General features: G+C 47.9%; 1 protein-coding gene across 1 annotated transcript; it reads right to left on the bottom strand.

Moving 5' to 3' along the window:
• Positions 1-26,818: 26,818 nt before the first annotated feature.
• LOC147106570 (argininosuccinate lyase-like) lies at positions 26,819-60,673 on the bottom strand. The gene is made up of 9 exons (XM_086008484.1): positions 60,554-60,673; positions 50,276-50,373; positions 49,267-49,344; positions 46,562-46,639; positions 38,254-38,306; positions 37,718-37,780; positions 29,281-29,395; positions 28,104-28,188; positions 26,819-27,049 (listed from the first exon to the last, which is right to left on the bottom strand). The coding sequence occupies exons 1-9, from the start codon at positions 60,671-60,673 to the stop codon at positions 26,819-26,821; spliced, it is 921 nt and encodes a 306-aa protein (XP_085864610.1).
• Between the last annotated feature and the right edge of the window lie 11,416 nt (positions 60,674-72,089).

The raw sequence follows: 72,089 nt of genomic DNA, 5'->3' as shown, positions 1-72,089 counted from the left end.
ACAGTGTGGAAAAGTAGGACACATAGCAAGAGTCTGCAGGTCGGAAAAGAAAACCAGCAGCAAGAAATCTCCACAGGAGAAGTACAAGAAGGTACATAAGGTGACAGAGAGTAGTTCAGATGAACAGAAAAGGGATACAGACTCCGGAAGCAAGGAGCTGGGTTGTCTGAAACTACATAATGTGATCAAAACGGAGGATCACCAAACTATCTGGGTCACGCTCAAGATAGCCGGAGTCCAAGTGAAAATGGAATTGGACACAGGATCAGCCCTAACAGTCATAAACCGAAGGGACTACAAGTGGCTATTCTCACATATACCCTTGAGAGATACAGAGATCGTCTTGAAGATGTACACGGGGCAAAAAGTCTACCCCAAAGGATAAATAAGGGTGAACGTTATATATAACGGCAAGGAAACACCAAAAATGGACCTATATGTATTGCCAGAGGGAGGACCACCACTACTAGGACATGAATGGATCCGGAAGATACAGCTAGATTGGCATTCCATACAAGCACTGACTGTAGATGCCAAAAAGGATGACGACATCACACCTGGACAACTGTCAAAAATGCTAACTAATGCACAAGAAGTGTTCCAGGAGGAACTCGGAACACTAAAAGGCATAACAGCGATGATCAAAATAGAGGAAAATGCAAGCCCAAAGTTTTTTAAGGCCAGACTGGTGCCTTATGCGATCCGCCCAGCCGTCGAAGCAGAGCTGGAAGGTTTGGAACGTTCAGGAGTCCTGTCCAAAGTGGACTGGAGTGAGTGGGCTACACCCATCGTTCCTGTAATGAAGAGGTCATTGAGTAATACGCCTGGGGAGCCAAAGAAGGTTCGCATCTGTGGGGACTTTAAGGTGACAGTGAACCCAGTCCTTCACACGGTACAATATCCGCTTCCGCGGATTGAAGATATTTTCACCTCGCTATCTGGAGGGAAACGCTTCACTAAGATTGATCTGGCCGAGGCGTACCTGCAAATGGAGGTAGAAGAAGCCTCGAAACAGTACCTCATGATCAACACTCATAAAGGTCTCTACCAATACAACCGGCTGGTGTTCGGGGTAGCATCAGCTCCGGCTATTTGGCAAAGGGCAATGGATCAAGTCCTGCAAGAGATTCCAGGGACCCAGTGTTATTTGGATGACATCCTGGTCACGGGTGAAAATGAGAGTGATCACCTCGCCAACCTGGAGCAGGTGCTCACTAGATTGAAGGAATATGGGCTCCAAGCTAATCGCTACAAATGCGAGTTTTTCCAGAAGCAGATCTCATATTGTGGCCACGTTATTGATGAAGAGGGGTTACATAAGTCCCCTGAAAAGACAGAGGCAGTAGTCAAGGCTCCAGCACCGGACAATGTGTCACAACTGAGGTTGTTCCTCGGGCTGGTGAACTACTACCATAAGTTCTTGCCAAATTTGTCTACCGTACTACACCCATTGAACACCCTACTGCAAACGGGGGTACCATGGAAGTGGAATGACGAATGTAAACGAGCTTTCCAGAAGAGCAAAGAATTGATCACATCAAAAGAGGTGTTGGCTCATTTCAACCCAGCACTACCAATTTGGTTGGCGTGTGATGCATCACCCTCTGGCATTGGCGCGGTGCTGTCGCACAAATTCTCGGACGGCTCAGAGAGGCCAATAGCCTTTGCGTCACGGTCACTAACCTCAGCCGAGCGTAACTATGCCCAGATTGACAGGGAGGCCCTCAACCTAGTGTGGGGAGTGAAAAAGTTCAACCACTATCTGCACGGGCAGAAGTTCACCTTGCTGACTGACCACCAACCACTTGTCTCCATCTTTAATCCAAAGAAGGGCGTTCCGGTGATGACTGCGCAACAGCTACAAAGATGGTCCCTTTTTCTAGGGGCGAAGCAATATGAAATCGAGTATAAGGGCACGAAACAGCATGGAAACGCTGATGGGCTATCACGCCTGCCACTGCCTACTGCGGAGGAAGCACCAGCAGGGGACCCTGTCGAAATATTTCATTCGACTATAATTGAACGCTTGCCTGTAACTAATGCTGAGATAGAGAAGGAGACCCGAAATGACCCGACACTGTCTCGGGTATATGACGTGATGGTGAAGGGATGGCCAACACATGGCGACTCACTGTTGCCAGCATTCTCATCCAGAAGAGAACAGCTGTCAGTATGCCAGGGGACCTTGATGTGTGGATCCCGAGTGGTAATTCCACCCAAGTTAAGGGAGAGAGTGCTCAATGAGCTTCACGAAGGCCATCTGGGAGGGGTGAAAATGAAAAGCCTTGCTAGGGCTTATGTGTGGTGGCCGGGGATCGATCAGCAAATCGAGGACCTGACAAAGAGCTGCTCAGGATGCCAGAAGGTCCAAAATGCACCATCACATGCCCCTCTACTCCCATGGGAGTGGCCCTCATCTCCATGGCAACCGGTGCATATTGATTTTGCTGCTCCATTCATGGACTCAATGTTTTTAATAGCCGTGGATGCGCACTCGAAATGGCCTGAGGTGATCAAAATGTCCTCCACCACTACGGAGAAAACTATTGCAGTCCTACGGACCATAGTTGCCAGGAACGGCTTGCCAGAGCAGATTTGCTCTGATAACGGACCACAGTTTGTGTCCGAGGAGTTTCGAAGATTTATGAAGAGGAATGGGGTAAAGCATTACACATCCGCCCCGTATCATCCAGCCACAAATGGATTGGCTGAGAGGTTCGTACAAACCTTAAAGAAAGCCGTAAGGGCCATGTGCGATGACGACATTCCACTGCAGCACAAGGTGGACAATTTCCTGTTAACCTACAGAAATGCGACACATGCAGGCACCAACCAGACCCCGGCCATGATGTTCTTTAACCGAAGGTTGAGATCTCGTATGGATTTGCTCAGACCAAATGTACGAAGAGATGTTGAGAATAAGCAATTCCAATTCCAATGTAAAATAGATAAGGGAGAACCAGTGGATGTGGTGTATTTGGACTTTCAGAAGGCTTTCGATAAGGTCCCACATAAGAGATTAGCGTGCAAAATTAAGGCACATGGGATTGGGGGCAAGGTATTGACTTGGATAGAGAACTGGTTGGCGGACAGAAAGCAAAGAGTTGGAATAAACGGGTCATTTTCCGAGTGACAGGCAGTGACTAGTGGGGTACCGCAAGGATCGGTCCTAGGACCCCAGCTGTTCACAATATATATTAATGATCTGGGCGAGGGAATTGGATGTAATATCTCCAAATTTGCAGACGACACAAAGCTGGGTGGGAGGGTAAGCTGCGAGGAGGATGTCGGGAAACTCCAGTACGATTTGGACAGGTTGGGTGATTGGGCAGGAACATGGCAAATGCACTATAATGTGGATAAATGTGAGGTTATCCACTTTGGTGGCAAAAACAGGAAGGCAGATTATTATTTGAATGGCAATAGATAGGGAGAAGGGGAAGTGCAAAGAGACCTGGGTGTCCTTGTGCACCAGTCGCTGAAGGTAAGCATGCAGGTGCAGCAGGCGGTTAAGAAGGCAAATGGTATGTTGGCCTTCGTAGCAAGAGGGTTCGAGTACAGGAACAAGGATGTCTTGCTGCAGTTGTACAGGGCCTTGGTGAGACCACACCTTGAGTATTGTGTGCAGTTTTGGTCACCTTACCTGAGGAAGGACGTTCTTGCCATGGAGGGAGTGCAGCGAAGATTCACCAGGCTGATACCTGGGATGGCAGGAATGACGTATGAGGAGAGATTGTGTCAATTGGGCTTATACTCACTGGAGTTTAGAAGATTGAGAGGGGATCTCATCGAAACCTATAAAATTCTGTCGGGTCTGGACAGACTAGATGCAGGAAGGATTTTTCTGATTGCCGGGGAGTCCAGAACCAGGGGACATAGTCTAAGGATAAGGGGTAAGCCATTTAGGACTGAAATGAGGAGGAATTTCTTCACCCAGAGAGTGGTGAACCTGTGGAATTCTCTGCCACAGAGGGCGGTGGAGGCCAGTTCATTAAATATATTCAAGAAAGAGTTGGATATATTTCTTGAGGCTAAAGGGATCAAGGGATATGGGGAAAAGGCAGGGACAGGGTACTGAATTTGGATGATCAGCCATGATCTCATTGAATGGCGGAGCAGACTCGAAGCGCCGAATGGCCTACTCCTGCTCCTATCTTCTATGTTTCTATGTTTCTATCAATGAGAAGCCGACAAGGAGCTTCAATGTAGGGCAACGAGTCTTGGCCCGTGACTACCGAACAGAGAAATGGCAACCAGGAACGATATGCACACGGCAGGGGCCACTAATGTACACAGTGGATGTTGGGGAGAACATTGTGAGACGCCATGCTGACCAGATCCTAGAGTCACAGGAACGAGTCAACCCCATGTCTCGCCCATGCGTACCTGGTGATGAACCTGACATACCGGTAGCATCTACCCCAGAAACAGTAGCATCGGAAGCTGATGAACCAACCGACGACAGGGGGCCAGAATCGCCTCCGCACCAAGAGCAAGACACTCAGGAAAGGCGCTATCCAGAAAGGATCAGGAAGCCTCCCCAAAGACTGAATTTATAAATAGACTATTTTCAGTTAATGTTGCATGTTAAAAGTGTTAATTGTAATTAGTTGATATTTAATTGTTAAATGAATGTTATGGTACTGTTAATCTAAAAGGGGAGGAATTTTAGTGTATGTACCTTTAAGGGGAGAACTACTTTTTACAGCGCCTGTATACTGTAGTACCGGCAGTGACCACACCTGTATATAAACCCTGAGTAGGGATCTGTACAGCTGGTTTCAGAGTAACCCTCATCCAGTAAACACCTGTTGATTATTCCCTGCAGTCTCTTGTCTCATTATTGAAGGAAATACAACATCAAGATACACGGATCTAACACGGGGCACTCATTTTTTCGGAAAAGTTCACACCCCAAAGGGGGCATGATTGAATTTTTCCCCTAAGTATTTGTCCCAGCGTTGTGTAAAAGTTGCACCACCTCTGCAGCAAGACAAGTGCCAGTAACAATAATCTTAATCAATGTAATTTTATTTTGAAAAAGCACAAATCTAAAGGCCTAGAAATTCAGTATAGCCACTTTTGGGGTGGTAAAGTCGGGCGGGCGCTAAATTTAGCGCCCGCCGGAAAGTGGAGGCCACTTCGCCGATATTCAGTAGCTTTGGCCAAGGAGTTTGGGCGAGCGCTGAAACTGGCGTTGCACTCCTATCTTTAGGCGCTAAGCCGGAGATGCGGACTGATAACGCCGAGGCCGGGCGCAGCGCAGGTGCGGTCATGTTTTGATTGACAGCAGACACCCTGACGCCAGCCAGCTCTTAAAGGGGGAAGGGTCGACTTTGTCTGCTGCCACGCCCTGGATAGTGGAGCCCTGCAGCTAGGCCTGAACACTGCTGGTGGACCCAAATAGCGCCTGAAGCCATGCAGAAGGCCCGTGAACGAGCACAGCGCTTCTCAGAGCATGCTTTGAGGGTGCTGCTTAGGGGTTTGGAAAAGAAAAGAGAGATCTTGTGCCCGGACAGTGGCAAGAAGGCTCCCAGGAGGCAGTACAGGAGAGCCTGGAGGGAAATCGCCCAGAGGGTCTCAGCCAACAGCGATGTCCCCAGGACTGGTGACCAATGCCGCAAGAAGTACAACGACCTCACTCGGTTGGTCAGGGTGAGTACCCTTTCCAGTGTCCTCCTCATCCTTGCATGTGCACCTCACATTATGGGCAAAGGGACCTCAAAGGACTAATGGCCAGCCCTCCTCCCGCAGCTATGGCACTGGCATGATCATCAATAGCACTTTCTGCACTTTACACACTGGCCAAGCTATTCGACCATGGGAGGCAGTGCACACAACAACAGGGCACCACACTGGCCAAGCTATTCGACCATGGGAGGCAGTGCACACAACAACAGGGCACCACACTGTACTTAGAGGCCGTCCTTTCTCTTGCAGGCCAAGCTGGCGCAGAATCTGAAGAGCCGGACTGTCACCGGGGGAGGCCGTGTCCAGTTCCAGGAGCTCAGTGACCTGGAGGAGCACGTGGCTCGACTCATGCGTGCCCGGGTGATTGGCCCCGTAGCTATTGGAGATGCCGACCCTGTGCTGGGCCCCAATGGTAAGGACATGACCGTTTGCACCTCTCTCGTTCCCCTTGCGCTTCAGATCTACATCCTTTGCCACTGTCCCACCAATGCGCATAATGCCACCACTCATGCCTCCCTCGCTGACGCCCTGTCCTCACTCTAAAGCTACTCTTGTGCCTTCCTGCTTTCAGCTGGTGAGGAGGAGGTCCCTGAAGCTGAGAGTGCCAGTCCCTCGGAAGAGGAGGACGACGAGGACCAAGAGGAAGGCGGCACATCGGGGGAACCCTCATCCGCGCCAGGGGATGGCAATGGAGGGGAGACGTCTTGCCTGGAGGAGAGCCAGGGGGAAGTGTTGCAGGGGGGTGTAGCTCCTGGGCCCAGTGGCGTCCAGGCACGCGGGAAGGGTCGGGCAGCACGGCGGCCTTCTCCCCAGAGGGGGGAAGTGTTGCAGGGGAGCGCAGTTGCTGGGCCCAGTGGCGTCCAGGCACGCGGGAAGGGTCGGGCAGCACGGCGGCCTTCTCCCCAGAGGGGGGAAGTGTTGCAGGGGAGGGCAGTTGCTGGGCCCAGTGGCGTCCAGGCACGCGGGAAGGGTCGGGCAGCTCGGCGGCCTTCTCCCCAGAGGGAGAGTCCGGCCTCCAGTCCGGAGACGGTCCTCGCCCAGGAGGTGCGCCTCCTTGATGAAATGTCCACGGACTCGGAGCGGCGCCACACCGAGTTCATGGGGGTTGTGGGACAGTTGCCTCAGGCCATTGAGTCCCTGGCTCATAGTGTGGCCGATTTCGGGGACTCACAGGCCAGGGGTGTCGACCAACTCGCGGCAGCACAGGACGCGAGTCGAGAGTTCCTGAGTGGTGCCGTGCAGACACTGGCTGGTCTGATGCGGGCACAGACCAGGGCAGTTCGGGCACTCACTTCTGCCACACTCGCTGTGTCATGGAGGCATCGCCAGGGCACCCGCCGCCCTGCTGCAGCACAGCGGTCTGGCCTTCACCAGATTGCTGCGCTTGCTGCAGTGCCAGCCTGGCCGAGTGCCAGTGTCTCTGGCGACCAGCGAGCGCCTAGCATCAGCCAGCTTGCCCCCATTGCTGCAGCCGCCACTGCCACTCCCCCAGCCAAGCTGCGACGAGCTGCTGCAGAGATTGATGCTGCCCAGCCACAGCTGCAGCAGTCAGCAGCCGGCCCCTCCAGGGCCGGACCTCGTCTAGGCCGACCCCCAAGGGCATCTGCCGTCACGCATTGTGCCCCTCAGGAGCCTTCCCCCAGCCTTGCAACACCCACAGGGCCCAGGTTGAGGCGGAGCAACAGGTCGGGCAGGGGCCGGAGAAGCCTGCACAAGGACTCGCCCTCTCGGCACACCAAGTAGAGTGTGTTGCCAACTGTTTTTTTATATGGGGGTGTTTGTGTTCTGTATGGGGGGGGCTTATTTTGGTAAGGCCGAAGATGAAGGCAACTGATTTTTTATATGGGGGTGTTTGTGTTCTGTATGGGGGGGTTTGTCTTGGTTAGGCCGAGGATGAAGGCCAATTGGATGGACAAGTTTTGTTATTCCTCCCCAGGTTTTGGGAGTGACAGATGTTTTTGACTGTTTTTTGGGGGTCTTGTCTGTTTTTCTGTTTCATGTGGGAAGGGCCCTGAGTTTGTTAAATAAAGCTTTTTATTTATTCAGCTTGTCCAGGTGTCATGTTTCAAGTGGTTGTTGCGTTAACCGGCTGAGGGCTTGCGGAGCGGCTGCATTCAGGTGCGTTCATTGCCACAAGCCATTCCCTGACAGGGGGCCTAGAAGTGTCGTTTAATAAGCCGCCGGCGGACGGCCCTTGGGCCTTGTGGCTCCCTCCTGGGCTGGTACTCCTCCTCCTCCTCCTCCTCCTCATGGTCCCCCTGCTCGTCCTCCTGAGGTGGTGGTCCAACGTGAGGTGGCAGTGCCTGAGTCCTGCGGATAGCCAGGTTGTGCAGCATGCAGCAAACGACGACGAACTGGGAGACTCTATCCGGCGAATACTGTAGAGATCCGCCGGAACGATCCAGGCAGCGGAACCGTTGCTTGAGGATGCCAATCGTTTGCTCTATGATGTTCCTTGTGGCTTGATGGCTTTCGTTGTATGCCTCCTCAGCAGGGGTCCTGGGCGCGCGGAGCGGGGTCATGAGCCATGTACACAAAGGGTAGCCCTTGTCCCCAATAAGCCATCCCCTTGGTGGAGGCTGTGCCTGGAACATGTCAGCCACAGTAGTCTGGTGCAGGATAAATGCATCGTGGCTGCTTCCTGGAAAGCGGGCATTGACAGCTAGGATGCGCTGCCTGTGGTCACACACCAGCTGTACACTGAGGGAATGGTAGCCCTTCCGGTTGCGGTAATCCTCGGCATTGTCGATAGGTGCCCGCATAGCCACATGCGTGCAGTCAATGGCGCCCTGCACCATGGGGAAGTCGGCGATCCTGGCAAAACCGACTGCACGCTGCTCCTGCCTCTCTAGGGTCATGGGGAAGGAGATTGTAAAGTCTGTGGTTGTGCAGTTAATAAATACACAGACTTCAGAAGTAACAAACAAACAGGTCTTTACTATTCGAAGGTCCGGGCGAATCTGCCCCAGCAATCCTGCCACAACACTTATATACTGGTGTGGTCACTATCGGTATTACAGTATACAGAAGCCAAACAAATAGTGCCACACCGAAAGTAGTCCTCTTAAAGGTGAACGGTTACATTCAATAGTTCCCTTACAGGTAGACGGGTACATACACTACAATCCTCCCTTTTTAGCTTATTACTTACTAAGTCCATAGTGAACATACATTCTAACATATATACAGGTTTATGTAAGACAGTTCATAGATTCAGTCTTTCCGGGGGTTTCCGGATTCTGTCCGGATAACGCCGCAGTGGTGTCGTCATTTCAGGCGGGCTAGGAGGTGCTTCTGGCAAGGTCGACTCGGCTTGAAAAGCCATGTCAGGTTCAGCTGACTCCAGTATCACTAGATCGGGAGTAGGTGTTCTGGGTATCTCAGTTTCAACATTACCCGGATAAGGTGGTGAAGTCGGTTGCCCATTTGTGGCGGACCCTGTGATTTGGTCAACATGGCGCCTTATTATATTGTCTCCAATGTCCACGGTGTACATCAATGGCCCCAGCCTTTTCCCAATAGTTCCAGGCTGCCATTTCTCAGTACGGTAGTCCCGGGCCAAAACTCGTTGACCGATCTGGAAAGATCTAGTGACCCTGTCGTTCATGCCCTGGAATTGCCGGTTCTCTACGTCTCTTCTGACGTTTGGTTTTAGTAAATCCAGCCGGCATCTTAGGCATCTATTACAGAACATCATTGCGGGAGTTTGATTTGTGACCGCATGTGTCGCATTTCGGTATGCCAACAAAAAGCTATCCACCTTATGTTGCAGACTTATATTTTCATTACTCATGGCCTTTACGGCCTTCTTGAAGGTCTGGACAAACCTTTCAGCCAATCCATTGGAGGCGGGATGGTATGGGGCTGACGTGTAATGTTTAACCCCATTGCTCTTTAAGAATTTCTTGAATTCTTCGGACACAAATTGTGGTCCATTATCAGAACAGATCTGTTCCGGCAGGCCATCCCGAGCAAACATAGTCCTTAACACTGTGATGGTTTTTTCCGTCGTGGTGGTGGTCATCTTAATTACTTCCGGCCACTTGGAGTGGGCATCCACCGCTATTAGAAACATCGAGTCCATAAATGGACCAGCAAAGTCGATGTGTACTCTTTGCCAAGGCGATGAGGGCCACTCCCATGGATGCAGAGGAGCCTGGGGTGGCGCGTTCTGAACCCTCTGACATCCTAGGCAGTTCTTCGTGATTTCCTCTATGTCTCCATCAATGCCTGGCCACCACACAAACGCTCTTGCTAGATTCTTCATCTTTACTCCCCCCAGATGTCCTTCGTGCAGCTCCTTTAGCACCTTCTTTTGGAGTTTGGGTGGAATCACCACTCTAGATCCACACATCAGGGTTTCTCGACACACTGACAGTTGTTCTTTCCTCTGTGCAAATGCCTGCAGTGTTGGTTCGCTCTGTGCTGGCCATCCCTCCACCGTTACATCATAGACTCGTGAAAGAGTCGGGTCATTCCTTGTCTCATTCTCAATCATTGAGTTTGTTATCGGTAGACACTCCACTATGGATGAGTGGAACAACTCTACTGGGTCCACTATACTCGCTTCTTCTACCATCGGCAATGGCAAGCGTGACAACCCATCAGCATTTCCATGCTGTTTAGACCTTTTGTACTCAAGTAACACGGACCACCTTTGTAACCTTTGTGCTGTCATGGTGGAAACGGCCTTATTTGGGTTGAATATGGACACCAACGGCTGGTGGTCTGTCAGCAATGTGAACTTTTTACATTGTAGGTAATGGTTGAATTTCTTCACGCCCCACACAAGACTGAGGGCCTCCCTATCTATTTGGGCGTAATTTCGCTCCGCGGGTGTCAATGATCGGGACGCGAAAGCCACTGGCCTTTCTGAGCCATTTGGTAGCCTGTGCGAGAGTACTGCCCCAATTCCGTACGGGGAAGCATCGCAAGCTAGACGAAGGGGTAATGCTGGGTTGAAATGAGCCAACACTTCTTCAGAGGTAATCAACTCCTTGCTTCTGCGAAAAGCCTTTTTGCATTCTTCACTCCACTTCCATGGTGTTTCTTTCCGCAACAGGTCATTCAGCGGATGCAGCACCGTGGATAAATTTGGCAGAAACTTGTGATAGTAATTAATCAACCCCAAGAATGATCTTAACTGTGATACGTTTCCTGGAGCGGGGGCCTTCACGACCGCTTCTATCTTTTCAGGTGACTTATGCAGTCCTTCTCGGTCAATGACATGACCGCAGTATGAGATCCGTTTTTGGAAGAACTCACACTTCTTGCGATTAGCCCGAAGGCCATACTCCTTCAACCTGGTGAGTACCAGTTTCAAATTCGTGAGGTGTTCTTCCTCATCTTTTCCCATGATTAAAATGTCATCTAAATAGCACTGCGTGCTTGGAATTCCTTGTAACACCTGTTCCATGGCCCTCTGCCAAATTGCTGGCGCCGAAGCTACCCCAAAGACCAGTCTATTGTAGCGATGCAAGCCTCTGTGAGTGTTGATGGTGAGGTACTGGCGTGACTCTTCCTCAACCTCCATCTGTAGATATGCTTGAGCCAGATCTATTTTCGTGAAATGCTTCCCTCCAGCCAACGAAGCAAAGGTATCTTCAATCCGCGGAAGCGGGTATTGTACCGTGTGAAGCACCGGATTCACAGTAATCTTGAAATCTCCGCAGATACGGACCTTCCCCGGTCCCCCTGGCTTATTACTCGGTGAGGACTTCATGACGGGAACAATGGGCGTGGCCCACTCACTCCAGTCCACTTTTGACAGAACCCCTGATCGTTCAAGTTCTTCCAGTTCTGCCTCCACAGCTGGTCGTATTGCGTAAGGTACCGATCTGGCCTTAAAAAACTTTGGGCTTGCATTTTCTGCAATCTTAACCTTTGCTTTAATACCTCGCAGTGTTCCCAGTCCTTGCTGGAATACCTCCTTAGCTTCGTCCAATATTCTGGACAACCGTTCAGGTTTGACATCCTCTTTTTCGGAATCCACCGTCATGGTGTTTAGTGACTGCCAGTCCAATTTTATTTTTCGGATCCACTCCCATCCCAGAAGTGGTGGTCCTCCCTCAGGCAATACATACAGGTCCATCCGGTGATGATCTTTATCCTTGTATCTCACCTTGACTTCTATCATTCCGATGGGGAATACTTTGTGCCCCGTGTATGTCTGTAGTACTAGTTCTGTATCCCGTAGTGGAATATGCTTGAAATTTTTTTTATAGTCATGCTTATTCATGGCCGTCAACGCCGATCCGGTGTCCACTTCCATTTTTACTTGGACCTTTGCAATCTGTAGCGTTATCCAGATAGTTTGTCAGTCAGCTTCATTGCTCACATTGTGAATTCTCAGACTGTCCAGTCCTTTGCATTTGAAGTGTGAGACCGACTTCTGTTCCCTCAGACTCTTCTTAGTCACCTCTTGTACCTTTCCGTACCATTTTTGTGGTGACTTCTTATTGTTGTACGTTGCTCCTGACCGGCATACCTTAGCTATGTGCCCGATCTTGCCACATTTCCTGCATTCTTGGTTTTTAACCCAGCATTGATTCTGGTCGTGTGTTGTCTTCCCACAACGGTAGCGTTTTGTTGTGCTCGAAGTAATTTGGTCCACCCCGAGTGCCGCCGCCTTTAGCTGCATTTCCGCCGTTCCTTTCGCTGCGGCTTCGTGCGATGCAGCTATGAGGACAGCCCTGTCCAGTGTGAGGTCATTTTCTTCCAGTAGTCGCTTCTGCGTTCCTTCTTTGGACAATCCGCATACGAACTTGTCACGCAGTGCCTCTGTCAGATTCCCTCCAAACTGGCAGTATTTCGCTATCCTACGCAGTTCGACCAAGTATTCCGCATTGCTTTCGTCTTTCCTCTGCGTTCTTGCGTAGAATTTGAATCGTTCAGCCAGCATCAACGGTGTGGGGTTCAAGTGATCCTTCAGCACTGCTACAATATCATCGAAAGTCTGATCTGCCGGTTTAGCTGCTGAGAGAAGATGCTTCAACAACCCGAATGTTTTCGCACCCATCATGTTAAGTAAGGTTAAAGCTTTTTCCTCCTTAGCTATTTTGTCAGCCTTACAATGTATCTCAATACGTTCTACGTACGTGGCCCAGTCTTCTATCTCCGAATTGAACTCGTTGGTGTCCGCCCGCTTAGGCATCTTTCTTTCCTTGGGTACAACACAAGTATTTCTTCAAGTATTCTTATTTATTTGTTTATTTCTAAGATGGCAGTTTTCCCGCGAAAATGGCGGTTTCCCACTCTTTCCTTCTCGCCCCGCCCACTTCAATCGTCTTCTCCGCCTAATGGCGGCTTCCCGCGTTTCTTCCCTGGTGGAAGGGGTACGCTTTCCCCACAGCGGACAGGTTCAGCCGCTGGGCTGGCTTCCGCACAGCTCCCCTTACTCGGCTCTGTCTTTTCCTCCCGCCCGCACGGCTCTACCGGCACTGGGTACCCCGTTGGTGGAGAACAGCTCAGCCGTTGGACTGGCTCTCGCGCAGTCTCTCTCCCCTTGCTCGGCTCTGTCTCTCTCTCTCTCACCCGCACGGTTCCTGTTCGCCTCCCAGCCCTCTCACAGACCGGTGTTTCCCTCCCCGGCTGCGCTGGGTTTCTCTTCCCGCGCCTACTCCCAGTCTCAGCGCTTCGTGGCTGCGGTCGCTGCCCGGCTTTTCCCGCCGATCGCGGTCCGGCTGTCACCCGACGCCGTTGGACCCGACTTCTGACCGGCTCAGCTCCCCCTCGACCGAGGTCGAGTGCTCTGCCCTTATCCTCCGGATACTTCTACACCTTCCCCTACTCACAGTCTCTTCGGCCGCCTTGTTCCCTGCTGATCGGCTCACTCCGTACCGTGGTAGAAGGGTAGTCAGTGCCTGTTGCAGACGGAAGCTTTTGTTGCTAAAGTCTTCCACCTTTCTCCTGCTGCAGCCTCGTGTTTTCTTCCAGCAGCACGACGAGGGCGGTTGCCTCTCTTCGACGCTCTTCTTGCTTTGGTAATCTTGCCGCAGGGTACGATCGGACTCGTCGCCACTGTAAAGTCTGTGGTTGTGCAGTTAATAAATACACAGACTTCAGAAGTAACAAACAAACAGGTCTTTACTATTCGAAGGTCCGGGCGAATCTGCCCCAGCAATCCTGCCACAACACTTATATACTGGTGTGGTCACTATCGGTATTACAGTATACAGAAGCCAAACAAATAGTGCCACACCGAAAGTAGTCCTCTTAAAGGTGAACGGTTACATTCAATAGTTCCCTTACAGGTAGACGGGTACATACACTACAGAGATGAATTGGTGTCTCCTTGCGAAAAGGGCATCGGTGACCTGCCGGATGCAGCGATGCACGGCGAACTGGGAGATGTTCGCTATGTCCCCAGCAGCGGCTTGGAAGGAGCCGCTTGCATAAAAGTTCAGAGCCACCGTGACCTTCACTTCCACCGACAGAGACGTCCTGCACATCAGCTGTGGACGCAGATCTCTGTGAAGCAGCTGGCCGATCTCTGCAACCACCTCCCTTCTGAAGCGCAGCCTCTTAACACAATGCGCGGCAGTCATGGTGAGATAGGACACCTGCTGCCGGTATTCCCTGAGTGGGTAAGGCCTACGTTGCCGACGCCTGATGGCCCCTCTGCGTCTAGGCATGGCTGGCCCTCTCACACAGCGTCTGCGAGCCCTTCGCACATAATGCTGGAACTGAGGGTTGGAACCCCATGCAGCCCCCATAATAAACTTGCAAACAGTGAAATCACAATGAGTCAAATTTCCAAGCTCTGGCCAGAAGCCAAAAATACCTCTCCTATGTTGTCCCAAATCAGTAAGGTCTGTTCCTTGGTCTCTGTCCAGAAATCCAAAGCACTAAAGTCATTGCAGCAAAATGGCTGGCCTTTATAGTTCAGTCTAAGTGCCCTTTAATTATCGCTCCCTGAGGCCCGCAGGGCCTCTGCTGCGTTCCACTTCACAGTTCTTAACAGCGCCACGCCCACATTGGGCGGGCGCCACTGAATTTCCGGTTTGGGGCACACAAACAGCGTTGCACGACGAAATGACGTCATAAGCTGCGCGCGCAGCTGAGCGGGCGCAAACACTTTGCGCCGGCGCTAAATGTCAACTGAAGTTGGGCGTAGGTGCAGATCGGCCTGCGCCCGGGCGCTAAGTGCCTAGCGCTCGAAATCTACCCCTCTTATGGCGCTAACGGCTGGCGAACGCAACTGAATTTCTAGGCCAAAGTTTGTTGTAGAATAGTTCCTGTTCTAGTTAAAGTAATGGATCTAAAGGGTACCTTTAAATTAATAGTTGTTAAATGTCAATGATTTAATTAGTGAGGCCTTTTAATTTTTTTATTAATTTGTGCTAGGATGTCAAATCCTAGGGAATGGAACAGTTTTCCGGTTTTGTCATCGAATGTCTGCATCAAGTGGATTCCCAGGTCAAGTACAGATTAAAACTCCCTTTACTCAATCCTAACGATGTTCTTTAGTCTTGCCTCAGAAAAGCTACTGCAGCAGCGTGAATCTTTCCACACCACATACCTCTGAGTGAAACTATGCAAACTAATGCTAAATGGGAAGCAGTTTGGTGCGGTAGGCACATGCTCTCTCGGTTTGACACTGCCATTCCAGCCCGCAGACAGAGGAAACTCTGATTTCACCATTCTGGGTTGGATTCCAATTAAGGTGAAATGTAAAAGTTTAGCCTACTGTGCGACTCAGCAATAATTTTATTCTGAAGGTTAAAAGAAGTGTCTATTACCTGTAATGTAGAGAATACACCCGATGCCACTTGGAGTATTTCAGTGGTGGTGTCAATGCTTTCAAACAGTGCCTCTTTGCCTTCCTATAAAACTGAAACAGATTCTCATCTTCAGTAACAGACACCATTTTCTTCTTTCTTTCCTTCCTTCTTTCCCCACTCCCACTTTTCTCCCCTTCCCTCCCAAACAGGTCAATTTCTTGCTGATGTACAGAAAAGGACTTTGGGGGGAGAGCAGGACAGTGGAAATAGTTTTGCATTGTTCTAGCAACACAGGCAAGATGGGCTGAATTGCCTCCTTGCGTGCACTAAACCTCTATGGTTCGATAATGCTATGAGTACTGCCTGGTCGCCTGGAATTCATCCGAGTGGCCACTCTTCTTGCATGAGTCTTGACAGTGAGTGTTGACAGTCTATTTAATTGTGGGGTGCAGGCATAACAACCAGCCCTGATTCTCTCCTTAGCTGACTGGATAGTGATAGAAAGAGGAACCCAGGATGATAATCCCCTCCCCAATCCAGACAATAAACCAATTGTAGCACCTCTGCTGCTGCTACGGATAAGATCGGCTAACTCAGCACAGACCAAGGATCAAAAGTCATAGCGCTTTGAATAATAAGAACCTGACTTGCATTGACTCAGTACTACATAGCTAAAGAACAATGAAACAGATCAACATAAGGACTATCGGGTATTTGAAATGAACTCGGGTTCAGGAATTTTAAAATTAATTCTCAATGATGCAGTGTCCATTCTGTAACCTTGATGGGGGGATGCAAAGTGGTACCACCAAGGCAAAGAGTATTGGTATCAATATTTTAGAATTCAATTGAATTCTCAGGTGCGTGTCGCAGGCAAGGCCGGCATTTATTGCCCAGCGCTAGTTGCCCTGAGAAGGTAGTAGAGGGCCTTCTTCTTGAACTTCTGCAGCAGTTTAATACAACTGATTGGCTTGTTAGGCCACTTCAGAGAGCAGTTAACCGGGCCAGCATATAGGCCAGACTGGGCAAGGACAGCAAACTTTCCTTCCCTAAAGGACATTAGTGAACCAGTTGGGTTTTTACAACAAACTGACAGCTTCATGGCCATTTTTACTGATACCAGCTTTTTAAAAACTGAATTCAAATTCTTAAACTGCCACAGTGGGATTTGAACTGACGTTCTCTGGATTACTAGTCCAGTAACATAACCACTAAAATACCATATCTAGGATGGATTCTGCCAAGAGCTAATGAGGTGTTATCTTTATCAGACTGAGACAAATAGATAAGTTGTTAACACATTTAAATATTTTTGGTAAACATTTACACTTTAAAGACTGGAACGTGTGATGGTTTGAGGGTCATAGGAGCTAGTTTCAGGAAGTTTCCACCCAGGCAAGGGCAGTAGCCAGTATAATTGTCAGATCTATTGGCCAACTTCAGGACAGAGAAGGAATCAGAAGTGCAAATGCCCAACTTCAGGTTGAGAGGGGCCACAAAAGAGCCATTTTCAGGGTCAGTTGGTAAGGACTGCTGGGGCAGGCAGGCAGGCAAGGCCCGGACCAGTCTACAATAAGAAGAGAATCCACCAGGCCCAGACCAAGCCTTGCTCTGATTCAGTGATAGGGCAGACTAAAGTGTTATTTAAGCAGCTAGCTGGGGTAGTGTGGCAAACTTTTCTTATTTTTTCTTATTTATGAGTTGGGACCCAAGTTGAACTAAGGTGAGATTTGCTATAACAGTTCATTCACTTACTGACTGCAAGATAAAGAAGTTTAATGGTCTGTCTCTGAAGTTTTAATCAGTCCACCTTTAGGAAGATTGGCAAAGTATACGAGGAGGGGGGGATTAACGTGACGATCACAATATCCAGTTCATATAACAAAGGGGCCTCATTGTTATAACCCTAAAGTCACGCTTTTGTGTGTCTAGATATTGGGATATGAAAGTAAATTCCTGCCTGTGAGGGTCGTAGAGTCTAGTTATGGGAGAGACCGGGGAAGCTAATCCGACACCCCTGCTTGTGTTCTCCTGTGCAATGTGCAACCAGGCTGCGCTGATCTCCTGGGAAGGTCTCTTCCACCCATGGGAAGGGAAGCAAATCTCACTGCGTGCTGTGACTCCCTCCATAAGCATATGGAAGGAGTTATGTGTGAGCCTGGGTGCAGACGTGCATATTTGTGCAGTGCTTGTCGGTGTTTGCAGCACCTCAATGTTGTCGAACACTGACAGAACAACTGTCAAAATCAATGTGGCCATGGTCCCTTTAAGGAACCGGCTGATGGCGCGTCATCAAATGACGTCATCAGATCCGCTTCCTGTTAATTGGCCAGGAACCCCGCAGGGCGGACTTAACAAGACCAATCTACGGAAAATCTTTTTGAGAGAGCGGTTGCAGACGGGAGCGAGGCTGGAAACCGCCAACCAGCTCTCCCACCCCATCCCGCCTCCACAGGGAAAATCCAGCCGTTGTTTTTAAAATCTCAACATTAGCTTTAAATACAAAAGCATTGCCTTTTCAGAAAACTTTTCGGAAAGTGTCTTGTTTTGCACACTTTGTGCAAAAATAATAAATTGCAGGACAACGGAGTATTACAATTTAAACTCTTTTAATGAAGCATCAGGTCTGTAAGCTTTCTCAATCATCCAGCACCGTGTGGACAAGATGGAGTCAGGACCCCCTGGGTCTTCTAAACAATAGCAATCCTTACAGATGCCTGCAGGCCAATGACAGCTCAGCATGTGATCACATGTGAATATAATAGGCATTCCTTACAGATGCCTGCGGGCCAATGATAAATCAATATGCAAATGTTACATCCCCTTTCTTTTAAAAGAAAAATGTTATGCATTACTTTTGAACCTTACTTCTACATAATGTTCTCAGTAGCATCAACATATAAGTAAAATCAACATTTAACAAGCACTGAAAACATCTCAACGTTTCAATAACGATGTACAGTTTATTTTAGGGCAGCGATCCGCCTACACCCTTTGGCAGTTCACAAGTCAAGGATAACTCTAGGCTTGACCTCTCATCCCGACCTTGTGTGGTATGGAACTGAGCATGCTCCTGAATCGGTCAATAAATCTGGTTCAGGTTTAGGTTCAGGTAAGTATGATGTGTTTGGTGCATTGCTCTGTTCATCACACTCTGTTGCACTGATCCTCTCATCAGAATGACGGTGTTGTTCCTTGGTGTTCAGGAGGTGCCTGCGATTGCGGCGGTACACCTGTCTTTCTGGAGTGCGAACGTGATACAATCGCTCAGTGTCAGCTGGCTGGATGACGACTGCTGGCTTCCAGTAGTCATGCTCCTGGATTCTGATGGATTCTCCATTGTGCAGCGGTGGCAGTCGTCTAGCTGACCTGTCATAGTATCTCTTTTGGTGTTGCTGTCTCTGTACACGTTTTGCATGCACTTGCTTGCAGCTGACGACCTCTGGCCGCAGCTGCTGGTTGGTGCTTGGAAGGATTGAGCGAAGTCTGCGACTCATCAACAGCTGCGCTGGTGACTTGAAGTTGTCAACCGGAGTGTTGCGGTACTCAAGGAGACTGATGTAGGGGTCTCTTTTGTCCGCTTTGGCTTTGTCCATGAGTGTTTTTGCAATCTGGACAGTTTTTTCAGCAAGGCCATTACTTTGAGGGTAATGTGGGCTTGATGTGACATGTGTGAAATCCCATGCCTTGGCAAACGACTCGAACTCTTTTGATTTGTATTGGGGGCCATTGTCTGAGACTAAAGTCTCTACAATGCCATGCCTGGAAAAGGCTGCCTTTAGCTTGTGGATCACAGCTGCAGATGTGGTGCTGTGAAGCTTGTCCAGTTCAAAAAATCTGCTGTAGTAATCAACAGTCACTAGGTAGTCCTCGTTGTTCCATGTGAACAGATCCATTGCCGCGACCTGCCAGGGCCTGTCTGGGATACGGTGAGGTATCATGGGCTCTTTGACATTTGATGGGCGGCGTTCTAGACAAATGGAACATTTTCCGACAATGTCCTCAATGTGTTTGCACATTCTGGGCCAAAACATAATGTCACGTGCTCTTTGTTTGCATTTTTCCATGCCCATATGTCCAGCATGAAGTTTTGTCAACATCTCTTCTCTGAGACTGGTAGGAATGATGATTTTCTCCCCTTTGAAGATGATTCCGTTGATTTGTGACAGTTCATCTCTGTGGTTCCAGAATTCAGATATGCTCTGAGCATTTCCTCCTTTCCTCAGGCCATCCTTCGTGTATGACTTTGCTCAGCAGTGTGAGTTGTGCATCTTTCTCTGTTGCTGCTCGGATCTCCTTCAGTTTTGAGTCACTCACAGGTAAGCTGTTGTACACCATGTGCACCTACACATCCATGCCTTCACTGAGGCTGCTGTCCTGGTAGCTAAGAGACTTTCTGGAGAGCGTGTCTGTGACAGGAATGTCTTTGCCTGGACGGTGAATGATTGTGAAGTCATACTTCTGTAGCTGAAGGATCATTCTCTGTAGCCTTGGTGGGGCTGCGGCTAATGGTTTCCTCATGATTGACTCGAGGGGCTTGTGGTCGGATTCCACAATGACTTGTCGGCCATAGACGTACTGGTGGAAACGCTTACATCCAAACAGAATTGCATATAGCTCTTTCTCGATTTGAGCATAGTTGATTTCACTGTCTGTGAGAGATCTAGAAGCATAGCCGATGGGCTTTCCTTCTTGCAGTAATACTGTGCCTAGTCCATACTTTGATGCGTCAACTTGTAGTCTGAGCTCTTTGTTGGGGTCGAAGTAGGCAAGAACTTGTCCTGGTTCTCTGGTGATTAGGCCTCTCATTTTCTGAAATGCTGTGTCATGCTGTTTGTCCCACAGGAACTCATTGGATTGTTTGAGCAACTGATACATGGGTGCGTTGATTTCGGAGAGGCTCGGGGCAAACTTAGCTAAGTAGTTAACCGTGCCTAGTACTGTCTCTAGCTCTGCACGGTTCTTCGACGGCTCCATCTTCTTGATGGCGGAGATTTTCTCTGGATCCAGCTTAATGCCATCAGTTGAGAGGCGATGCCCGAAATAACTGATCTTGGTGAATCCGATTATGCTTCTCTCGGGGTTGAGCCAGATACCTTTCTCCCGTGATCTTTGTAGCATCGCAGAGAGGTTCCTGTCATGTTCCTCTCTATTCCTGCCATAGATGAGGATGCCGTCTACGATTGCGACTACTCTGTCGAAGCCTTCATAGGTTTCGTCGATCTTCCGCTGGAATTCATCCTGAGCGGAGATAAGACCAAATGGTAAACGCAGAAATTGGTAGCGTCCAAATGGTGTGTTGAACGTTGTTAGCTTAGATTACTTTACCGTGAGCTTGATATTCCAGTATCCTGATCGTGCATCCATTACACTGAAGTAACGTGCTCCCACTAGCTTGGGTGTGATGTCATCTAGCGTTGGTAGAGGGTAGTGAGGGCGTTTGATAGCCTTGTTCAAATCTCTGGGGTCGAGACAGACTCTGAGCTTGCCTGTACGTGGTTTCTCAACCACTACTAACGCGTTGACCCACTCTGTCGGTTCTGTTTCCCGGACGATGATGTCTGTATTCTCCTTGCTCTGCAGCTCCTCCTTCAGGCAACTACGTAGAGCAAGGGGTATCCTTCTCGGTGGGCAAACCACAGGGGTTGCTGCTGGGTCAAGGTGAATAGTGCATTCACCTGGGAATAGTCCGATTCCGTTGAAAATGTCAGCAAACTCCTCCATGACTGTCTGCTTCTCAACTGGTGCTGTCAATGATAGCACTAGCTTGACGAGGTCCATGTCTAAACATGCCTTTAGACCTAGCACTGGAGGTGCTCGAGTGTCAATAATGTAAAAGTCCAACATCATGTCGCTTTCTTTGTACTTGTATTTCATCACGCATGTGCCTTTTACATTGAGCTGTTCACCCCCATAGCTGGTCAGTCTGCGTGAGGTGGGCTGTAGCTCACACTCATCCTTCAAGCTGTGATACTCACTCAGAGGAATTACATTAACCTGAGATCCAGTGTCTAGTTTAAACTTAAGCTCTTTGCCCTGTTTTCCTATCTCAATATCGGCATAGGCTTGCTCAGTCTCTGAAATCTGTTTTTTCTGTGACACGGAATCAATAAACAGTTCCTCTGCATTTGGCTCTCTATCTGGCATTTGGCTGTCACTCACTGTGTGAACTGTTTTTCCGAAAACAGTCCTGCAAACTTTAGCAAAGTGGTTCCATTTGCCACATGTAGCACATTGCCTTCCTTTGGCGGGGCAGCACTTCTTTTCTCCATGCCAGTTGTTTCCACAATATCCACAGTTTTTGAAGAATTTTATGTCTGTGTCGCCCATTTTTAGAACTCTCGCTGTTCTTTCTGTTCTGAAACACGCTCTCTGGGCAGTGTTCTTTGGTGTGTATCTATTAACTGCGTGCACTGCCTGTTCACGCAAACTGCTCGTGGCGCCAGTTATGGTTTTCAACTGTGCTTGGGCTATCTCGTGCGATCTAGCTATGCCCATAGCTTTGTCCAGCGTTAGCTCGGACCCAACATTCAAAAGTTTCTCTCTCACTTTAGCTGAATGTATTCCAAACACGATGCGGTCTCTGACCATCTCATCTTTATATGCATATACACAGGCCTAGAAATTCAGTCTGGACACTTTTGGGGCGCTAAAGTCGGGCGTTCGCTAAAGTTAGCGCCCGCCGGAAAGTGTAGGCCACTTCGCCGAAATTCAGTAGATTTGGCCAAGAGTTTGGGCGAGCGCTGAAACTGGCGTTGCAATGCTATCTTCAGGCGCTAAGCCGGAGATGCGGCCTGATAACGCCGAGGCCGGGCGCAGCGCAGGTGCGGGCATGTTTTGATTGACAGCAGACACCCTGACGCCGGCCAGCTCTTAAAGGGGGAAGGGTCGACTTTGACTGCTGCCACGCCCTGCATAGTGGAGCCCTGCAGCTAGGCCTCAACACTGCTGGTGGGCCAAAATAGCGCCTGAAGCCATGGAGAGGGCCCGTGAACGAGCGCAGCGCTTCTCAGAGCATGCTCTGAGGGTGCTGGTTGATGGTGTGGAAAACAAAAGAGAGATCTTGTGCCCGGACAGTGGCAAGAAGGCTCCCAGGAGGCAGTACAGGAAAGCCTGGAAGAAAATCGCCCGCAGGGTGTCATCCACCTGCGATGTCCCCAGGAGTGCGGACCAATGCCGGAAGAAGTACAACGACCTCACTCGGTTGGTGAAGGTGAGTACCCTTTCCAGTGTCCTCCTCATCCTTGCATGTGCACCTCACATTATGGGCAAAGGGACCTCAAAGGCCTAATGGGCAGCCCTCCTCCCGCAGCTATGGCACTGGCATGATCATCAATAGCACTTTCTGCACTTAACACACTGGCCAAGCTATTCGACCATGGGAGGCAGTGCACACAGCAACAGGGCACCACACTGGCCAAGCTATTCCACCATGGGAGGCAGTGCACACAGCAACAGGGCACCACACTGTACTTACAGGCCGTCCTTTCTCTTGCAGGCCAAGCTGGCGCGGAATTTGAGGAGCCAGTCTGTCACCGGTGGAGGCCGTCCCGAGTACCAGGCGCTCAGTGAGCTGGAGGAGAGCGTGGCTCGACTCATGCGTGGCCGGGTGACTGGCCCTGTTGCCATCGGAGATGCGGACCCTGTACTGGGACCCACTGGTAAGGACATGACTGGTTGGACCTCTCTCGTTGCCCTTGCGCTTCAGATCTACATCCTTTCCCACTGTCCGACAAATGCGCATAATGCCACCACTCAGGCCTCCCTCGCTGACGCCCTGTCCTCACTCTAAAGCTACTCTTGTGCCTTCCTGCTTTCAGCTGGTGAGGAGGAGGTGGTCCCTCAAGCTCAGAGTGCCAGGCCCTTGGAGGAGGAGGATGACGAGGACCAGGAGGAAGGCGGCACATCGGGGGAACCCTCATCCGCGCCAGGGGATGGCAATGGAGGGGAGACGTCTGGCCTGCAGGAGAGCCAGGGGGAAGTGTTGCAGGGGAGGGCAGATCCTGGGCCCAGTGGGCTCGAGGCACGCGGGAAGGGTCAGGCAGGGCAGCACGGCGGCCTTCTCCCCAGAGGGGGGAGGTGTTGCAGGGGAGGGCAGTTCCTGGGCCCAGTGGGGTCGACGCACGCGGGAAGGGTTGGGCAGCTCGGCGGCCTTCTCCCCAGAGGGAGAGTCCGCCCTCCAGTCCGGAGACGGTCCTCGCCCAGGAGGTGCGCCTCCTCGATGAGATGTCGGCGGCGTCGGAGCGGCGCCACCAGGAGTTCATGGGGGTTGTGCAACAGATGCCTCAGGCCATTGAGTCTCTGGCTCATAGTGTGGTCGCTTTCGGCGAATCACAGGCCAGGGGGGTCGATCAACTCACGGCAGCGCACGACAGGGGTGTCCAGCAACTCGCGGCAGCGCAGGACGCGAGTAGCGAGTACATGAGTGGTGCCGTCCAGACACTGGCAGCGCTGATGCGGGCACATACCAGGGCAGTTCGGGCACTCACTTCTGCCACACTCGCTGTGGCGCGGAAGCATCGCCAGGGCACCCGCCGCCCTGCTGCAGCACAGCGGTCTGGCCTCCACCAGCTTGCTGCACTGCCAGCCCGGCCGAGTGCCAGTGTCTCTGGTGAACAGCGCACGCCTGCCATCAGCCAGCTTGCCCCCATTGGTGCAGCCGACACTGCCACTCCCCCAGCCAAGGTGCGACGAGCTGCTGCTGAGACTGATGCTGGCCAGCCACAGCTGCAGCAGTCACCAGCCGGCCCCTCCCGGGCCGGGCCTTGTCTAGGCCGACCCCCAAGGGCATCTGCCGACACGCATTGTCGCCCTCATGAGCCTTCCCCCAGCCTTGCCACAGCCACAGGGCCCAGGTTGAGGCAGAGCAGCAGTTCGGGCAGGGGCCGGAGAAGCCTGTCTAAGGACTCGCCCTCTCGGCACACCCAGTAGAGTGTGGTGATAGCGGTTTTTTTTATATGGGGGGGCTTGTGTTCTGGGGGGGATTATTTTGGTAAGGCCGAAGATCAAGGCATTTTTTGTTTTTATGGGGGTGTTTGTGTTGTGGAGGGGGGGGGCTTATTTTTGTAAGGCCGATGATGAAGGCCATTTGGATGGGCAAGTTTTGTTAGTCCTCCCCAGGTTTTGGGAGTGACAGATGTTTTTGACTGTTTTTTGGGGGTCTTGTCTGTTTTTCTGTTTCGTGTGGGAAGGGCCCTGAGTTTGTGAAATAAAGCTTTTTATTTATTCAGCATGTCCAGGTGTCATGTTTCAAGTGGTTGTTGCGTTAACCGGATGAGGGCTTGCGGAGCGGCTGCCTTCAGGTGCGTTCATTGCCACAGGCCATTCCCTGACAGGGGGCCTAGAAGTGTCGTTCAATAAGCCGCCGGCGGACGGCCTTTGGACCTTGTGGCTCCCTCCTGGGCTGGTACTCCTCCTCCTCCTCCTCCTCCTCCTCCTCATGGTCCTCCTGCTCGTCCTCCTGAGGTGGTGGTGCAATGTCAGGTGGCAGTGCCTGAGTCCTGCGGATAGCCAGGTTGTGCAGCATGCAGCACACGACGACGAACTGGGAGACTCTATCCGGCGAATACTGTAGAGATCCGCCGGAACGATCCAGGCAGCGGAACCATTGCTTGAGGACGCCTATCGTTTGCTCTATGATGTTCCTTGTGGCTTGATGGCTTTCGTTGTATGCCTCCTCCGCTGGGGTCCTGGGCGCGCGGAGCGGGGTCATGAGCCATGTACACAAAGGGTACCCCTTGTCCCCGATAAGCCATCCCCTTGGTGGAGGCTGTGCCTCGAACATGTCAGCCACAGTAGTCTGGCGCAGGATAAATGCATCATGGCTGCTTCCTGGAAAGCGGGCATTGACAGCTAGGATGCGCTGCCTGTGGTCACACACCAGCTGTACATTGAGGGAATGGTAGCCCTTCCGGTTGCGGTAATCCTCGGCATTGTCGATAGGTGCCCGCATAGCCACATGCGTGCAGTCAATGGCGCCCTGCACCATGGGGAAGCCCGCGATCCTGCCAAATCCGACTGCACGCTGCTCCTGCCTCTGTAGGGTCATGGGGAAGGAGATGAATTGGTGTCTCCTCGCGAAAAGTGCATCGGTGACCTGCCGGATGCAGCGATGCGCGGCGAACTGGGAGATGTTCGCTATGTCCCCAGCAGCGGCTTGGAAGGAGCCGCTTGCATAAAAGTTCAGAGCCACCGTAACCTTCACTTCCACCGAGAGAGACGTCCTGCACATCAGCTGTGGACGCAGATCTCTGTGAAGCAGCTGGCAGATCTCTGCAACCACCTCCCTTCTGAAGCGCAGCCTCTTAACGCAATGCGCCGCAGTCATGGTGAGATAGGACACCTGCTGCCGGTATTGCCCGAGTGGGTAAGGCCTATGTTGCCGATGCCTGATAGCCCCTCTGCGTCTAGGCATGGCTGGCCCTCTCTCACAGCATCTGCGAGCCCTTCGCACATAATGCTGCAACTGAGGGTTGCACCCCCATACAGCCCCCATAATAAACTTGCAAACAGTGAAATCACAATGATTCAAATGTCAAAGCTCTGGCCAGAAGCCAAAAATACCTCTCCTATGTTGTCCCAAATCAGTAAGCTCTGTCCCTTGGTCTCTGTCCAGAAATCCAAAGCAGTAAAGTCATTGCAGCAAAATGGCTGGGCTTTATAGGTCAGTGTAAGTGCCCTTTAATTAGCACTCCCCGAGGCCCACAGGGCCTCTGTTGCGTTCCACTTCACAGTTCTTAACAGCGCCACGCCCACATTGGGCGGGCGCCACTGAATTTCCGGTTTGGGGCGCACAAACAGCGTTGCACGACGAAATGACGTCATAAGCTGCGCGCGCAGCTGAGCGGGCGCAAACACTTTGCGCCGGCGCTAAATGTCAACTGAATTTGGGCGTAGGCGCAGATCGGTCTGAGCCCGGGCGCTAAGTGCCTAGCGCTGGAAATATACCCCTCTTATGGCGTTAACGGCTGGCGAACGCAACTGAATTTCTAGGCCGATGTGTTAAAAATGTCTCTCCCTTTTTCTTCGATCCACAGGAGTAGGTAGCTGCATTTTTCTTCCTCTCCTTTTCTTTTCAACGGACCCGAGAACATTAATTCCACGTGTTGCTTGAACTTGCTCCATTCTCTATGTAAGTTCAAAGATCCCCAATTCATTCGAAGTAAGGGAGCTCCAACGATGTCCATTTCAAATCCCTGTTCTGACACCATGTCTTGTTTTGCACACTTTGTGCAAAAATAATAAATTGCAGGACAACGGAGTATTACAATTTAAACTCTTTTAATGAAGCATCAGGTCTGTTAGCTTTCTGAATCATCCAGCACCGTGTGGACAAGATGAAGTCAGGACCCCTGGGTCTTCTAAACAATAGCAGTCCTTACAGATGCCTGCAGGCCAATGACAACTCAGCATGTGATCACATGTGAATATAATAGGTATTCCTTACAGATGCCTGCGGGCCAATGATAAATTAATATGCAAATGTTACAGAAAGGAAACAAAAAAATGACATGAATGACTGGAATTTTGCTGTGGAAGTGTAGTGAGACACATATCCTGAAACGGGCCCTGTATACCTGTAAATCCTTATTGTACGCGCTTGGCAGTCCCTTAAGATTCATTAAAAATCCAGAGCACTGTAAAAAGGAAAAAATAGTATAATCAATAGAAAAATAGTGATGGAGAATAATGGCTTTCAAACAGTGTAAAATCTGGTGAATTTGTTGCACACTAGGTAGCTGACAAAGTATCAATTATACCAACGCACAAGTCATATCATCCAGACCATTGAAAAATGGCACTGAAGTTTCAAATTATGCAATGGATTTTACAGCAAATATCACATTTCTGCAACTCAGAATCAACTAAGTGCTTCATTGAAAAAAATCTCAGATGCATCAGTCAACCGCTCAGCAGCTGGGAATCTACAACTGGTTGCTGTGACCCTGGGCTTGGGCATGTGATAACAGGGGAGGAGGGATGATAAACACCTGCCATTCCAATAGCACCTGCTGGAAAGTTCACGCAAGGACCAGACTCGGCTGTGATGCCCTCAATAGATGAATAGCCAGCTGACACTCATTGTTAAGGCTCACGTGAAAAATGGTCACTTGGCCAAGGTTCTGGAAGACAAGGTCCCTGTGAAACTATACTCCAGCAAAAGGTGGGTAAAATATTGGGGGTAAAAAATAACTATTTCCAGGTAGTCTATATTAACAGTGAGGAATTGCAAATTGGGAATTACAGTGGAAGCCTAATTTTTGCACTGGGACTTGTTTCTGAATTCCAGTTTGAATGAGTGTGAGTGAGTGGTGCACATGCACACATACAAAAACTGAGCGACAACAGTGCTGAGCCATGAATATTTTGCACTTTGTAGTGCGTGTGTGAAAACATCAAACACTCCCAGGTCTGATCTTGCATAAACCTCCACACAATTTTGCAATGTGCCTGAACTGCTTGCTGACTTGACAGGTGTGTAGATATTTAAAAAATTGGATGCACTTTTGAAACTGGAACATTTAATTTCATGAGGAAATACACAAGTACTAATCAATAGTTTAGACGTGATTGTATTTGGACTTGTTTGGCATTCAAAATGCGTAGCTCAGTATTAAATAATCATGGAGTTAGAATGAGGGAACAGCTGAACTGATACGACTCAATTACACTGTCACACAATATCCTTACCTGCCCAAACACACGTCCAGCCTTGCCTCGAATCAGTTCCAAACTGTCTGCATTCTTCTTCTGGGGCATCAGGCTACTCCCCGTGCTAAAAAAAACAAGGAAACTCTTACCACAATCAAACATCTAAATGGTCTATTGTATGTGCATAGCAGTAGATCTCTTCCCTTACCCCACCCACACACATACACATAAATGATCCTCCTCTAAATGGAAATGGAACAAAGTAGCTTGCTGGCACTGTGAGTGAGAGCAGCCTTTCAGACAGTTCCACTCCCTTTCACAATTAACCGTACCAAGCAGGTGGAACTTCTTCTTAAGGTACATTTATATTGGGCAACTACTTGAGGAATCAGTTCTCCAATATCACTACCACAGCTGTAGAAAATTGACCATGAGCCTCTGGAGCCAAACACAGTTCCAGTTCCTCATGTCCTGTGCAGAGCCGGAGCCTAAAGTAACACTTGCCTTGAATACTTGCTGGGGAGGTCAATGGGCTGCTATAAACATGTCCTAAAGGCCAGGGGTTCTCAACCAGGTGTCCGCTGATGCCTTGAAACCTTCTCACGGACCCCTACTGGGCCGTGGACCCTCGTTTGAGATCCCCTGCTCTAAAGTATTGGAATATAAATGAGATTCAAGTGCAAATGTCAGTTGAAACTGGGATTTGAACTCAAGTCTCCTTGTTAGCAGTCCCAACAGTCACTTAGCAAAGTACCCACTGGACTGACCTGGCTGACTGATTTTTTTTTAAGTTAAGTTAACCACCACTACCTTTTCACTGTCACCCTCTATCTAAAGTTACAATTTTTCACTTGCATAAAAAAATTTACCTCGCAGGAAGATAAACATTGGCACTCAAAGGTGTCACAGCAGAACTCCCATTGTTGGTACAAAATATATTCATAAAGGAATTATGTAACAAACAGATCTATCTGAAATGATCTGTCCAAATAGTTTCAAGGGTAAGACTTGCATGTTGCTATTTGTGGATATATTTCTGCCTAGGCCTCTTTATATAAACCGTGGTTATAATTTTTCAACTGCCAACTGCACCCCCTGGAAAATTTATACACTTAATTCTAGATAAAACATATATCTAACCCAAACAAATAATATATTGCTCTTTGGCCACCGGCTTCAACAGAAAGTATGACTAAATTACTGATTCTGGAATTACCTGCAGGCATCAGATAGGGTTATGAATCCAAATTCCTTGGTATTGTAAATGATTAGATCCTCAGATATCTTACTCAGGTGAATCAGACACAGGGAGCACCAGAACAGAAGCTCAGCTTCAATAAACCAGAGAAAAATGTTAAGCACATAACTTATGGAAACAATTGCGATGTTTCTTAGTACAAATAAAATATACCCATGGACATTTATCTTATAACTGCAGTTCATTTAGTTTCTGAAACCTTGCAGAACCTTCCAGAAGTGTTTGGGGTTGTTGACTCGGTTATTGCAGATGTAGGAATCCAACCAGTGATGTAAAGACTTGAAGGATTTCCAGTCAACGAATTGTTAGCCTGGATATTTGTTTTGAAAAGGCTGTGCACCTTTCGATTTTCAAGTAATTCATGAGGGTGTTATTTTTCTCAAGCCATTTCTCTCTCGCTCCCATTACGAAGCTGAAGTATTTGACGGAGGTGCCTTTGGTCAGGTCTATAATTTGGGGCATTAAATGCTTGTACTTTTCACACTTCTCCACCCATGCTTTCTAAAGCGCCAAATTATTGTCTTCGTACCTTACCGTGACGTCAATAACTGCCACCTCCGGCCCTTTCTTGAATATTATATCGAGCTTCAACAGTTTCTGTCTGCTGTTTTAATCCTGGGTTATATGAATGAGGTCCACCTGAACACTTGGGCTGGAATCTTTACCTTGGAGTTGGGTTGCATGCGCATTACCCAGCCCAATTAAATGGAGCGGGTCAGATGATGTCATTGATGACTCAATTGCAGTGCCGATATTTAAAGCAGCCTTTAACATATCTCATTTCAAGGTTGATGAAAGAGTGTTCAAGGTGATTTCCAGAGGTCTGACTACTGTTACAAAGCTTATAAAGGTGTCGGTCATGAATACACAAAGGCAGACGGCAGCACCAAGATTTAGCAATGCCTCCTTCGATGTTCTAGTGCAGGTAGTGAGAGCACACAGGTAGATCCTCTTCCCTGGCGATAGGCGCAAAAGACCACCCAAAGACACCAAGTTGGAGATCGCAGAGGAGGTCAGCAGCAGGGATGTTGTCAGAAGGACGTGGATCCAGAGCAGGAAAAGATTCAATGAGCTCATGAGGTCAGGAAAGGGGACTGCAATGCTACACTCACCTACATCCTGATGTGCCTGTCATCACATCCTCATCACTCTGCCTTTCCAAGTCTACTCCTGCACATCATTGCCAATATCAAACTAGCTTGCAGGTCCACCCATTCCTCTCTGTCTATGTACATACTCGCATCCCCTTCTGACTAACCACCCCTGACACTCATTTTTATCCTAATGCAATCATAGCAAGTAACACCACAGAAGGAGGCCATTTGGCAATGTTATGCCACTCCCTCATAGTTACCCTCTACAGATGTAGCCCATCTATTTCTTATACTCATTCCATCACTCTCACTCAAAGTTCTCTTCTTACCCGCCTTGCAGGAGAAGAGAACAATAGGGAGAGGCAGAGAAAAGGAGATGGCCCTCTAATATTCACTCAATTGACTCCAGCAGAGGAGGAGGCCCTGGAGATCTCTGGCATTGCAGAGCTGCTGGTGGTGGGAGATGGAGAGAGGGGGCCCTCCCAGCAACTTGGTGACAGAATTACATCTCATACAGCCACATGGCACACAGCAGTCACTCATATGGGGACTGATGTCAGCAGTCAGTGAAATTTCATCATGTACATAATGGTAACGTTACCCATTTTATTATAACATTTCTAAATCTCTTTACTGTCCCACAGGTGCCCATCCCCCTGCCCCACTGTCCAGCTGGAGGAGGAAGACGACTCCTCAGAGGAAGTTCCAGCCTCTGAGGATACACCGTCACCTGACCCATGCGCACCCAGCACCAGCGCAGATACGTACACCTCGGTGGGTCCTGTGCGAGATAGCGTAGTGTTGTCACCTGGTATCTCACACTTCACAAGTGAGCAAGAGCAGATGGTGTTGATAGGGACAGCAGTGGAGACTTCTCGCCGGAGGGCGCAGGATGCTCCCAGCTCTGCTCAGCTGCATGCAGATGCTGAGCCTCGGGGGCCATCGAGACAGTGATCTGGGGGGGCAGCAACAATTGCATTAGGCTCTGGCAGCTTTTGCAGCCACGACATCTGCAAACCTGCACAGAATGGAGGAGTCCATCTTCAACATGAGAATAACTATGTCACAGGGATGGCGACGATGTGGTGTTCCATGGAAAGGATGGCCACCTGCATGCACCAGTCACACAAGCACATGCTTGCTGTGGGCAACCGATGGCAGATGGTCAAAGATCTCATCTCTAGGAGGGATATAAATGTAGATTTGGGCGTTCATCACCCCGGGAAGTGTGGCTGGCCCTGGAGAGGGATGGTGGTGAGAGGGGACATGGAAGTGGGGGCTCTTCTCAAAGCACTCACACTTTTCCCCCCACCCCTCAGTCAGAGCACCACATGCTTCCTCGGATCCCGATGGCTGAGTCTGCCCCTGCATGGGTACAGGAGGAGCAGTCTTTGACGGGGCCCTCACAGGCTCCAAAACCCAGAGGACGTCTGCCAAAAGTGTCTAAGCAGTTGCAGCAGGGAGCAGCCTGCCTCTACCTCTGCTGAAGCTATAGGGTTTGCACCTCGTAGAAGCACTCAGAAAAGAAAAAAAAACACAATCCTAGATGGACAAGGGTATGCACATGGGTGTATGAACAAATGTTAGTAATAAGTTTCAGGTTTTTTTTAGAACATAAGAACATAAGAAATAGGAGCAGGAGTAGGCCAATCGGCCCCTCGAGCCTGCTCCACCACTCAATAAGATACATGTATTTCTTTGCACCACTTTCCGGTCTTGTCCATTTTGGCCTGCTACCTTGGAAGTGGCTTTGTCACTTGGAGTGAATGATGAGACATTACTTAACCTCGAGCAATGGAGGTTTGGGTGACAGCAATGGCTTGGTCATTGTAGGGATGCTTTGTGGTGTTTTTGCCGGGGTGGTGGGGGGAACTTAGATCATTGGAGCAAGTTAAGTAAATCTGAATATTATGAGGCCATCCCTGTGCTCTCGGGCAGCAATGTGTTCCGCTGCTGGTGCCACCTCCACCTTAGGTTTCTCCTCTTCCTCCTCCTCTGAAGAGGCTGTGCGCTCTGTGCCTTGCTCCTCCTGCAGCTCCAATCCTTGCTGCTGCGCTATGTTGTGCAGCGCGCAACAAACAACGGTGATTCTGGAGACCCTCTCTGGTGCGTACTGAAGGGTTCCAAATCTGTCAAGGTATCTGAAGCACATCTTCAGCATGCCTATTCCCTGCTCTATGACACATCTGGTGGACATGTGGATCTCATTATACCGCTCCTGGGCCTTAATACTTGGCCTCCTCAAGGGTGTTATGAGTCACGTCTTCAGTGGATAGCCCTTGTCTAAAAGCAGCCAGCCGGTAAGTCTGTTTGGAGGTGCAAAGTGCTGAGGAAGGGTGGACTGGTGCAGCACGAGTCATGACAGCTGCCAGGGAATCTGGCGCACACATGCTTGATGATCTTTTTATGGTTGCAAACGAGCTGCACATTGAGGGAGTGGAAGCCCTTGTGGTTCACAAACACTCCTGGATGATGTGAGGGAGCCTTGATAGCTACACATGTGCAGTTGATGATGCCCTGCTCCTGTGGGAAGCCAACCAGAGCAGCAAAGCTGAGCGCCCACTCAGTTGCACTGGATTCATCAGTGGCAAAGTTGATATCATTGCGTGACTTATCAAACATGGCATTGGTCACCTGTGAGATGCATCTGTGAGCTGCCGATTGAGAGATCCTGCAAATGTCTGCAGCGGATCCCTGGAAGGAGCCTGAGGCAAAGAGGTTGAGGGTCATGGTGACTTTGACAACCACTGGTAAGGCATGCCCACCAGGTCCTCTGGGCAGCAGGTCTTGTTCCAGCAAGCTACAAATGTCTGCAACGACCTGGCGTGATAGCCTGAGCCTCCTTTGGCACTGCTGCTCAGTCATGTCCAGGAAGCTCATCCCCTGCTTGTATACCCTGTCTTGGGGGTATTGCCTCCGGCGCGGTGCAGCCCTGTGCTGACACCCTCTCTCCTGTGCAGTATCAGGTCATTAAGGAGAAGACTGCTGTTGTGGTTGCTTCTGCTGCTGGTGGTGTGGCTGCTGCTGCTGGTATGGCTGGTGTTGTTGCCTGAAAGGGTGGTAGAGGTATAAACCTTATTACATTTAAAAGGTACTTGGATATGCACTTGAAGTACCTTAACCTACAAGGCTACGGACCAAGAGCTGGAAATTGGGATTAGGCTGGATGGCTCTTTTTCGGCCGGCACAGACACGATGGGTCGAATGGCCTCCTTCTGTGCCGTAAATTTCTATGGTTCTATGATTCAAGTCTATGATTCCTTCAGATCCTTTTTTACCGAAAATAAAAGGAAATATAAGAAACATGTTGACTTACAGCAGAACAAGCAGGAAAGCAGAGAGTAAGGGGTAGTTGTTCAGAGTGGCAGAACATGGAAAGTGGGGTCCCACAAGGATCAGTGCTGGTACCACTGTTGTTCACAATTACTATTAGCAATTTAGACTTTGGAATCAAAAGCAGAATTTCAAATTTACAGATGACACCAAATTGGGGAATAGTCAATACTGAAGAGGACTGAAACAAATTACAAGAAGACATTAATAAACATGCAGAATGAGCATATAAATGACAAATTAATTTCAGCACAGGTAAGTGTGAGGTACTATATTTTGATAAGAAAAATAACAAGGTCACATATTACTTGGAAAATAAGAAACTAAATGGGGTAGAGGAGCAAATTTGCTAAAAGTAGCGGCACAGGTTAATAAAGCCATAAAAAATGCAAACCAAGCACTCGGGTTTATTTCTAGAGGGATGGAACTGAAAAGTAGGGCAGTTATGCTAAACTTGTATTGAAACTTGGTTAGACCACACTTAGAGTACTGTGTTCAGTTCTGGTCACCATAATATAAAAAGGATAAAGAGGCAGTGGAGGGGGTGCAAAGAGGATTTACAAGGATGATACCAGAAATGCGAGGGTATACATATCAGGAAAGGGTGAACAGGCTGGGTCCCTTTTCTCTTGAAAAGAGACAGCTGAGAGGTGACCCAATAGAGGTCTTTAAAATTATGAAAGGTTTTCATAAAGAATTTTAACCCCAAAATGGATGGATTGGGGTTGGGGTTGGGTGGGAGATTAAAGAGTTAAAAAACTGGATCCCGACCCCTACCAGCCTTCTGGTTTTAGCGGAGGCGGCTGGGGTGGTGGCGGGCGGTGGTGTGGGCAGTCAACCCGCTCCCAGGAGGTGGGTCGCCCATTTAAATATTATAATGCGGCTGGCATGCCTCATGGTGATCCACCATTACAGAGTTAACACTAGCTGGTTGGGTTTCCCAGGCCTCAGGGAAATTGTCAGCTAAAGGAAGGCGAGGTCTGATGGATCCAGGAGGTAAGTGCCTTTCCACTTACCTCCTAGATGCAGCGTACCTGCCTCACCCACCCCCTGCGACTGGACAACCCCCCCCCCCCCGAGGCCTTCGATCACCCCCTGACCTTCCGTCCAAGGTTTCCGATCTCACGCCCCCCACAAGGCCTCTGATCTCCCCACGAACCCTCCGATCCCCCTTCCCCCGCCCCACGAGGTCTCCGATCTCTCCCCAACCTGAGGCCTCCGATCCCCCTTCTGGCCTCTGACCCCCACCTTTGCACCCCCCCCGCCGATCCGTCCCTCCCTTTTCTCCGTGGCCTAGTGCCACATACCTACTTGCTCGCAGCCAGCCAGCCTCTCGCTGGCTGAGGGTGGGAAACAGAGCTTTCAAATGCTAATCAGGTCCTGCCGTTAAATTCTGCAGGGCCTACAGGAAACCCATTCTCCTGGGTTTCCTAACGGCTTTCTAGCCCCCCACCTTGCGTCCAACCCACCTCCAGATTAAAAATCCAGCCTGAGAGCGTTTCCACTTATGGGAAGTGCAAAACTGGAGGTCATCAATGCAAGATAGTCATCAAGAAATCAAACAGAGAATTGAGAACAAACCTCTTTACCCAGAGAGTGGTGAGCATGTGGAACTCACTATCACAGAGTGGCTGAGGTGAACAGTATAGACGCATTTAAGGGGAGGCTAGATAATCATATGAGGGAGAAGGGAATAGAGGGTTATGCTAATAGAGTTACATGAGGAAGGATGAGAGGAGGCTTGAGTGGAGCATAAACGCCGGCATGGACTGATTGGGTTGAATGGCCTGTTTCTGTGGTGTATATTCTATGTAATTTTATGTAAGCATAAAATACTGTGGATGCTGGAAATCTGAAATTAAAACAGAAAATGCTGAAAACTCTCAGCAGGTCAGGTAGCACCTGTGGAGAGAAGATGCAGCCTAACCTCCTATTGAGTGTTTCCAGCATATTCTGTTTTTGACTTGCAGCCAATTGTGCTGATAAACAAGGTTTCATTACAGGTTACAAGTTAGATACAAATGAAGGTCATTTGGCCATCTTAGGTCATGCATGCAGAAAATATCCTATGGTTCCACCATCCAACTGCTTCTGAAATAATTCTAGAATTTTTGCCTCCACTGTCCTACCCAGAAGTTCATTTCATTGCTTGATCATTTTGTGTAAAGAACATCTTTACATCAGCGCTAAACTTGCCTTTTGCTAGCTTGAACTGATATTTCAAGGATTAGAGAGGAGTTGAGGAGAACTTTTTTCTGGAACTCTGGAACTCACTGCCTGAAAAGGTGGTAGAGGCAAAAATGCTCATCTCATTTAAAAAGTACATGGATATGCACTTGAAGTGCCGCAACCTACAAGGCTACGGACCAAGAGCTGGAAAGTGGGATTAGGCTGGAGAGCTCTTTGTCGGCCGGCACAGACACGATGGATCAAATGGCCTCCTTCTGTGCCGTAAATTTCTATGATTCTATGTTTCCTTGTCCTACGGTTTAGTGTGAAGTACTATTTTTGATCTATATCTATGTGGTTTTCCAATTTATCTCTATAAGATCCTCTCAGCTGTACGACTCTCCCCACCTTTCTTCTTCCTCCTACAAAAACCTTCAAAGAATTTTCACTTCCCCCACTACTTGAATATCCATGACTTGTTTCTGCCTCCTTATTTTTCAACAACTTAACTCCACATAATGTTGTTTGGTTTCAGTACATCAATAGCCTTGTTTTGCACAGACAGACGTTTCCCTTCCTGTCCAAAAACTCAATCAACAATCCTCACGTGCCCCTTGCATTTCTTGAATTATCAGCATTTATACAAATAATCCCCTGTTGAGAAAAACTTGCCATAAAATTCCTCCCATTTAATATCTCTACCAGTTCATTCTCTTAATGCTTCTTCTGTAATTGAATCTTTGAAATGCACTGTTAATCTCAATTTCTCATTCTGAATGCTTTCCTTAATGCTTTTTCTTTGTTGTTGCAATTCTGCTGATCCCATAGAAGTGGTTATACAATACGATCTGGTTCCCCTTGTATCTAATCTGCAATGTTTGAACTGATGGGCAGATTTGGTAAACTGTGATGATTGTCCATATGCAACAACTCAAAAGCTATGAACACCACTCTAAAGCATGTGCAGCCTGCACCCCATCCTTGCTCCCACCACTGCTGGATGTCTGGTTATTTTCTCACCTCTATTCTAGGTAGAACCCCCATTCGAGACAGAACCCCACCTGATCCGACAATACACTCAGGCAGGATCTTCTCCTATCAACCTTGCTCTCAGGCAAAACCCCTGTGATCCAATCCCACTCTTAGGTAGAAATGTCAAGTAGCGTACCAAGTCACCTGTAAGATCATTTAGCCCAGTAGCAGTTGATTTAAGTTTTTAATCATGAGAAACACCACAAAGTTACATGTAGACAGTGAATGCCTCAATACAACAACTTGCACTTATATAGCGCCTTTAACGTAGTAAAACGTCCCAAGGCGCTCACAGCAGCGTTATCAAACAAAGCTGACACCGAGTCCTCAAAAGATACTAGGACAGGTGACCAAAAGTTTGGTCAAAGAGTTAGGTTTTAAGGAGCATCTTAAAAGAGGAAAGAGAGGTACAGAGGCTGAGAGGTTTAGGAAGGGAATTCCAGAGCTTAGGGCCTAGGCAGCTGAAGGCACAGCCATCAACAGTGGAGCGATGAAAATCGGGGATGCGCAAGAGGCTAGAATTGGAGGAGCACAGAGAGCTCGGAGGGTTGTAGGGCTGGAGGAGAGTACAGATTAAGAGGGGCGAGGCCATGGAGGGATTTGAAAACATGGATGAGAATTTTAAAATCGAGTCATTACCACAGAATTCCTTTAGGCTGGTGGGTCAGATGATCCAATGCTACTCCGTTTATATTTGAAAAAAACTGTGTTTACTCTCTATATAATCATCTACAGATTGTTTACTTAGTCAAAGGAATTGTACTTACCAACAAAGTCTCGATCACTGGTTGCATCCACGCTGTTCAAACTAATGGCATCAAACTGCAGCTCTGAAAGTCAAACATGCAGTTCGGCAGTCAGTGTAATGCAGTTTAATTCTCGATGGACAAAAAAACAATATTGTTGGAGCTCCCATATTAAGCATTTAAACTCCGAGAAAGTTAGATGAAGACATTTGTCCTAAAGAAAATACAACAGACTGAGTTTCTTTTTAAAAAATTGTCAGTAAGATTTCCTCCATTTTTCTTCCCACTCCCTAACCATCTTGGGGAACCTACAGCTGACAGCACTCAAATCTTCTTCCAGCCCAGAGTTTTTGCTGATACAGAACATTCAGGAATATTTAGGCACCATTATACTCAATTTACAAATGCCAAGAACATTCACAGATGCAAAAATATGACAAGGAAAAAAATTATGTAATTAGTCTTCTAAGATTACTCATTTAGCCAGTAATTAATTAGCACAGTCTTAACCAAATATAAAAACTTTTGAGAATTATTTTCTAAATTTAAAAACTTACCCGTACAAAGGAATTCTCGATCAATCTTAAAAGGATTTCCAGCAATAGCACCACTAGGAAATTAAAATAGTATTTATAAATGAATAGTTTGTGGTACATTTCTAATTGATGTAGTTAGTGTTGAAGTATAAACTTGTTCTGGTTTGCTAGCGAGGAGAACCAGGACATTAAATGAACACACAAAGAACTAAGGTGATTTACTACAAAAAGTATTTCTGCAGAGATACAAGAGATGACTTTCCTCCCCCTAAAAGTGCACATTTCCCTTGGTATCCCATTGGTAGAACAGTTGAGACATTCAGTTCACAGTAAATCTGTCATGTGTCTTCAGCCTGTGTGTGGTCCGTGATCAGTTCAGCGGAATAAAACATTTATTGTTGCCATTTGTTTAATGAAAATTACATAGGTTTAAAAAACTCAATGCACAGCACCACATTACTCAGAACTCAGAACACTGCAGTAGGATCTAATAGAGGTATCAATGGGTTGCTAAATGGAACCGAAAGCTAAATAAAAATGCTGCAGGACTATTGTTGTGTCTATCTATGTATAATAAGACACAGACTGCAGGAGAACGGTATAACAGGTGTTTACTCAACGTGGCTCACACGGGAACTGACCTGTACAGATTACTACTCAGTGCTATATACAGGTGTGGTCACTGCCGGTACTGCAGTATACATGAGCTGTAAAAGATACGATAGCTGTAAAAGATAGTTCCCCCCTTAAAGGTATATACATTACAATTCCTCCCCTTTTAGATTAACAGTACCATAACACTCATTTAACAATTAAATATCAAACTAATTACAATTATCACTTTTAACATGCAACATTAGCTGAAAATAGTCTATTTATATATTCAGTCTTTGGGGAGGCTTCCTGATCCTTTCTGGATAGCGCCTTTCCCGAGTGTCTTGCTCTTGGTGCGGAGGCGATTCTGGCCACCTGTTGTCGGTTGGTTCATCAGCTTCCGATGCTACTGTTTCTGGGGTAGATGCGACCTGTACGTCGGGTTCATCACCAGGTACATATGGGCGAGGCATGGGGTTGACTTGTTCCTGTGACTCTAGGATCTGGTCAGCATGGCATCTCACGATACTCTCCCCAACGTCCACTGTGTACATTAGTGGGCCCTGCCGTGTGCCTATCGTTCCTGGCTGCCATTTTTCTGTTCAGTAGTCATGGGCCAAGACTGGTTGCCCTACATTGAAGCTCCTTGTTGGCTTCTCATGGATGTGCTGGAATTGCTTACTCTCAGCATCTCTTCGTACGTTTGGTCTGAGCAAATCCAGGCGAGATCTTAACCTTCGGTTAAAGAACATCATGGCTGGGGTCTGGTTGGTGACTGCATGTGTCGCATTCCGGTAGGCTAACAGGAAATTGTCCACCTTGTGCTGCAGCGGAATGTTGTCATTGTACATAGCCTTTATTGCCTTCTTAAAGGTTTGTACGAACCTCTCAGCCAATCCATTTGTGGCTGGATGATATGGGGCGGATGTGTAATGCCTTACCCCATTCTTTTTCAAGAACCTCCGGAACTCTTCGGACACAAACTGTGGTCCGTTGTCGGAGCAAATCTGTTCTGACAAGCCATTCCTGGCAAAAATGGTCCGTAGGACTGCAATAGTTTTCTCCGTGGTGGTGGAGGACATTTTGATCACCTCAGGCCATTTCGAGTGCGCATCCACGGCTATTAAAAACATTGAGTCCATGAATGGGCCAGCAAAATCAATATGCACCCGTTGCCATGGAGATGAGGGCCACTCCCATGGGTGTAGAGGGGCCTGTGGTGGTGCATTTTGGACTTTCTGGCATCCTGAGCAGCTCTTGGTCAGGTCCTCGATTTGTTTATCGATTCCCGGCCACCACACATAAGCCCTGGCTAGGCTTTTTATTTTTACCCCTCCCAGATGACCCTCATGAAGCTCATTGTGCACTCTATCCCTTAACTTGGGTGGAATTACCACTCGGGATCCACACACCAAGGTCCCCCGGCACACTGACAGCTGTTCTCTCCTTGTCAAGAATGCTGGCAACAGTGAGTCGCCATGTGCTGGCCATCCCTTCACCGTCAAATCATATACCCGAGACAGTGTCGGGTCATTTCGGGTTTCCTTTTCGATACAAGCGTTAGTTACCGGTAGGTATTCAACTATAGTCGAATGGAATATTTCGACAGGATCCACTGCTGGTGCTTCCTCCGCAGCAGGCAGTGGCAGGCGTGATAGCCCATCAGCATTTCCATGCTGTTTCGTGCCCTTATATTCAATCTCATAGTGGTACGCCCCTAGAAAAAGTGACCATCTTTGTAGTCGTTGCGCAGTCATCACCGGAACGCCCTTCTTCGGATTAAAAATGGAGACAAGAGGCTGGTGATTAGTCAGCAAGGTGAATTTCTGCCCGTGCAGATAGTGATTGAACTTTTTCACTCCCCACACTAGGCTGAGGGCCTCCCTGTCAATCTGGGCGTAGTTACGCTCGGCTGAGGTTAGTGATCGTGACGCAAAGGCTATTGGCCTCTCTGAGCCGTCCGAGAATTTGTGCAACAGCACCGCTCCAATGCCGTAGGGTGACGCTTGACATGCCAACCGAATTGGTAATGCCGGGTTGTAATGGGCCAATACCTCTTTCGATGTGATTAGTGTTTTGCTCTTCTGGAAAGCTCGTCTACATTCGTCACTCCACTTCCATGGCACCCCAGTTTGCAATAGGGTGTTCATAGGGTGTAGTAGTGCAGACAAATTTGGCACGAACTTATGGTAGTAGTTTACCAGCCCGAGGAACGACCTCAGTTGTGACACATTTTCCGGTGCTGGAGCCTTGACTGCTGCCTCAATCTTCTCTGGGGACTTATGTAACCCCTCTTTATCGATAACGTGGCCACAATACGAGATCCGTTTTCTAAAAAACTCGCATTTGGGGCGGTTAGCTCGGAGCCCATATTCCTGCAATCTAGTGAGCACCTGCTCCAGGTTGGCAAGGTGATCACTGTCATTTTCGCCCGTGACCAGGATGTCGTCCAAATAACACTGGGTCCCTGGGATCCCTTGCAGGACTTGTTCCATTGCCCTCTGCCAAATAGCCGGAGCTGATGCTACCCCGAATACCAGCCCGTTGTATTGGTAGAGACCTTTATGGCTGTTGATTGTGAGGTATTTTTTTGATGCTTCTTCTACCTCCATTTGCAGATACGCCTGGGCCAGATCAATCTTAGTGAAGCGTTTCCCTCCAGATAGCGAGGCGAAAATATCTTCAATCCGCGGAAGTGGTTATTGTACGGTGTGAAGGACCGGGTTCACTGTTACCTTAAAGTCCCCACAGATGCGAACCTTCCTTGGTTCCCCAGGTGTGCTGCTCAGCAACTTTTTCATCACAGGGATGATGGGTGTAGCCCACTCGCTCCAGTCTACCTTGGACAGTACACCTGAACGTTCCAGACTCTCCAGCTCTGCTTCGACGGCTGGGTGGATCGCATAAGGTACCGGTCTGGCCTTAAAAAATTTTGGGCTTGCGTTTTCTTCCATTTTAATCATCGCTGTCATGCCTTTTAGTGTTCTGAGTCCTTGCTGGAACACTTCTTTCGCATCAGTTAGGATCTTTGACAGTCGCCCAGGTGTGATGTTGTCATCCTTTTTGTCAGCCACAGTCAGTGCCTGTATGGAATGCCAATCCAGTTGTATTTTCCAGATCCACTCACGTCCCAGTAATGGTGGTCCTCCATCTTGCAATACATACAGGTCTAGTTTTGGTGTTTCCTAACCGTTATATATAACGGTCACCCTTATTTTTCCTTTGAGGTAGACTTTTTGCCCCGTGTACATCTTCAAAATAATTTTTGTGTCTCTCAAGGGTATGTGTGAGAATAGCCGCTCGTAGTCCTGTCGGTTTATGACTGTTAGGGCTGATCCTGTGTCCAACTCCATCTTTACCTGGACTCCTGCTATCTTGAGAGTGACCCAAATGGTTCGGTGATCCTCCATTGTGATCACATTATGTAGTTTCAGACAACTCAGTTCCCTGCTTTCAGAGTCGTTATCACTCTTTTGTTCGTCTGAACTATTCTCCGTCATCTTATGTACCTTCTTGTACTTTTCTTTTGTAGGTTTCTTATTGCTGGTTTTCTTTCCCGACCTGCAGACTCGTGCTATGTGTCCTACTTTTCCCCCCCGACTGCACACTTTGTCTTTGAACCAGCAATCATTCTGGTCGTGTGTTGTTCTGCCGCAGTGATAGCACTTCTCTGTTCTATATGACATTTTGTTTGTGCCATATTCTTGCGGTCTCTGTAGTATCTCTGCAGCGCCCCGTGCTGCTGCTTCATATGATACCGCAATGCTGAAAGCCTTTTCCAGCGTAAGGTCCTTTTCAGATAAAAGCCGTTTCTGGGTTCCTTCACTTTGAAGCCCACACACAAACTTGTCCCTTAAGGTATCTGCCAGTCCTGCTCCAAACTGGCAGTGTTTCGATAATTTGTGCAGTTCTGTTAAATAATCCGTATTGCTTTCATCCTTATGCTGGTTCCGTTTGTGAAACTTGAATCTTTCTGCTATCAGCAGCGGTGTGGGGCTTAAATGTTCCTGTAGTATCGTTACTATGTCTTCAAAACTCTTTTCCATTGGCTTCGTTGGGGTTACTAGATTTCGTAATAAACCATACGTCTTTGCACCCATTAAATTTAACAATACCGACGCTTTGTCATCTGACACCTCATTTGCCTTGCAGTATACCTCTATTTGTTCGACATATGTAGTCCAATCTTCGACTTCATTGTCAAACGCGGTGATACTGCCACTCTTCGGCATTTTGGGTGTGGTTTAAAATGGCATCTCCCAATGGCTTAAAATGGCATCTCCCGCGCTTTCCTTCCTCCCCCGCTGCTGCCAATGCTGCTCCCGGCGGTTCTCGTGGCAATGGCGGCGCCCTGTAGGTTTCGCGCGCTTCTCCTGCGCTGCTGCCAACGCCGCCCTCAGCGGTCCTCATGGCAATGGCGGTGCCTCGCGGGTTTCTGCGCGTCTCTCTCTCTCCCTCTCTTCGACGCTGCTTGGCCCCTGAACACCGGCTGCGCCCTGTGCGCTCTGCCCTCTCTCTCTCTCCCCCGTCGACGCTGCTTGGCCCTTTGCTGTGCCGCTCAGTCGGGCTCTAACCCGCCGCTGTCCGGGAAGGGTCTGTGCACTACCTGTTGCTAGCCCGTTTCGCTGGACCACCTCGACTGGAAAGCCAAGCCTGGCTCTCGACAGCCTCCCCCGCAATTCTCGAGTCTCTGCTGGATGACTAGGCGGTTGCCCGTGGTTGACGCCCGAGTCTCTGGCCTTGACCTCCAATCCACTGATCTCCAGGAACGAATCCCCGGGAGGTGATGCAGAGTTGCAGGTTGGTTCGAACTTGCCTTGTCGCCAATGTTGTGTCTATTTATGTATAATAAGACAGAGACTGTAGGAGAACGGTACAACAGGTGTTTACTCAACGTGGCTCACACGGGAACTGATCTGTACAGATTACTACTCAGTGCTATATACAGGTGTGGTCACTGCCGGTACTGCAGTATACATGAGCTGTAAAAGATAGTTCCCCCCTTAAAGGTATATACATTACAACTATAATGGTTTTAGCCTTAGCATCTCCAATATGGAGGGCAGGGGGAAGAATGGGTTATTGTTAAGGTGGTGTTGGACTGCCACAACTGGCCTCAACATTCCTCAGCTAGCGAAAGGGAAAATCAGCTACACTTTCCATTCCTGGTGATAGCTGCTGGAAAGTAGACACTTCTAGGTATTAAATGTGAACTGGACCAGGCTTGGCTGCAATAGCTCACATACTCAATCGAGCCCAACACTTACTGTTCAGGTTCACACATGAAGAATGGTCATTGAAAAGCTGCTGGTGTGTGTGGATCCATGGCCTAATAGGAGTCAGGGCTTTCAGGCAGATTCGGAGAAAAATATAGATAGATAGATAAATAGCCAGGCTTCTATTAGCAAGGAGTGCTGAATCAAATGCTAACGTCTATGATCTGACATGGGCCATTTCTATTTGCAAAGATGCAAAGCCACCACCACTATCCTTGTTTTGTGTTGAATGGCATATTTTTATATGAAAATGCCTATCACAAAAAGAAATGCAGAACACATTTACAGTGAGGTGAAACATTCCTCTGTGCTTTCAACAGGAGATTTGAGCATCCGAGCTCCCTGCCGGCCAAGGTCAGAGCAAAGGTCAGTTAGAAAAAAATGGTTGGTGCAATAAGATAGGAAATCAGCCACTGGTGGCATGGTGATGGTTAAGTCCCAATCTTAGTTTGGGAGGTTGGGAGTGGGGAACTAAGTTCTCAGTTTTTGTTCCCTCAAGCTCCAACACTAGGCCACAATTTTGTGGGGGGTCAGCGGGTGAGCTCGGTGGTGGGTCTGGTGGGAAAGTGTTTTTTTTTTACCCACAGCAGGTCGGGACCCCACTGTGAACCCACTGCCATGCACCTTTCCCGATGTCGGGTCTGTCAGCGCTAAGTAGACCTGGCACGCAGCGGTGGAGGACCCAATTCAGCACACCAGCAGCACCAACAGCAACAACACCAACCTTCTCCACACTCAACTGATGCTGCACAGGACACAGGGCATCAGCACCCGAGCACACTGCTGCCCGGGAGGCCTGGGATGGCCTCACCATGGCCAGATTTACTTCACTTGACGCTCTACACCCTGGCTGCCACATGATGTGACAGGTTGGCACCACCTCACACCAACAACATAAAGCATCCCTACAATGACAAGCCATTCCTTTCACACTCATCACCATTGCTGGAGGTACCGTTATGTCTCACCATTCACTGCAACTCACTAAGACACTTCCAAAGGTGACCACAAATCTGTCCAGGAACGCAAAGTGTTGAAAATAAAGGTTTCAATGTTCAACACCACATTAACAGAAACTTTACATGATCATTGCATAAAACGCCCAAGTGCCTACCCTTGTGTGTTGTTAGTTGGTATGATTGTACTAGGATGAGGGTGAGTGTGAGGGGTGGCGAGTGAGATGGACATGTGATAATATAGATAGAGAGAGAGGCGCATGGGAACACCACCACCTCCAAGTTGCCCATTAAGTCACACACCATCCTGGCCTGGAAATATATCGCCATTTCTTCATCGTTGCTGGGTCAAAATCCTGGAACTCCCTCCCAAACTGGGAGTACCTTCACCGTACAGACTGCAGCGGTTCAAGAAGGTGGCTCACCACCACCTACTCAAGGGCAATTATGGATGGGCAATAAATGCTGGCCTTGCCAGCGACGCCCACATCCCATGATAGAATGTTTTAAAAAGTTCAAGGTAAGTTGGAGTGCGTAAGGATGTGCAGGAGTAGGGTAGGGAAGGCAGAGTGATGGGGATGTGATGAGAGGCACAGCAGGATGAGGTTGACTGTGGCTTTGTACTAACGTTTCGTGATCTACTGAGATCATTAAAATGTTTGTGGCACTGCACCCAGGTCCTCCTGATCACATCCTTGCTTGTGCCCTCCTGTGCAACCAGGCTGTGTTGATCTCCTGGGAAGGGAAAAGGATCTCCCTGCGTGCTGAGACTCCCTCCATAAGCATATTGGGAGTCATAGGAGAGCCTGGGTGCAGCCCTGTGCCTTTGTGCAGTCATTGTCAACGTTTGCAGCACCTCAATGCCGTAGAACACTGACAGCACAAATGTCAAAATAAATTTGGACTTGGTTCCTTTAAGGAAACCGGCTGATGACGTGTCATGAAATGACGTCACCAGACTCGCTTCCTCTAATTGGCCGGGAAATGAGCTGGGCAGGCTTAACAAGTCCCATCAAGGAAAATTAATTTCAGAGAGCGGGGTGGAGCCAGCAGCGGGGTCGGGACCCGCCCCTGACGTCACCCGCCACAGATCCACCGAGGTTAGTAAAATCCATGCCAAAATATCAAGTTCACAGTAACTGAGGGCAGGGCAGTAAAAAATAAAAATAAAAATGCATTTTGTATTCAATGGCAAGTGTGCAACAAATCCTGGCGGTTTTGTGTTTGATATATCTATGTATCATGATATTCAAAGAAAACTCATTGTTTGAGATCTGGCTCCTGGCTTTAGCTAATCTCTAGCCTGTTCAGGTACTGTAAATTAGATGGCTAGATGTGACAAATCAATGGAGCAGCTATTGATAAAATACAGTCTATTTAGTCCAAGAAAAACAGCTATTTTACAACCTAATGTGACAAAATAAATCAGATTTAACACAAACCAGCACTTCTATTCATTGTTGCCCTCTGAAAGGCACTGGATTTATAATAAAGATGTAGCACCGTCCCAGTGGCAGGACATTGGTTCTTCTCTTAATTTCATCCAATCTCTCAGCACCACGAGACAAGGCAACAGCATGGCTATAATACAAAATGAACATGTATGTTTTTTGAACAAAATGCAGCAACAAATTAACCTCTTACTGTACTGTAGTTAACACCATAGTTCATTCACATAAGTGATTTTCCAAAAAATAACCCTTTTGGCACTTTTATGAGAGGGACAATATTTTGGTGTCCAATTAAAAGAACGTGCATTGATCTAACACCTTTAACATCATAAGAATGTCCCACAGCACTTTGCATCCAATGATAACTTTGGAAGTGTGATCAGTGTCGTGTTACGCGGCGGTCCACGAGTAGCAAATGATCTGATCATCCACTTTTGGTAGTGTTGCTTGAGAAATTAATATTGGCCAGAACTATTTAAGAAAGGAGGGAGAGAGAAAATGGGGAACTACAGACCAGTTAGCCTGATACCAGTAGTAGGGCAAATACTAGAATCGATTATTAAGGATGTGGTAACAGGGCACTTAGAAAATAATAATAGGATTGGGCAGAGTCAACATGGATTTATGGAAGGGAAATCGTGTTTGACGAATCTGTTAGAGTTTTTTGAGGTTGTAACTAGCAGAATAGATAAGGGGGAGCCACAGGAAGTGGTGCATTTGGATTTTCAGAAGGCATTTGATAAGGTGCCACACAAGAGGTTATTAAACAAAATCAGGGCTCATGGGATTGGGGGTAATATACTAGCACGGATTGAGGATTGGTTAACGGGCAGAAAACAGAGAGTAGGAATAAACGGGTCATTTTCGGGTTGGCAGGCTGTAACTGGTGGGGTGCCGCAAAGATCAGTGCTTGGGCCTCAGCTATTCACAATCTACATCAATGATTTGGATGAAGGGACCAAATGTAATATATCCAAGTTTGCTGATGATACAAAGCTGGGTGGGAATGTAAATTGTGAGGAGGATGCAAGGAAGCTTCAAGGGGATATAGACAGGCTAAGTGAGTGGTCAAGAACATGGCAAATGGAATATAATGTGGAGAAATGTGAAGTTATCCACTTTGGTAGGAACAATAGAAAAGCAGAGTATTTTTTAAATGGTGAGAGATTGTGAAATGTTGGTGTTCAGAAGGACTTGGGTGTCCTTGTACATGAATCACTGAAAGTTAACATGCAGGTACAGCAAACAATTAAGAAAGCAAATGGTATGTTGGCCTTTATTACAAGAGGATTTGAGTATAAGAGTAAAGACGTCTTACTGCAATTATATAGGGCCCTGGTGAGACCACACCTGGAGTATTGTGTACAGTTTTGGTCTCCTTACCTAAGGAAGGATATACTTGCCATAGAGGGAGTGCAACGAAGGTTCACCAGACTGGTTCCTGGGATGGGGGGATTGTCCTATGAGGAGAGATTGAGTAGACTAGGCCTATATTCTCTAGAGTTTAGAAGAATGAGAGGTGATCTCATTGAAACATACAAAATTCTTACAGGGCTTGACAGGGTAGATGCAGGGAGGATGTTTCCCCTGGCTGGGGAGTCTCGAACTGGGGTCACAGTCTCAGAATAAGGGGTCAGCCATTTAGGACTGAGATGAGGAGAAATTTCTTCACTCCATGGGTGGTGAATCTTTGGGATTCTCTACCCCAGAGGGCTGTGGAGGCTCAGTCGTTGAGTATATTCAAGACAGAGATCGATAGATTTTTGAATATTAATGGAATCAAGGGATATGGGGATAGTGCAGGAAAGTGGAGATGAGGTAGAAGACTCAATGGGCCAAATGTCCTACTCCTGCTCCTATTTCTTATGTTCTTATGTTCTTAGAACACTGGAAGAAGTCCCTGCTCTTCTTTGAATAGTGCCATGAGACCTTTTATATCTACCTGCACAGGCAGAGCCTCAGTTCAACGTTTCAATCAAAAGATGAATGTTGTACTTCTTGTACTAAATGCACTAAAAGCAAGATTGCAAATGTTTCTCTCTGTATAATGTCCAACCATTTTTATTATTCTACCAGAACAGTGACAGGTAAGTAGCTGGAGGTGCAGCAATAAACATGGATTTTTCAATTTTACTTAACAGTAAAACTAAAAATAACTCAAACTTAAGTGAGAGTCTGATGGTGAGCCTTATAAAAATGGTGTCTTGTAAACTGTGTAAATAATTCTAAGCTTGTCATTTAGCTTGACTATACATTTTTTAGCCCGTTGCTTGTTTTTCGAGTTTAGCATGTAAAGAAAATGGTTTTCCTCCTGATTTTCCTTTGAATTTATCCAGATTTTGTGAGATCCAATTTCCCCCGACTGAATTATTTCCTTTAACACTGAAAATAATCTACCCCCCCAAAAAAAATCCCAGTTTTCAAATTGGAAATAAAAACTGACTTTAATTATCCCTAAATATCTTCCTCCGACATCTTAGGCTTGAAATGGCAGTGAATTTTACCCATCAATTAAAAACTTTTAGTGTAACTCCAGCTGTTTCTTTGCAAACTTCTGAACAGAACCCATAATATTACTTAAGTCATTTGAAAATTAGATTTAGCAGTGCAAATGCATCACAGTGTGTGGTGATAAAATGATAATCTATTTTTATCCGTGTTAGCAATTATAACTATGGAGGTGATAAATGTTACCAGTCACAATGTGTCCACCATTTTTCAGATGGTTAATCTAACACCATCAAAAATAGTGATCACCTCAGAATCCAGTGACTCCATCGAATCGGCTGGGCTCTCTGCATATGAGTATATCCAGGAAAAAGGATATCAATCTCCCTAAAGAACAAAGGATACTTAGTTATTACCATGCAGAACAGAAAGTATTCTAACAATGTAGGAACAGAATCACACATTTGTGGAACAGACTACAAGAAATAGTAGTTAATTGATACCTTTTACAAAGGAACTGAAATGAGCAGAGAGAGTCCATGAGCGAGATAGTTATGCACAGACCGTAGAAGGGACAGGCATAATGGGCTGGATGGTTTTTTAGTTTATCTAAACTTTAGGTGTGGACCTCATGCTGGAGTACGGCTCCATAGGAGTAGACAGCATTCTGGTACCTCTCCCAAGCGACAGTGGCTGTCTATCGGCTGTTTGACCATGGGAAGGGACTGCCATTGAGAAAACATCACAGCAATGCACATTCCAGTCCTTGCCACATATCCATATACATGTACTTTTCTGCAGGGGTTACTTTGGTGAGCAAAAGCAAGGGTTATGACTTCCACCCCCCCACCCCCTTTCCTTCCTTCCTGGAGGTTGGGGATAATATATTAGCATGGATAGAGGATTGGTTAATGGACAGAAAACAGAGGGTAGGGATAAACAGGTCATTTTCCGGTTGGCAAGCCACAATGATCAGTGCTTGAGTCTCAGCACAGGAGGTGGGGGAGAAGTTAAAAAGACAAATGTGAAAAGCAAATGGTGACAATGATTAAACTGGCTATACCAGTTCCGTACATCGTAAGGGATTTATGATACTGCAAGTGGCGCTTCAACAAGCAGAGAGAACCACAACGGGCAAAGCAAAAAAATGTTACTTGGATTACTGATACATTCCCCACTGAAGTCAACAGAGATTCTGCTCAATTCATGTTACGTAGTTTCATCCACATAATGTAAAATAAATCTCTTATCTGTGTATTGATTAGAAGAATCTTTAGACTCTCTGTAAAAGCAATGAAGTACTGAATAAAGAACTTACATGGCAGCCCTCTCAACCATAGTTTTAATCAGCTGCTGCAAGTAGCCCATCAGGACGGAGATTTCATCTCGCAGGCATATTCTCATATCAGTTGGCATCTATAAAATGGTTCATTGTATTCATAGTTATATACAGCTTACAGTGCAATGGCAATTGAACAAAAACTGCGCAGCACCACTATACACAGGCACACAGAAACTACTTATTGCAAACAGTGAACAAATGCTGGCCTTTAGGGCATCTTGGGATCTGCTGCAGAAGCAACTGCAAAAAGGACTTTTGTCTCATATCAAAAGACAGCAGATTTGGGATTGACATTTCACAGCTCACTGGCAAATGCATAAAACATGTGAGCAGTATGTGTATGCTATCGTAGTGAAACAGCACTGCACTTTAAAGTATTAACTAAAGCTTGTACTCATCAATGCATCTGAAGGTGACCAAACCAGAAATACTTCTTGGGTCTCTCGTCAATGACTGATGTAATTAAGATTCAGTGGGCTAGAAATTAATCTGTTGAGCACCACTCCATAGTGCCATGAAATGGCGGTCGCTGGTTTTTCACCAGTTGCTGGCAGGTCCCGCAGCAGCCGGCATTTATTTTTTAAATTTGGGATGTGGGCGTCGCTGGCTAGGCCAGAATTTATTGCTCATCCCTAATTACCCTTGAGAAGGTGGTGGTGAGCCGCCTTCTTGAACCGCTGCAGTCTGTGTGGTGAAGGTACTCCCACAGTGCTGTTAGGGAGGGAGTTCCAGGATTTTGACCCAGTGACGATGAAGGATCAGCGATATACTTCTAAGTCAGGATTATGTGTGACTTGGAGGTGGTGGTGTTCCCATGCGCCTGCTGCCCTTGTCCTTCTAGGTGGAAAAGGTTGCGGGTTTGGGAGGTGTTGCTGAAGAAGCCTTGGTGAGCTGCTGCAGTGCATCTTGTAGATGGTACACCGCAGCCACGGTATGACAGTGGTGGAGGGAGTGAATGTTTAAGGTGGTGGATGAGGTGCCAATTAAGTGGGCCGCTTTCTCCTGAATGGTGTTGAGCTTCTTGAGTGTTGTTGGAGCTGCACTCATCTAGGTAAGTGGAGAGTGTTCCATCACACTCCTTACTTGTGCCTTGCAGATGGTGGAAAGGCTTTGGGGAGTCAGGAGGTGAAATACTTGCCGCAGAATACCTAGCCTCTGACCTGCTTTTGTTGCCACAGTATTTATGTGGCTGGTCCAGTTAAGTTTCTGGTCAATGGTGACCACCAGGATGTTGATGGTGGGGGATTCGGCGATGGTAATGCCGTTGAATGTCAAGGGGTGGTGGTTAGACTCTCGCTTGTTCGAGAGATACATTGCCTGGCACTTCTGTGGCGCAAATGTTACCTGCCACTATTCAGCCCACGCCTGAACGTCGTCCAGGTCTTGTTGCATGCGGGCATGGACTGCTTCATTATCTGAGGAGTTGTGAATGGCACTGAGCATTGTGCAGTCATCAGCGAACATTCCCATTTCTAACCTTATGTTGGAGGGAAGGTCATTGATGAAGCAGCTGAAGATGGTTGGGCCTAGGACACTGCCCTGAGGAACTCCTGCAGCGATGTCCTGGGGCTGAGATGATTGACCTCCAATCACCACAACCATCTTCCTTCATGCTAGGTATGACTCCAGCCAGTGGAGCATTTTCTCTCTATTCCCATTACTTCAGTTTTACTAGGGCTCCTTGATGCCATACTCGATCAAATGCTGCCTTGATGTCAAGGGCAATCACTCTCACCTCACCTCTGGAATTCAGCTCCTTTGTCCATGTTTGGACCAAGGCTGTAATGAGGTTGGGAGCCGAGTGGTCTTGGTGGACCTAAACTGGGAATCAGTGAGCAAGTTATTGGTGAGTAAGTGCCGCTTGATAGCACTCTCGATGACACATTCCATCACTTTGCTGATGATTGAGAGTAGACTGATGGGGCGGTAATTAGTCAGATTGGAATTGTCCTGCTTTTTGTTGACAGGACATACCTGGGCAGTTTTCCACATTGTCAGAAAGATTCCAGTGTTGTAGCTGTACTGGAACAGCTTGGCTAGAGGCGTGGCTAGTTCTGGAGCACAAGTCTTCAGCATGATAGCCAGGATCTTGTCGGGGCCCATAGCCTTTGCTGTATCCAGTGCACTCAGCCGTTTCTTGATACCACGTGGAGTGAATCGAATTGGCTGAAGACTGGCTTCTGTGATGATGGGGACCTCAGGAGGAGGCTGATATGGATCATCCACTCGGCACTTCTGGCTGAAGATGTTTGCAAATGCGTCAGCCTTGTCTTTTGCACTCACGTGCTGGGCTCCACCATCATTGAGGGTGGGGATATTCATAGAGCCTCCTCCTCCCGTTAGTTGTTTAATGGTCCACCACCATTCACAACTGGATGTGGCAGGACTGCAGAGCTTTGATCTGATCCGTTGATTGTAGGATCACTTAGCCCTGTCGATAGCATGCTACTTCCACTCTTTGGCACACATGTAGTCCTGTGTTGCAGCTTCCCCAGGTTGTCACCTCATTTTTAGGTACGCCTGGTGCTGCTCCTGGCATGCTCTTCCACAATCCTTATTGAACCAGGGTTGGTCCCCTGGCTTGATGGTAATTGTGGAGTGAAGGATATGCTGGGCCATGATGTTACAGATTGTGGTGGATTACAATTCTGCTGCTGCTGATGGCCCACAGCGCCTCACGGATGTTCAGTTTTGAGCTGCTAGATCTATTCTGAATCTGTCCCATTTAGCACGGTGGCAGTGCCACACCACATTCCTCTCCCACTTTGTGCTGCCGGTAACTGGCAGCGCAGTGCAAAAAAAGATGGCGGCATGGTGACATCAATCACCATGCAATGCTCACTTAATATCATCAACGTGAACTTCAACCCTAGCGCTGAATTCAGCACTGGATCCTAAGCACGCCAGGTTCACCTTTTGTGCAAGCAGGCTGAAAGTGGCGATGTCTGTACCTCTTAAAGGGACACACATATCATTCAGGTAAGGTTGAATTTAAGGGTTTGGATTTTTATTTTATTTTATTGAAGTAGTGGTTTGCTGTAAAAGATGTGAAAAGTTTTTAAGTGTGTAGGGAGTGCTGCTGAAAGCTTGTAAGGGCTCAGATGGTAAATGAAGGCCTTTGAGAAAACAGAACATGCTGCGAATACTCAGCAGGTCATGCAACATCTGTGGAGAGAAAAACAGAGTTCACGTCTTAGGTCAACATGCTGCCTGACCAACTGAGTATTTCCAGCATTTTATGCTGTCATTTCACATTTACAGCATTCGCTTGCAGAGGGAAGAGGAAGAGGAAGATGCAGAAGAGGAGGAAGCCAAAGAGGAGGAATCAGATGGAAGGTGACATCCCAGCCAGCCCCTTTGTGGCCGGCACATCTGGGATGGAATCAGCTGCCTGTAGTCCCACTGGCTGGGCAGGTTGCCTCTTCTTGTTGACCCACTGGCTCGGCAGGTTGCCTCTTCTTGTTGACCCACTGGCTCGGCAGGCTGCATTTCTTGGGTGTGTGAAATGAGGAAGGCAGAAGAGTGGAGTTGTGCTGATGGGAGGGCAGGAAAATAAGAGTTGCATGCCAGAAGGAGGATAACGTACAAGGATATTCGCATCTTGTATCCATTCATCCCCGCTGCTGGCCTAGGGCTCAGCCATGCCCTGCTAAGAATGGCCAGCACCGTCTCCTCCAAGGGAGTGAGGTGAGGCTAGGAATGGGAGATGTACCTCATCATTGGTGCAGATTGTTGGTAGGTGAGTGATTGGTATTATGTCCGAGTATAATTGAGACACGGACTGCAGGAGTTGATTATAACAAGTCTTTACTGAATGGAGACAACCTGGAAACTGAAACTACAGAAGCCTGCTAGGGCCTTTTATACAGGGGTGGTCACTGCCGGTACTGCAGTCTGAGACCAGTTATTCCCTTAAAGGTACATACACAACAATTCCTCCCCTTTAGATAAACAGTACATAACATTCATTTAACAACTAAATAATAACTAATTACAATTACAATTACGGTTGCTAGATACATTGGTTGAAGTTAAGCAATTATAAGTTCAGTCTTTGAGGAGGCTTCCTGATTCTGTCTGGATAACGCCTCTTTGGGATATCAGGTTCTTCTGGCAAGGTTGAGTCGGGATCAATGTCGTTGTTTGGTTCGTCTGCTTCCAATATCACCGATTCTGCGGTAGATGCAATTGGTACTTCGGTTTCATCGCCAGGTGTATCAGATCGTGGTGTGGAGTTGCCGTTTTCCAGTGACTCTAGAATCTGGTCAGCATGGCTTCTTACAATGCTCTCTCCAACGTCCACGGTATACATTAGAGGTCCTTGCCGTGTACAGATCATTCCTGGCTGCCATTTCTCTGTGCGGTAGTCCTGGGCCAAAACTGGTTGACCTATCTTAAAACTCCTGGTCGGCCTTTCATTCATATTCTGAAACTGCCTGTTCTCCACATCTCTTCTGACGTTTGGCTTAACCAAATCCAAGCGGCATCGTAGTCTTCGATTGAAGAACATCATGGCTGGAGTTTGGTTGGTAACCACATGTGTCGCATTCCGGTAGGCAAACAAGAAGTTATCCACCTTGTGTTGTAGGGGTATATCTTCATTACACATTGCCTTGATAGCCTTCTTGAATGTTTGAACAAACCTCTCGGCCAATCCATTAGTGGCTGGATGATATGGGGCGGATGTGTAATGCTTAACACCATTGTTCTTTAAGAACCTCCGGAACTCTTCAGACACAAACTGTGGTCCATTGTCAGAGCAAATCTGTTCAGGCAGCCCATTCCTGGCGAATATGGTTCGTAAGACTGTGATAGTTTTTTCTGTGGTGGTTGAGGACATTTTTATTACCTCTGGCCACTTTGAATGTGCATCCACCGCAATTAAAAACATCGAGTCCATAAAGGGACCAGCAAAATCAATTTGCACCCTTTGCCATGGAGATGAGGGCCACTCCCATGGATGTAGAGGGGCTTGTGGTGGGGTGTTTTGGACCTTCTGGCATCCTGTACAGCTCTTGGTCATCTCTTCAATTTCTCTATCGATTCCCGGCCACCACACAAACGCTCTGGCTATGTTCTTCATTTTTACCCCTCCCAGATGACCCTCATGAAGCTCATTGAGCACTCTATCCTTCAATTTGGGTGGAATTACTATTCTGGATCCACACATCAAGGTTCCTCTGCACACTGACAGCTGTTCTCTTCTCGGCGAGAATGCTGGCAGCAGTGGTTCGCCATGTGCTGGCCATCCCTTCACCGTTAAATCATAGACCCAGGAGAGTGTCGGGTCATTTCGTGTTTCCTTTTCTATGTTTGCATTCGTCACAGGGAGACATTCGACTATAGTTGAGTGGAATAACTCCACTGGATCCACTGCCAGTTCTTCTTCCACCGTTGGCAATGGTAGGCGCGACAATCCATCAGCATTCCCATGCTGTTTAGTTCCTTTGTACTCGATGTTATATTGGTGTGCCCCTAGGAAAAGGGACCACCTCTGTAGCCGTTGTGCCGTCATTATCGGTACGCCCTTCTGAGGGTTGAAAATGGAGACGAGAGGTTGATGATCAGTTAGTAGAGTAAATTTCTGACCGTGCACGTAGTGATTGAACTTCTTCACCCCCCACACCAGGCTGAGGGCCTCTCTGTCAATCTGGGCGTAGTTACGCTCGGCTGAAGTTAACGAGCGTGACGCAAAAGCTATCAGCCTCTCTGAACCATCAAGGAATTTATGTGACAGTACCGCCCCAACACCGTAGGGAGACGCATCACACGCCAGTCTTATCGGTAGTGATGGGTTGTAGTGAGCCAATACTTCTCTTGAAGTGATTAGGTCCTTACTCTCCTGAAAGGCCCGCTTACATTCATCGCTCCATTTCCATGCTACTCCCGTTCGCAGTAGGGCGTTCAGTGGATGCAGAATTGTGGACAAATTCGGCAAAAACTTATGGTAGTAATTCACCAATCCGAGGAATGAACTCAGTTGCGACACATTTTCAGGCGCTGGAGCCTTAACTACCGCTTCAATTTTGTCAGGGGACTTATGCAACCCCTCTTCATCAATCACGTGGCCACAATACGATATCTGTTTCTTAAAAAACTCGCACTTGGGGCGATTGGCTCGTAGCCCATATTCACGTAGTCTAGTGAGCACCTGCTCTAGGTTGGCAAGGTGTTCACTCTCATCTTCACCTGTCACTAGGATGTCGTCTAAGTAACACTGAGCCCCCGGAATCCCTTGCAGGACTTGTTCCATCGCTCTTTGCCATATCGCCGGAGCTGATGCTACTCCGAATACCAGTCGATTATACTGGTAAAGAACTTTGTGAGTGTTTATCGTGAGATACTTCCTAGAGGATTCTTCAACCTCCATCTGCAAATATGCTTGTGCTAGGTCAATTTTTGTAAAATGCTTCCCTCCAGATAGTGAGGCGAAAATATCTTCTATCCTTGGAAGAGGATATTGTACTGTGTGAAGGACTGGGTTCACCGTCACCTTGAAGTCCCCACAGATGCGAACCTTCCTTGGCTCCTCAGACTTATTGTTTAACATTTTCTTCATGACAGGAACGATGGGTGTCGCCCACTCACTCCAGTCTACCTTAGATAACATGCCTGCATTCTCCAGATTCTCCAGCTCTGCCTCGACGGCTGGGCGAATTGCATATGGTACCGGTCTTGCTTTGAAAAACTTGGGAATTGCATTCTCCTCTATTTTTATTGAGGCGGTTACGCCTTTAAGAGTGCCCAGTTCTTGTTGAAATACCTCTTTGGTGTCAGCTAAGATTGTTGACAATCATCCAGGAGTGACGTCGTCATCCTTCTTACCAGCCACCGTCAGTGCCTGAATGGAGTGCCAGTCTAAACTTATCTTTCTGATCCATTCACATCCCAATAACGGTGGTCCACCATCTTGCAGAATGTAGAGATACAATTTCCGTATTTTCTTGCCGTTGTAATCGACAGGCACCCTTATTTTTCCTCTGGGGTATACTTTTTGCCCCGCATACGTCCTTAAGACAATGGATGTCTCTCTCAAGGGTATGTGTGAGAATAGCCGCTCATAGTCTCGTCAATTCATGACGGTTAGAGCTGATCCTGTATCCAATTCCATTTTGACTTGGGACCCTGCTATCATGAGGGTGACTCAAATGGTTCGGTGATCCTCTTTTGCGATTACGTTGTGAAGCTTGAGACAGCTTAGTCTCTTGTTCCCGGATTCACTATCGCTCATCTGGTCTTTGGAACGAATGTCCGTCATCTTTTGTACTTTCCTGTACGGTTCCTTAGTAGCCTTTTTGTTGTCATTGGTCTTCTTCCCAGACCTGCAAACTCATGCAATGTGTCCCATCTTTCCGCATTGCCTGCATATTTTGTCCTTGGACCAGCAGTCCTTCTGGTCATGGTTTGTTCTGCCGCAGCGATAACATTTTGCAAATCCCCATGTCATTTCGTGGGTGCCGTATTCCTGTGGCTTCTGTTGTATTTCCGCAGCTCCCCTTGCTGCTGCTTCGTACGATACTGCCACGCTGAAAGCCTTATCTAGCGTCAGCTCTTTCTCTGAGAGTAACCTCTTCTGGGTTCCTTCACTCAGGAGTCCACAGACAAATTTGTCCCGTAAGGTATCTGCCAGTCCTGCTCCGAACTGGCAGTGCTTTGATAGCTTGCGTCGTTCCGTAAGGTAATCAGCATTGCTCTCATTTTTATGCTGATTTCTCCTGTGGAATTTAAATCTTTATGCTATCAGCAGCGGTGTAGGATTTAGGTGTTCCTGTAGGATAGCAACAATTTCGTTAAAACTCTTCGCCTTCAGTTTGGCTGGAGTAATCAGGTCTCGCAATAAGCCATACATTCTTGCGCCCATTAAATTTAGCAATACCGATGCCTTTTTCTCATCGGCTATTTCGTTTGCCTCACAAGATACCTCGACTCTTTCCACATACGTGGTCCAGTCTTCTATTGCATTATCGAAGGCAGTGATATCGCCAGTCTTTGGCATCTTGAAAATCTAAGATGGCGCCTCCCGCGCTTTGTCTTCGTCCCCGATGGATCAAAATGGCGCCTCCCGCGCTTTTCCTTCTTCCCCGCCGAGTTAAGATGGCGCCTCCCGCGCTTTCCCACCATTGCCGCTGCTGCCAACGCTGTTGCTGGCGATTATATTTATTTTACTATCCTGTAATGGCAACGCCCTGTGGTCTTCGCGCCTCCTCGATCGCTGCTGCCAACGCCGCTCTCCGCGGTATTTTTATTTTTCTATCGCGCTTCAATATTTGCTCCGTTAATTGAAGAACCGTTCTCGTCGTGGAGCAGACCCTCTGGGACACTTCCCTCCCTCTTCTTAGGTCTGAACGCTGCCCGGCTTCGAAGCACCGGCCGCGCCCTGTGTGCTCCACCCTCTCTCTCTCTCTTTGCTTCCCGACTTGCTGCCCGGCCCCATTGCAGAGCCACCCGATCGAGCTCTAGCCCGCCGCAGCCCAGGAAGGATCAGTGCACTACCTGCCACCAGCCCGATTAGCTGGGAAACCACAGACTGGAGAACCAAGCCTGGCTTTCGACAGTCGCTCCTGCACTTTTCAATTCGAGGATTTGGAGGGCGGTTGCCCACGGTCGACGCCCGTTTCTCGAGTTTCTTTGGATTATTTTTTTTTCTTTCTTCTGGCTTCGACCTTCAATAATGTCGTCTGAGGTGCTGCCGAGTTGCAGGTAAGTTCGTTTCTTACTCGTCGCCAGTATTATGTCCGTGTATAATTGAGACACGGACTGCAGGAGTTGATTATAACAAGTCTTTACTGAATACAGACAACCTGGAAACTGAAACTACAGAAGCCTGCTAGGGCCTTTTATACAGGGGTGGTCACTGCCGGTACTGCAGTCTGAGACCAGTTATTCCCTTAAAGGTGCATACACAACAATTGGGGGTCGTGCATTGAGCAGTGTGTGAGACTAGTGGTGCAGTTGGTAGGAGACGGCTTTTGAAGATGCATTCACTGACCTTGACCAGTGGTCTGAGGTCATGAAGCTTCTTTGGGCACTGGAGCCAGATCGTGGGGGGCGACACTGCTGGCAGTGACAGCCTCAGTGATGTTCTCCCACATTGTTCTTTCTAGAGGGCCTCCTGGCCTCTGTGGGTAGAGAGCTGCTCCTACAGTGTTGACCCCCTGCACGAAGCTGGAGTCCAGCATGTGAAGTCCTCGGTGCCCCTTCCCTGGCTTGCTGAGCCATTTGTGTTAGTGCTGAGGCAATTTTCCCATTTGTTGAGGTCAGGAAGGTAATTCAGCTTTAACAGCTGAATATTCACATTTGGAACTTCTTTTAAATATTGATTATTTGTTAAAAGACAGAAAGGGTTGGAACATGTATTGATTCACTGCATTTTATTTTGTATTGTTTCAGAGTGCATGGCCCCTTTAATTCTCAGACATCTTCATTGCCCACAATTCCTTGCGAGCTCCACAGCTTCACTCACAGAGACTGTGGGAAGCTGCAACGCCGGACCTGGACAGAAACTTCGTCTCGGGTCCCTCCAGCAATGCCACCTGGATGATGTTGCACGGAAGGTGGGCGCTGCACCACCTATCTCCATGCCCCCCAGACCAATTTCACTCGGTTAGTGTTGCAGCCATTTCCGTTAACTGAAGTTGCTGGCGAACACAAATTTTTCCCCCAGTAGCTCAGCCATACAGACCAAGAAGGCCTCCGGGTGTAGTCCATGGTCCGTGCAGAGTTAACTGATCACAGTTATGGTGTCATAGTTCACCTCAGCATTCTTGGGCCAGGGAAAGAAAATAAAATCCCCTAGGATTCAAGCAAGGAAGTTATGTTAAACCTTTATAAATCACTGGTTAGGCCTCAGCTAGAGTATTGTGACCGATTCTAGACATTACACTTTTAGGAAGGAGTTCAAGGCCCTGGAGAAGGTGCAGAGCAGATTTATCAGAGTGATACCAGGGATGACAGAGCAGTTATGTGCAGAGACGAGAGAAGCTGGGATTGTTCTCCTTGGGGTAGAGGTTAAGTAAGATTTAATGGAAGTCTTCAAAACCATGAAGTGCTTAGATAGAATAAATAAAGAGCAACTGTTTCCACTGGTGGGAGGGTCAGTAACCAGAGAACACAGATTTAAGATAATTGGTAAAAGAACCAGAGGGGGTGCGGTGAAGAGATTTTCTTTAATATAAACACAGCAAGTGGTTATAATCTGGAACGCACTCCTTGTGTGCTGCAAGATTTTATGATTCTAGCGTGAATCCAACTTACCTGATCATTCCTACTTCGACCAGTATGTAATTTTCCTCCAGCTTCTCCAATCAGCTTCTGAAATAAAAATAAATTGCACAAATCTTTTTTATTAGAATACCCACAAAAGTAGTTAAGCATTTTAATCAGTTCTGCTTACTTTATATATAAAGAGAGATAATGGCCGGAATTTTCTCAAGGGAGGCTGGGGGGTGGATCTCCGAGGGGGGTGGGAAACCTGAGAGGCCGGGTTTCCCATAGGCCCTGCCGACTTTAATGGCGGGGCCTGATTTGAATGCGAGGCCTCGTATTCTGGCCCGCAGCCAGCCAGCTTGGGAGGCTGGCTGGCTGCGGGCGGATAGGCCTCAGAAACGAGGGGCCACTCAAGGGGAGGGATCGCGGGAGGGGGGCCGGCAATAAGCCAGGCTCGGGGAGAGAGGATCGGTCAGTGTCAGGGATCAGGGGCGAAGCGGGGATCAGCCGGGGTTGGGGAGAGAGGATCGGTCAGTGTCAGGGATCGGGGGCAAGGGGGAGATTGGCCGGGGTTGGGGAGAGAGGGTCGGTCAGTGTCAGGGATCAGGGGTGAAGGGGGGATTGGCCGGGGTTGGGGAGAGAGGATCAGTCAGGGTCAGGGAATGGGGGCAGGGGCCGGGGGGGCGATGGTGGGGATTGGCCGGGGTTGGGGAGGGGTGGGGTGGGGGGGTGCGGAGAGTATTGTCTGGGGTCGGGTGTCAGGGTGGGGGATGGGAGGAAAAGAGGATCGTCAGGGGTCGGGGACCGGGAGGGGGCGAGAGAATCGGCAGGGGTGGGGTTCGGGAGGGGGTGAGAGGATCGGCAGGGGTGGGGTTTGGGTGGGGGCGAGAGGATCGACAGGGGTTGAGAGGAGGAAGACAATTGGTAGGGGTCGGGGTTGTGGGGGGGAAAGAGAGGATCGGCAAGGGATGGGGATCATGCAGGGGCGGTGGCGGGGGGGGGGCGGTCGGCCAGAAATTGCAGGTTGGGGTTTGGCTGAAGGGGGGGAGTCAGCCAGGAATGGACAGAGGGGGATAGAGGATTGGGGCCAGAGGATCGTGGCCGGCCTCATCATCATTGTTGGGGAGGCGGGGGAAGGAGAGAGGCCTGGGGTGTGATCGGAGGCCTCATGAGGTGGGGCTCCAATCGTGGGACATGGGTATGGTTGGGATTTTGGATCCAGGAGGTAGGTATAAAGCCACATACCTCCTGGATCCACCAGTCCCCACCTCGGTTTAACTGCCGGGTTTCATGAATTGTGTGAAACCCGTCCACAGGCAGTTAAACACAAAATGGAGGTGACAAAAGAGGCTTCCAGCCTCATTACAATGTATCATTTGTGGTAACGCCCCCTGGGAGAGGGTTGGTTGCCCGCCCTCCCCTCCCCATCCTGCCTCCGGCAAAACCGGAAATGGGCACTGACATAAAACTCACTACGCACTTGGTTTGAGCATAAAGCAAGGCTGTAATCAACTTGTTTCAGAACATGGGAGGTCTAGTTGTACTTCACTAGTTCCTTGTCTTACAAAATGTCCCTGGAAAGCTGGGGCCGACGCCTGAATATTTATACTCCTTGGACGGTGCCACCAGCTGGCCATCAAGCTTTATTTCACGAGTAGATCCTTGATGAATGATGAGATTTATAACATTCTTCCTGCCTACAAGCTTTGGAAGTCCGATGACTTCCTCTTAGCGGATCAGGTGGACCATGAATAGCTGCAGTCTCTTAGATTTTTGTTTATGGCTAGAAGGCATGTCTCCCCAGACCGTGTCTTGGGCCCTGGGCTGCTTGATCCGTACCGGTGAATCGACCCGAGGGAGGCTGGGGGGATCGTGACTCCGGGTGCGGGTCCCCACAGGCGCAGAACTGGCTTCATCCTGTTGGATAGCCGGGGACTGACCGGCGTCCTGGCCTCGGGTGGCCATCACATGGGGAGCGCTCGGCTCCCCAAGGGGATATGGTGTGGCAGCTGGCAGATCTCTCGATGTCCCAGGTAGGGCGTCATCTTCGGGGGAGCGCAGAGTGTCAGCATCATCCCCATGGGTCCCTCTATTGGTTGGGTCCATGGAACCGGCCGGACAGGGAGCCAGGTCCCGGGGCGAAACGTTGGACTCCCGGCCATCCGGGTACCGCACGTGCGCGTACGTGGGGTTGACGTCCGTGAGTTCTACCTCGTTGACGAGAGGATCGGTTTTAGATGATCGGACGAATCTTCGGTGCAGCACAGGGCTGGGAGCTGCCAACCATGACGGTAGGGATGTCCCATGGGTGGAGCGATGCTGGAAGCTGAAGAATCGCTCGTGAGGTGTGACATTGGTAGACGTAGAAAGGAGAGACCTGATGGAATGCAACACGTCAGGGAGCATAGCTTCCCACTGCTGGTCTGGTAGGTTGCGTGACCTCAGCGCAAGATGAACAGCGTTCCAAATGATAGCGTTGTATCTCTCAACCTGTCCATTACCGATGAGATGGTACGATGTCGTTTTACCTGTGGCGATTCCCCGTTGGGAGAGATAACTTTTGAGTTTGCTTGACATGAAGGAGCGACCCCGATCAGAGTGGATGAAATTGGCCGTACCGTAAAGGGAAAAGACTTGATCAAGGCATTTGATCAGTGTGGAAGTAAGCATATTGGGACAGGGGAAAGCAAAGGGAAAGCGTGAATATTCGTCCACCATAGACAGTAAGTAGGTGTTTCGCATTGAGGAGGGCAATGGCCCTTTAAAGTCAATGCTGAGTCGCTGCATAGGCTGCATAGCGTGTATTAGCGAGCCATCCAATGGACAGAAGAATTGCGGTTTTAATTCCGTACAAATTCTACAGGAGGAGCACGTTCTTTTCACATCTTCCGTAGAAAATGGGAGATTTTTAGATCGCACAAAGTGCAACATACGGGTAATGCCAGGATGGCATAAGTCAGTATGAAGATCCGCCAGAGTCGAAGTTGACATAGAAAAGCAGAATGCCCGCGTGAGGATATCCGGGGCCACATTCTCTTTGCCGGGTCGATAATGTATGGTGTATCCAAAGGCAGCCAATTCCATCCTCCAGAGTTGTATTTTGTTATTCTTGATCTTACTGCGTTTCCAGTTATCCAGCATAAAGGCCACGGAGCGCTGATCAGTTCTAAGTGTGAAATGGCGACGAGCGAGAAAATGACTCCATTTACGTACCGCTTCGATGATGGCCGTAGCCTCCTTCTCGACAGGAGGATAACGGAGCTCGCTACCCTGCAAAGTTCTGGACAGAAATGCAACGGGTCGACCACCTTGATTCAAGGTAGCAGAGATCGCCACATCCGATGCATCGCACTCGACCATGAAAGGGAGATTTTCATCAATGGAATGTAACTTTTTCCAGTTGTCGCTTGAGGAGGTTGAAAGCTGAAATAGCCGTTGCCTCTAATGGAAATGACTTTGTGTGAAGCAGGGGCTGGATCTTGTCGGAGAAGTGGGGTATCCATTTCGCATAATAGGCGAACATGCCGAGCGCCCGACGAAGAGAGTCGAGATTCGTAGGGGGAGGGAGCTCCTGAAGTGGATGAAGTCACTCCGGATCCGGTTTGATGACACCGTTGCCCACCCAGTAGCCAAGGATGTTGACTGATGGTACTGATTTCACAGATTTGGACTAATTTAAGGTTAAGTTGCGATGACAGAGAACGTCAAAAAATTTCTGGAGGTTGGCATCATGCTCCTTCTGGTCATGACCAGCAATGGTGATATTATCCAGATGTGGAAAAGTGTCCGTTAAGTTCTCCTGTTTGACTAGGCTATCCATTGCCCGTTGAAAGACGGCCACCCCATTGGTGACCCCAAATGGAAGGTGACAAAACTGGTAAAGCCAACCATTGGCCTCAAAGGCCGTATACTTCTTGTCAGAGTCCTTTAACGGCACTTGGTGATATGCGCTCTTTAAATCAAAAGTTGAAAATACCTTGTAGTTGGCAAGGTTATTGACCATGTCATCGATGTGTGGTAGTGGGTAGGCATCCAGGTCGGTATACTGGTTAATAGTTTGCGAGTAATCGATGCAAAGCTGTTTCTTGTGTTGCTTCAGAGGATTTTTGACAACGACGACTTGAACCCACCAGGAAGATGAACATGGCTCAATGATACCATCAGCTGGAAGGCGAGAGATTTCTGCCTCGATAAAGGATCGATCATCTTGGCTGAAACATCGTGATTTAGTGACTATGGGTTTACATCGGGGGGAAAGATTGGCAAACAAGGAGGGCTTGTCGAGCGAAGCCGCCGAAAGCGCACAAAATGGTACATTGGAAATAGTAAGCTCCGGCTTTGACCCTCCAAACTCGAAAGTGAGTCTTTTGTGTTGTTTCTGGAAATCCTGTCCCAGGAGCACATCACTGAATAGGTTCTTGAGCACCCCGAGCCGGGTGGAGAAATAAGTGTGGCCATTGAGAATAAGGTCGACAAGACAAAAGCCGGAAGAATTGGTGGTCAGTGTCGTCAGAGCCATTGCAATTTCCCTGTACGAGGGGTAAATACGCAGTTTTAACTTACTGACAGCCCACTCACTAATGAAGCTGTCAGAGCTGCATGAGTCGATTAGTGCACTCAAAATGTGTCCATTTACCGAAACCTTCATGGCTGCATGGGACAGACTTTGGGGAAAAACAGCTGTGATGGGAGGAGGGGCAGTTTTACCCTTGACAGCTGTAACTTTAGTAGTGGTTCTTGCGGGAGGAGCAGTTTTATAGTTTGCAGCTGTAACCTTAGTAGTGGCTCTTGGGGGAGGAGCAGTTTTATAGATAGTAGCTGCAAAACTAACAGGAGCTCTCGACCGGTATACCTTAGAAAAGTGACCTTTCTTGCTGCAATGATTGCAGGTTGCGTTACAAGCAGGACAAAATTTCCTATAATGTAACGCACCTCCACAAAGAAACACTTCCTTCTAGATTGCCAAGATGCCGTTAGGACGGGGTCGTCATCAGTGTAGGTTTCTAGGGTAGGGTTGTCATCAGCCGGGTTGGAGTCGTCATCCATGAGGGCTTCCGCCCGAGGCCTATCGAAAGAGTCACTAAAAGTGATAGCAGCAGCCCGTGCATGTGGTGAAAGATAAGTGTCTGCATTCCTCTTTGCTAAGTCCAGAGAACATGCCTGGTCATAGGCAGCCTGTAACTTGAGGGTTTTATTCTCCAACAGACACTGACGTATGAAGGGAGACGCAATCCCATTAATAAAGAAATCACAAATTAACTCCTCCTGGTACTGCTCAGCTGTAACAGCTTTAAGATTACAATCCTTGCTGAGCCTGCAAAGTTTCTGAAGGAATTCATCAAGTGATTCCCCGGGTTGTTGACGAGTTGTGGCCAGTAGATGCCGAGCAAAAATTTCATTTGGGGACTTGACATATAGCTGCTGTAATATTTGGATAGCGCTGTCATAGTCTACACAGTCTTCGATATAATCAAACACATGAGGAGATATATAATTAGCAAATATCTCTAATTTATCAGGAACATTTTCACCACACACCCTGAGGAAGTTGCTGAAAGTACGATACCAGTGTTTCCATACCTTAGCAGCTGTAAGTGAATTCGGGTCCAGGTTGAGACGGGCGGGTCTGAGTAGTTTCTCCATGATGGATCGATTACTTGTCTGAATTCCCTTCTACAGTTCGAGTTGTAGCTGGCTGTTCCCGAAATCACCCAAAGCGTGGAGTCGATATCAAGTTGATTAAATTGACGTAATCAAACTCACTATGCACTTGGTTTGAGCATAAAGCAAGGCTTTAATCAACTTGTTTCAGAACATGGAGGTCTAGTTGTACTTCACTAGTTCCTTGTCTTACAAAATGTCCCTCCCCTCCCTCTCCCCCCCTCCTCCCCCCCCTCTTCCCTCCCCCTCCCCTCCCCTCTCCTCCCCCTCCCTCCCCTCCCCTCTCCTCCTCCCTCCCCTCCCCTCTCCTCCCCCCTCCCTCCCCTCCCCTCTCCTCCTCCCTCTCCTCCCCCCCTCCTCTACCTCCCACCCTCTCTCCTCTACCTCCCCCCTCCCTCCTCTCCCCCCCTCCCTCCTCTCCTCTCCCTCCCCCCCCGGCGGATCAGCGCCTCAGGGCCGGCCGGCCGGTGCACGGCATAGCGCGTGAGGCCCAGCCGGACTCACCTTAGCTCTCTCCCTCCCTTTCCACGGATCAGCGCCTCAGGGCCGGCCGGTGCGCGGGCTAGCGCGTGAGGCGCGGCCGGACTCACCTTAGCTGCGGTCCGGGCCGACAATGACGCGCGCGCTGACTCCCGCCCCGCCAGCCTTTACTAAGATGGCGGCGGTGGCTGCGCTTGGCTCAGGCCCGTCCCTCCAACCTTTACAAAGGTTCCGGGCATTGTCTAAACTGGCAACTAAAACAAATCGATCGGCGTCCGCCTCGGGCCCAGGGGGCAGCGGCATCGCGCCGGGAATCCACTCAACTCAAGGCCCAGGCTTCCCGGGCTGCTAGGCCGCACCCGGCGCCAGCACAGCCGCTCGAAATGGCCGTCAAAGTAGGCGCGCCTCCGGGCGAAGGGCAGGGGATCACTTCATTTCTAACTGTTCCTAAATACAATTTAAAACTGAAATAAATTGTTCTTTTCCTTAGTTCCCTAACACACAGAAAGTGTGGGAAAAAAATCGTTAAGAATCAAGATGGCGGCCACTCACCTCGGTTCAGAATGATAAGGCCCGCCTACACATGCACCGATTGGTCAACCATCAGTTCACTGAACTGTAGGATTGGTCAATCGTCAAGTCACTCAACACTCAACTGTAGGATGGCCCGCCCGCACACGCAATGAACCCGCCCCCGTGATGCAGCGATTGGTCAACCGTCGGTCAACTGTCAGGTCGCTCAACCGCACGATTGGTCAACCTTCACGTCACTCAATGCTAATGAGCAAATGAGCAGAACTTTTCCCATTTAATGAGCGGAATTTTGAATGTTTTTTGGATACCGTGGGCACGATTTTTGTCTGACGGAAAAGTAAATATGCTTATGACCGTTCCGGAATCGTAATCTTTCTTTTGATGTAACACGCGTGTAGGTACGCTCTATAACTTTCGAATGTATAGAGAACGGACAGACAGACAGACAGAAGAGCAATTATTATTATTATATATATATAAGATAGATAAGAACCAAACCCATTCACAGCACAACAAAGTAAATGAAATAATAACTTAAAACACATTCCCACTTTGCTAATCAATAAAAAATTGTTTAAGATAAATTCAGCATTTAGAAATAATTCTTGACAAGATGTTTTCTTGAGGACTTTAGAAAAAATTAGACTTAAAAAAAATTAGAACGAGCAAGTGAGGATTTTTCCCCGACCTAAAACCCAGGATCAACGGGAGCAATGTTCACCACCAGCAGCTACTCTTGGGGAAATAATTAATGATTGTTATATTTGGTGACAGATTTGTTGACCTATGTAGCAACTAATATGACAATCAATAAATTGTCATTGAGACTGTCCCCAATGCTTCTGCTCTAAATTTTCCATTTGCTCGTACTCTTTGTTGTGCACACATGAGCTTTGAAAAATAAGATGGATTATCATCAAACCACATGTCCAGTTGTTAAGATGGTTATTTCACAAAAAGGCGGTCACTAACACAATGATGTCAAATTGCTATGGATCTTGGACCACATAGAATCTGCACATCAATGGAAGTAATCTGGGTTATAAATTCAAACTGAATATCCAAACCTATATCTGGAACATAAGAGCGTAAGTAGTAAGAGCAGGAGTAGGCCATACGGCCCCTCGAGCCTGCTCCGCCATTCAATAAGATCATGGCTGATCATCGACCTCAACTCCACTTTCCCGCCCAATCTCCATATCCCTTGATTCCCCATGAGTCCAAAAGTCTATCTATCTCAGCCTTGAATCTACTCAAAGACTCAGCATCCACAGCCCTCTGGGGCAGAGAATGCCAAAGATTCGCAACCCTCTGAGTGAAGAAATTCCTCCTCATTTCAGTCTTAAATGGCCTACCCCTTATCCTGAGACTATACCCCCTAGTTCTAGACACTCCAGCCAGGGGAAACAACCTCTCAGCATCTACCCTGTCAATCCCCTTCAGAATTTTGTATATTTCAATGAGATCACCTCTCATTCTTCTAAACTCCAGAGTATAGGCCCATTTTACACAATCTCTCATCATAGGACAGCCCTCTCATCCCAGGAATCAATCTAGTGAACCTTCGTTGCACCGCCTCCAAGGCAAGTATATTCTTCCTTAGATAAGGAGATCAGAACTGTGCACAGTACTCCAGGTGTGGTCTCACCAAGGCCCTGTACAATTGTAGCAAGACTTCCTTACTCTTATACTCCAACCCCCTGCAATAAAGGCCATCATGCCATTTGCCTTCCTTATTGCTTGCTGTACCTGCATGCTAACTTTCTGTGTTTCTTGCACAAGGACACCCAAATCTCTCTGAACACCAACATGTGAAAGTTTCTCACCATTTAAAAAATATTCTGTTTTTCTATTCTTCTTACCAAAGTGAATAACCTCACATTTCCCTACATTATACTCCATCTGACACCTTACTACCCACTCACAGTCTATCTATATCCCTTTGCAGACTGTGTGTGTTCTCCTCACAGCTTACTGTCCCACCTAGCTTTGTATCATCAGCAAACCTGGATACATTACACTCGGTCCCTTTATCTAGGACATTAATATAGATTGTAAATAGCTGAGGCCCCAACGCTGATTCTTGCGGCACCCCACTAGTTACAGATTGCCAGTCTGAGAATGAACCATTTATCCCAACTCTGCCTTCTGTTAGATAACCAATCCTCTATCCATGCCAGAATATTACCCCCAATCCCGTGATTTTTTATCTTAAGCAATAATCTTTTGTGTGGCACCTTGTCAAATGCCTTTTGGAAGTCTAAATACACTACGTCCACTGGTTCCCCTTTATCCACCCTATACGTTACTTCCTCAAAGAACTCCAGCAAATTTGTCAAACATGACTTCCCCTTCATAAAACCATGCTGACTTTGTCTTATTAAATTATGATTATCCAAATGTCCTGTTACTGTCTCCTTAATAATGGACTCCAAAATTTTACCTACCACAGATGTTAGGCTAACCGGTCTATAGTTTCCAGCCTTCTGTCTACTGCCCTTTTTAAATAAGGGTGTTACATTAGCAGTTTTCCAGTCTGCTGGGACCTTTGCCGAGTCCAGGGAGTTTTGGAAAATTATTACCAATGCATCCACAATCCCTACCACCACTTCCCTCAAGACCCTAGGATGTAAGCCATCAGGTCCAGGTGATTTATCTGCCTTGAGTCCCATTATTTTACCGAGTACCACTTCCTTAGTGATTTTGATCGTGTTTAGCTCCTCCCCCCCTTTAGCCCCCTCTTTGTCCAGTGTTGGGATATTCTTAGTGTCTTCTACTGTAAAGACTGATGTAAAATATTCATTCAGTGTTTTTGCCATCTCCATATTTCCCACCATTAATTTCCTGGTCTCATCCTCTAAGGGACCAACATTTACTTTAGCCACCCTTTTTCTTTTTATATAACTATAAAAACTCTTACTATCTGTTTTTATATTTTTTGCTAATTTACTTTCATAATCTATCTTCCCTTTCTTAATCAATCTTTTTGTTATTTTTTGCTGTCTTTTAAAGTTTTCCCAATCCTCTATCCTCACACTAGATTTGGCTACCTTATATGCCCATGTTTTTAGTCGAATACTATCCTTAATTTCTTTACTTAGTTTTTAAGGAAAACAAATACTGCACTTCAAGTTCTGCAACATGTATGCTTAACGGATTTGCACAACACAGAAGCTGGGATTCTTCTCCTTAGAGAAGAGAAGGTTAAGGGGAGATTTAATAGTGGTTTTCAAAACGATGAATGTTTTGATAGAGTAAATGAGAAACTGTTTCCACTAGCAGGAGGGTCAGTAACCATAGGACACAGATTTCAGATAATTGGCAAAAAAAAGAGGGGAGATGAGGAGACTTTTTTTTAATGCAGTGAGTTGTTACGATCAGGAATGCACTGACTGTATGGTGGTGGAAGCAGATTCAATAATAACTTTCAAATAGGAATTGGATATATACACTTGAAAAGGTAAAAAATCAGGTCTAAGCGGAAAGGGCAAGGGAGTGGGTCTAATTCGATAGCTCGTTCAAAGAGCTGGCACAGGTTTGATGGGCTGAATTCTGTACTGTATGACTCTATGATTTTGTACCTACTCACCTTACGATGACTGGACTGGCACTTAACTAGACTGCCAAAATTCATGGCATCAGGGAACCTCAACATGCACAGTACACGAAGATTCACTAAGAAAATAATTCAAAACTACAAAAAGGACTCGGAACAAAAGAATATTCACCAAACGAGAATAGGATTAGAATCAAAAGGAACACAGTAACCATGTGTAAACCAGGAACACTCAAGGATGAAAAAAGCCAACATTGACATCAATGCACAAAAGAATGATTAGCACTTAATCAAGCTTATCAAGATTTTTCATCAGACCCAGAAGAGAATGTACCACTGAATCAGGCTGCATGACTGAAATAGGAAAAGTGGAGGAAAAGCTTGAACCACTACACCTGCTTAATGCATCCAATATTCTTAAATGAATTGATTTCCCATGGCATTGCTCAAGGACAATGTCCTCTGAATGATACTCAGTCTGGTAATATTATGCTCAAGACCATAACATGTTGAATGGTATCAGGGAGTGAGACAACTGTTGTAACTTGAGGCTCATTTGAAATTGAATTGGAAAACCAGAGCTTGGAGAGGTTATAGATGGGATCTTACACTTGTATGCTCACCAGCCCAAGATTTTGCTGTCCATTGAAATAAATGGGGGAAAAAAACTACAGGCTGTCAAGAGCAGAAGCAGAACACCCTGGCCAATAAATTCCATCTGAACTCAAAGATGGAATTGTGTTTAACTCAATTCTTTGGGGGTTTTATTTTACATAAAACTTTTCAGTAACTTACTGGTGTACAGACTACAGTTGAATTAAGGACTGAAGACCTCATTACTTTAATAGTTAAGCCAATTCATTGGAAATGTTCTTACCTTGTCCATTCCATTTAGAATTTGATCCATTTCAGTTTTTGTTACCACTCCTGCTTTCTCTAAAGCCTTGGCAGTCTTGCTTCCTTTAATATCTGCAGACCACCATCGCTTATCATAAGGTATGGAGGCATTAAACTTCTCCATAATTGGATCCATGCTTCCTACAAATCTTCCACCCCATAGTTTAGTACCCTAGAGGATATGAAATCACTAGCATTTATTACAAAGTTTGACTTGCACAACACTCAATACTTACCTGGTCGATACAGCTCAGTACCTAACCAGGAAATGCATTTACCCACTCAGTTATAGTTGAAGCATGAATGGTAAGTTAGTTAATGTGACATATTAAAAGTATGGTCTATTGACCTGTCCCAAAATCCTGATTATAAAGATGACTCTCTACTAAACCTTCTGGTTAGTCTGTTTAATGATTTAGAGCCACCACGGAGTCAGCCTGAAAAGAAAAATTGTTT

This window comes from Somniosus microcephalus, chromosome 15, assembly GCF_052327205.1.
Source record: "Somniosus microcephalus isolate GS21.2 chromosome 15, FLI_Smic_1.0, whole genome shotgun sequence".
Classification (NCBI taxonomy): domain Eukaryota; kingdom Metazoa; phylum Chordata; class Chondrichthyes; order Squaliformes; family Somniosidae; genus Somniosus; species Somniosus microcephalus.
The sequence above is the reverse complement of the archived record's forward strand: the minus strand, read 5'-3'. Positions and strand labels throughout refer to the sequence as shown.

What these genes read in the sequence shown, in the direction of transcription:
- LOC147106570 (XM_086008484.1), bottom strand. Translation starts at nt 60,673, where the DNA reads ATGCTTAACTACTTTTGTGGGTATTCTAATAAAAAAGATTTGTGCAAT. An exon ending in AATGTCCTGCCACTGGGACG is followed by an intron (nt 38,307 to 46,561) that starts GTGCTACATCTT and finishes TTAATTTCCTAG; the next exon opens with TGGTGCTATTGCTGGAAATC. An exon ending in CAGTGATCGAGACTTTGTTG is followed by an intron (nt 29,396 to 37,717) that starts GTAAGTACAATT and finishes GGTTTATTGAAG; the next exon opens with CTGAGCTTCTGTTCTGGTGC.